This window comes from Miscanthus floridulus, chromosome 6 (assembly GCF_019320115.1).
Source record: "Miscanthus floridulus cultivar M001 chromosome 6, ASM1932011v1, whole genome shotgun sequence".
Taxonomy (NCBI): domain Eukaryota; kingdom Viridiplantae; phylum Streptophyta; class Magnoliopsida; order Poales; family Poaceae; genus Miscanthus; species Miscanthus floridulus.
The window spans coordinates 136,995,030-137,066,644 of record NC_089585.1 but is presented as its reverse complement, the minus strand read 5'-3'; the positions used below and the strand labels follow the sequence as shown (position 1 = coordinate 137,066,644).

At 47.2% G+C, this 71,615-nt stretch overlaps 2 protein-coding genes, 4 non-coding genes and 1 pseudogene across 6 annotated transcripts; all 7 read left to right on the top strand.

The window, feature by feature from the left end:
- Positions 1 to 4,232: 4,232 nt before the first annotated feature.
- LOC136459807 (transcriptional activator hap3-like) lies at positions 4,233 to 4,934 on the top strand. The gene has a single exon (XM_066459652.1). The coding sequence runs from the start codon at positions 4,233 to 4,235 to the stop codon at positions 4,725 to 4,727; it is 495 nt and encodes a 164-aa protein (XP_066315749.1). The 3' UTR covers positions 4,728 to 4,934.
- A 38,562-nt stretch (positions 4,935 to 43,496) lies between these two features.
- On the top strand, positions 43,497 to 46,862 carry LOC136459805 (zinc finger protein GAI-ASSOCIATED FACTOR 1-like; annotated as a pseudogene).
- Positions 46,863 to 47,137: 275 nt separating this feature from the next.
- On the top strand, positions 47,138 to 47,219 carry LOC136462077 (small nucleolar RNA R41). Its single transcript, XR_010760598.1, has one exon. It is a non-coding gene; the product is annotated as a small nucleolar RNA R41 (small nucleolar RNA).
- Positions 47,220 to 47,320: 101 nt separating this feature from the next.
- On the top strand, positions 47,321 to 47,396 carry LOC136462114 (small nucleolar RNA Z155). The gene has a single exon (XR_010760633.1). It is a non-coding gene; the product is annotated as a small nucleolar RNA Z155 (small nucleolar RNA).
- A 152-nt stretch (positions 47,397 to 47,548) lies between these two features.
- LOC136462134 (small nucleolar RNA snoR100) lies at positions 47,549 to 47,656 on the top strand. Its single transcript, XR_010760653.1, has one exon. It is a non-coding gene; the product is annotated as a small nucleolar RNA snoR100 (small nucleolar RNA).
- A 103-nt stretch (positions 47,657 to 47,759) lies between these two features.
- LOC136462137 (small nucleolar RNA snoR77) lies at positions 47,760 to 47,895 on the top strand. The gene has a single exon (XR_010760656.1). It is a non-coding gene; the product is annotated as a small nucleolar RNA snoR77 (small nucleolar RNA).
- Positions 47,896 to 63,343: 15,448 nt separating this feature from the next.
- On the top strand, positions 63,344 to 65,727 carry LOC136461321 (esterase PIR7B-like). The gene is made up of 2 exons (XM_066460663.1): positions 63,344 to 63,538; positions 65,536 to 65,727. Exons 1-2 carry the CDS (start codon positions 63,344 to 63,346, stop codon positions 65,725 to 65,727), a joined length of 387 nt encoding a protein of 128 aa, XP_066316760.1.
- Positions 65,728 to 71,615: the final 5,888 nt, after the last annotated feature.

Below are 71,615 nucleotides of genomic sequence, written 5' to 3'. Positions count from 1 at the left end.
GTAAGTAACTTTATATGTTATCACTACTACTTCATATGATATGATGAAAAAACTAATAATTTTTCTTAATCACTTGTGCAGAAACTGGGTGGTTGTGTCAGGTGGTAGCGCATGGCTAGTCAACGGCATCCTGGGTCTTCTGTGCAGGCAACACTTCCCCGGTATTGTCACATACACATCGAAGATGGAGCCGACCTACTCGTTTGGCCACTACACCGTCGTCCCCGATGTGGAGTACCCCAACAAGGCGGCGCGGGTGAAGGCAGAGTTTTGGGTAAGTCTCCCTCGCACAACATTGCTTAATACGTCGTATTCATTGGACTTTTCTTGAAATAATTAATGGATACATCGCTTTTGTATGCAGACTTATTACAGATGCGAGTAGGGATTTGAGGCCAGGGCGGAGCAGGTGACTACCAAAGCCTGTAAAAAACTCATCACCGACATGCATCATGAGGTACGCATCTAGGCCATCGTAACCTACTACGGGTCGAAGCTTGGAGAGAGGAAAACCAAGAAAGACGCAAGAGAGATGCAGCTGACCCGGGAGCAGTATCTTGAGGTAAATGAAGAACATCAATATTGATTCGTTTTGAGATTAAGTTGGTTTAATTTGATCTTCTTATATGTCCAATACTTGATGACGTGTAGATGATTCCCTGGTGGTGCCAAGCGTATCCCGAGTGCTAGGCGATGATGGTGGAGCGGTGGTTCACGGAGGAGTACCTCAAGATGCACAGGGATGCCCGGGACCATCATTTGTAGATGCAAGGTCCAGCACACCATCAAGGCAGCCGCAGCCTCGCTGGATACAAACAAGCATGGGTACGTAAATTTATTTATCCATTGTGACGCTCAGTTCTGCCTGATTTGTAATCATCGTGCTGTCTTTCTCGCAGTTGGCGTCACATAGTGACCAGGCTTGCTCGGACTTTCAGGCATGGTGTATGGCCCACAAGGGCAAGGCGACGTTCGATGTCTCCTTCAACCTGGAGGACCCACCCGAGGCATACACGAACCCGAGCGTCCACTCCCGCATCAGTGAGTACACTGAGGTGGCGAGGTCGCTCCATGGGTCAGACCACGATCCAAGCACCCAGGACTTCGATGGAGAGGCCGTCATGAGGGCGGGGCAAGGCAAGAAGCATGGGCGGTTCTGGCTTGGCGACGGCGTCATCGACACGACCTCTACTCCCTCTCTCTCCCAGATCTGAGCACGGAGCACGAGCGAGAGCCCGGCCATTCACACACGGTCGATCGCTGCACAGCACCGGGTCGACGTACTCGAAGTTATTCCTGTTTTACTCGTCATACATTGATCTTTACACACCTTAATTAGTTTGCATTACTGAAACATTGGAGTAAAATATTACAGGCCTGGCCGGAACAAGAAATGAGGCAACGTCAGGAGCTGGCGGCCCAGCTGGACGCCGAGCGGACCGAGCGGCAGGCCCAGGCGTAGAGGCTGACAGACATTACAGAGTTTCTACAAGGGCTTGGGCAACGTGTGGGCTTCTCTCTGCCAGCTGAGCTGTTGATTCCACCTCCGCCTCCGCGTGCTGCAACTGTAGCTACTCCTGTGAGTATGAAAGTTTTTTACTTTCGCTTGTGCTTTGCTTGTATGGCCTCTACCTTTCTAGATTAGCTATCTAAATAATCTTGTCTCACATGCAATCTTTACTCCTTTGTGCAGTCTCCATCTGACGGTGGTTCGAATAATCCGCCTCATGCATCTCCGAATGATAGAGCTGAGCCTTCACCACAGTCGCAGTGGCCGAGATGAGTGCACGTTATATTTTTTTCATTTGTTGTTCACTTGGTGATGGACTTGTGATATACTTGTGATGCACTTGTGGCCTTTGATGGACTTGTGGATTTATTTGGATAGACTTGAGCACTTATTATTATATATGTGATATATATTGTGATGGATGTGATATGTGTAGATGGATGTGTGGATGGATGAGATATATATGTGATGGATGAGATATATATGTGATATATGTTTGTATAAATTTATTTATCATGATGGAATGTAAAAAAAATCAAAAATTATCGTTTCGGGTCACTTTGCCGAGTGTTGCACTCGGCAAAGGACCCAATTGCCGAGTACAATGGTCACATCACTCGGCAAAGCTGAAAAAATGGGCGATCGGAAAACCGTTTTTCCAGCTTTACCGAGTGTCATGACCATGGCACTCGGCAAAGATTTTTTTTAAAAAAAATCAAACTTTGCCGAGTGCCAGACAGAGGGCACTCGGCAAAGATTTTTTTTAAAAAAATCAAACTTTGCCGAGTGCCAGCCAGAGGGCACTCGGCAAAGAATTTTTTTTTAAACTTTGCTGAGCGCCGGCCAGGGGGCACTCGACAAAGAAATTTTAAAAAAAAATGCAAACTTTGCCAAGTGCCAGCTAGAGGGCACTCGGCAAAGAATTTTTTTTAAAAAAAAAATTCAAACTTTGCCGAGCGCCGGCCAAGGGGCACTCGGCAAAGAATTTTTTTAAAAAATATATAAAAAATCTTTGCCGAGTGCCTGCAGGGTTAGCACTCGGCAAAGAGACCATCAACAGTGCCGGCGCCGTGACGGTCGTTTTTCTTTGCCGAGTGCCCGATAAAAGACACTCGGTAAAGAGGACTTTGCCGATAAATTTTTTGCCGTGTGTTCTTTGCCGAGTGCTGCACTCAGTAAAGACTTTGTCGAGTGCAATTTAGCCTTTGCCGAGTGCCTCGGGCACTCGACAAAGAACCTGAATCCAATAGTGAGCGCAAAGAACCTGAATCCAGTAGTGAGTGGCGACACTCAACAACAGTGGTGGCAGCAGCGATGGCAAAGATCGATGTGAGGGATGAGCTATCCATCTTCAGGGGCAACGAGCAGTAAGATAAGATCGAAGTAACTAACGATGCATGCATGCGAGTATATTTTCTTGCAGAACCAATGCTCTTGCTCTATCAGACTCCGATAACGAGAAGGTCGTTGTGTTTAAAACTTAAGGTTTTAAGCATGCATGCATCTCACGAAGTCGTCTCTCTCTCTCTCTCTTGTCCATGTTCCAAGACCTTGTAACTGTGATACCACATCTATTATTGTTAATTCTTCATGTTCTACGCACGTACAGTATTCTGTATACTTTATAGTATAGTATTGATGATAGAAGTGTGCCTTCCTGTTCCTGGTCCTTGTGAATGGTCTGTTCACATGTACGTATGTGTGTATTTATCCTTCCGTCATCTGTCCAGTGTATTTTCTTCGCCCTCACGGATGATATTATTGTCTGATTAACCGGAATCGAGTTAAGGAGGCAATCTAGTTATGAACTTGTTAACGGGACAGTGTATGTACGTTAACCATCAGCTTGCATGCACGGAGGGGGCGGAAGATACTATTACACATAATACATGTTATAAACCCTATAACAGGAAAATATAACTACTTGCGTCATTTTCCACACAAAATTATGGCACAGCAAGACGGAAGGCCGACATTTCTCCCAACGAGGCTAATAAAACGTAATGCCACACATTTTGTTTTTTAGTTATCTAACCATTAATATGCATGGTATGGTGGACTCAACTCCTGCCCTATCTCTAGCTATAACATTGTACATTCTTTTAGAGAACTAAGAAAGTCGGTGATGAACAAAGAAAAAAACAAACAAACAAAAAACTCTGCACGTCTCAATGCATCGATAAGGCTAATATGGCTTTGTATCCTAAGAGCCAAAGCTATATAGATTTGTTGCAAAGAAGATCACATACACATCTTGTCTCGTATATTGCAGTATTGGTAAAAAACGACATATATACATATTCTCATTGAAATATATAATGTGTATACGTCCCTCTCCACCTGGAAAATATAATTTGGATATATGGATGGTCGAAAGACCGATATTTTCTCAACAAGTTGTATATTTAACAATTACAGAGGCGAATAAAATATAGGGCCACATATTTTGTTTTTTATTTACCGAATCATTAACATGTGTGGTATGGTGTGGCAGACAACTCTAGTTGCCCTACCTCTTGATATACCATGGTACACTTTTTGAGAGAACCGAGAAAGTTCAAGGAACAAGCCAAAAAAGCCTTTGTGTGTCTCTATGCGTAAACAAGGCTAACCTTCACTTCAAAATAGTCGGAATTGAGAAGATAGCTTTCTGTCCAAAGCATGAGGCTATATAGCTCATTGCAAGCAAGGCTGCATACACACCATACCAGTCTTCGTCGAGATGAGCGATAATATCAATTTCACTGGTTTTGCCCAATCAGGACAGCCCCAACCCCAAAGCCACTCTAGGGCATCAAGTTCAACCACACAAGATGCCAACGACGGCGTTAGGCATGACAACAACCTCCTGCCCATTGCCAATGTTGGGCGGATCATGAAGGACGCCCTCCCTCCGCAGGCCAAGATTTCGAAGCACGCCAAGGAGACCATCCAGGAGTGTGCAACAGAGTTCGTGGGCTTCGTCACTGGCGAGGCCTCCGAGCGGTGCCGCCGGGAGAGGAGGAAGACCATCAACGGCGATGACATCTGTCATGCCATGAGGAGCCTTGGCCTCGACCACTACGCCGACGCCATGCGCAGGTACCTGCAGAGGTATCGCGAGACTGAGGAGCTGGCGGCGGCACTCAACAATGGCGGCGGTGGCCGCGACGGCAGGGCCATTCAGATTGATGTGAGGGCTGAGCTCCATTTTCAAGGGCAGCAACCAGCAAGATGACAGAGATTAAATACTTTTGTGTGTGCATCGAGCACACAGCTTCTTGCAGAATCAAATTAAAGGCTCTTGCCCATCGATCACTGTGATCCTAAGATTGCAAGAGCTCTCTCTATTATCTAAGCATGCCATGGAGTGATGTTCCTTTTGTCCTTGTTTAAACAATTCAAAACCTTGTAACTGTGCTATTACATCTATTGTTTCTTTATAAGTTCTATATATACGTGCGTACGACTTCAATCTGCATACCCGAAGTAGCAATAACAGTGTAACTCCCTCATCCCCGTGTGTGTGTGTGTGTGTGTGTGTGTGTGTGTGTGTGTGTGTGTGTGTGGTTTGTTTACATGCAACGTATGTGTGTTTTGTTTGAACAAAACTCTTATACTGCAGACGCTTAAAAGAAGCAAGGATTATATTCTCATATTTCCTATACTACAGGTGCCTAAAAATTGAATTCTTCTCAGATGATCGGTTTAGATTTAGGATGGAGGTTTACCTTAGAAAAAATATGCCCTGCGGACCTTATAAAAGGGTTCGAGAGAGGCAGACCGACCCAAAGGAGGAGGCAGACAAGAGGCGGCAGATCCGCCAGCAGCTACCGGTGGATGTGGATGGCGGTTGGGCCACGGAGGGGCAGGGGAGGCATGGAGATGGCACGACTACGTCAGGTTAGTGTGGCGGAAGCAGTGGGACTAGACATGGTGGTCGGGAGGTTGCTGAGATGAGAGGGCAGGCTGGCGGGAGGTGGGGGCGAGCTCGCAGATTTGCAAGCACGCACACTGAAGAAGATGACTCCATAGTCATACGATTAAGATCTGATGACTGAGATTCGTCGCCCGCCCGAGAGAAACACAAAAACAGACACATGATGTATAGCAGTTCCATTATTTGAATTAATTCAATTTGTTGGAGCCTAGGAATACTTGAAAGTAACTACATATATATTGTGAAAAATATTTTGTGGGGAAGGGGATTTTGATTGCTCTCGGGTGTAGACAGAAGGTGTGTTTGCCCACTGTCCTAGGACCTATGATGGATCATATTAAACTCAAGTCCCCCAACGGCACGTACAACACGAAAAGTTGAATCGAAGAGCACAAAAAACACAGAAAGTTGGGTATTGTTTGCAATTCACAATAAAGTTTGTAGCTAGGGACCATTCCTTTTCCAGAGAGATCGAGAACAAGAGTTTTGTGTTCATCCCTTGTAAAGCCATCTTGTGTTGAGCATCCTGCATAGCCAGTGCATCTACATTTTGCAAAAAAATGTTTTTTGAAGATAATGTTGTCCGACAACAAGTGTCAAGTTGCGAAGTGAGGATCGGTGTGGAAGCGCACTGCCAAAAAAGACATCTCGAGAGATGCAAGAAATGATTACATTCGCATGTGCAAGGACGCTTTTACACTTGTGTCATTCACATGTTAGCGCTTGCCACATAAAGCATTCCACTATCATTATCAGAAGGATTGGCCTGACTGCGTCAAATCTGATTTGAATACTGGAATACGCAACTGACTCAATAACAACACCTTTGTTTTGAACCACACTACTATTTGTATTGTAATATATAAGATTCTAAGTCTTTTAATAGCTAGAGGGCAATATTGTATACGAAAGCTCCTCACTATTGCTTTTCCCTATTGATTCCTTGAATTAGTATTTGCAACTTTGTAAAACTAGAGAAACCTACGTATCTACTATTTCTGCCTACGAAAGTTGCCATAATTATATAGGTGAGAATCTATTTCATGTGATACTCTAATACTATTTAGGGCTCTATTTGGCCAGGCTTCTCGAGAGGCTTCAGTTCTAGATTATCTGGTTTATTGGGTTAAGCTACGACGAATGTTAGCTTATTATAGGTGAAGGGCCCTTTGAGAGAAGTTAAAGAGGTGAGATGTTTTTTTTGTATCAGAAGGGTCAGACCACCTAAATGTGGCTTCTCTGATTTTTTTTAGGTAAAGTCATTTTCCAAAAAAAATCCCTATGAAACAAGACCTTAATATAAGACAATAATATATACTCCTAAAATATCATAACCATTTAGATAGACAATATGCGGGAATGCTTACTGGTTGCAAAATGAAAGCTTTAGTCTTCCCTAGGTGGAGATGTAGGCCGTGTTTAGATGCTTATTGGGCCACTTAACTAGTTAACTTATAAGAAAAGCGCTTCGTGGACCAAACAGAAAGCTTCTCAGTAAGCTCATTTTGGCTTGATTTCTCTTAAATGAATGGGAGGGTGGATTTTCTAGGCAACAACTTGCAAGGAGTTTCTCATATTTTCACTCGCATGCACGCCAGCAACAGGAGAATCGAGATCGGGGGCTCATGCCTTTTTCCACCAAAAACTCTTTGATTTTAACCTGAGAATGTTGGTTTTTAAGAATGAGTGATGATTGTCTCTCTCCGATCCTTATTGCCTAGCCAATGTTTTTCTAAACGGTAAACGGTCTTTACACGGTCGTTATTCGTTTAGCGTTTAAGCTGTTTACACGGTATTTAAACGAAGTTAAACGGTCTAAACGGTTTTGTACTTAAAAAAAATACATATAATTATATATGTGCATTTAAAAAATCAAGTATTCTAGCATTTATACATATTTATCCGAGTAAAAATCAATTATTTTGGTATGTATATATATTTATGCATGTGAAAAGAATCAAATATAGATATTTATGCATGTAACATATCAAGTGTACACATTTATAAATATAATAAACTTAAGTATACAAATTTATCCATACAAAACTGAACTAGATTTATCTCATGTTCGACTAAACAGTCGTTTAAACAGCTGTTTAGCCCATTTAATGTTGTTTATCTCTGTTCCGTTTAGGCCGTTTAGACCGTTTTCCCCGTTTTTTTTGACCGTTTAAACGGTCAACCGTTTAATTTTCGTTTACCCCCTAAACAAAACAGTTTACCACCGTTTACCGTTTACTGTCCGTTTAATCCGTTTAGACGAACATTGTGCCTAGCTAAAGAGCGGACGCCTAATGTGTTTCACTTATTAAACAGAACCTATAGTTAGTTTGTGGCCCCCCTTGGACGTTGCTGAAGAGCACCGCTGCTCCACCCTCTCCTCGTGCAGGTCGGCACAAAGAAGCCCAAAGGTAAGCCACACGCCAAACACGGCTTTTTTGTGTTAGCCCACAAGATCACCGGCTCAGGTGAGTCGACCACTTACCAGTCTTGCCGACCACGATCGAGCACGACAGACGTTGTCCGACCACACATTATGGTCAGAGATAGAAGAAGAAAGGGAGAACAGAGCACACACACAGTACAAGCACCAGCGTTGGTCGAAGCTCCGTACAGGAGATGGCAAATCTGAACTCACTTTACTGAGTTGTAGTGGCAAACTATTTATACAATTCTATCCATCTAGTCCTAGTACAGCTGTCATGCTGCTACAGTGACTAGATAACACAACAGGACTGACTTCTGCGTCTGTCCCTACTGTGGCTACAGTGAGGCAGGTGAGCCGTTCGACGCCTGTCTTCTACAGCGGCTATAGTACCACAGCATGGAGCCTTTTCGGCACCGTCTTCTCTTGCTGTGTATTCACGTAAGAAAGCAGTAGATTATCTAACATTTTATGCAAAGCTTTTCTAAGAAGTGGTTTTATAGGCCAGCTATGCAAAAACTAGCCTCTACAAAATTTAGGACTTGCTTGGTTGTTTTGCCAAGCTTATCTTGCCTCACCGTTACTGGCGTCTGGCAATGAGGAGCTTGCCAGCCCATGAAAGCCAAATTGGCTCTCTTAGGGTAGGAAGGCACGCGTTGCTCGCACAAGTCTCGAAAATAACTTGACATTCAAACACCGCACCCAACTTGCTATCTTAGCCTAGCAAGGCTAGGAAAGAAAACAAACATGCTTTAAGCTGCTGGTGCCACGGTGACACCGAGGAGACCGGCAACTGTGACGCATGCAAGCAAAACCATCTGCTTTTTCCATGTACTACGTACCAAACTTGCAATTTGATCATGAACTGGGGGCCCAGGTTGCTAGAACCATTGACGAGATGACTTGGGGCCCGGAAACTTGCAATTTGATCATGAACTGGTCTGACCACGAATCAGAAATAACTTCGCGGGCCCAGGCTGCTAGAACCATTGACGAGATAACATGGGGGCCCGCGGACAAATACCGATCCGATGTAGAGTTGGGCTGGGAGTCGGATCGGATCACTTCCTCTCGAGGCGGTATCGGACTATCACTCTCGGAAGCCGGATGTTTTTCTTTTTTTTTCCCCTTGGATTCTCGGACCCGTCTTCGAGTCGAGGTCGTATCGGAAATGGTTTTGGTAGCCGCATGGAGCCAGAGGGGATACCCACCATCGACGGATCAACCCGTTCTTGCAAGTTGCAACTAGAAGTAGCAGATGGTGGTGCCAGCAATGGAGGCGCAAGGCACGATCGGGTCCCTGATCAAACGCCGCGTCAAGGCGACCACGACATGCCTCGCCTTCTTTCCACAGCAGACGACGACGACCAGCGAGCCGAGCGGGGGCGGCGAGCCCGGGTTCGTGCTGCGCCTGACGCGTGCCACGCGACCGTGTACATCAGCGCCGGCAACGGGCGAAAGGTGGAGTGGGTGTACCCCTGCGGGGCCGGCGGCGCCGGCGCCGAAGCGAGCTGCCTCGCCGTCCCGGACGACGAGGACGGCGTCCGTGACGGGCTCCGCGGCATGCCGAGGTCGATCCGGGCGCTGCAGGACCAGTGCCGGCCCTGGAGAGGTGCCAGAGGTGCGACGGCCAAGGGCCCAGGGGAGGGAGGGGCCCAGGCCCAGGTACATATAGACCCAGCCCTATAGTCCGATGAGGGCGAAGGGTCACGGTCTCATGAAGTCACGGAGAGTCGGAGACGGAGCCACGCCGCGCCGCCACCGGCCACCGCGGAGAGCCGGAAACACGGAAACGGCGACGACGCCGATTATCATTTTATCAACCATCACTTCATCAGCTCATCAGCCGATCAATCCCTTGCACCTAGGTATTTTTCCCATGATCATTTTTTTATCCAAATTAATTATTTCAGACTTCTAGTACTCGTACTCGTATAGTCATATTTTTTATTTTAATTTAGGTGTTAGAATCTTAGAACGTTACCTAAGAAACATTTGTTGGGATCTCATAAAAGAAAACGAAAAAAAACTAGAAGATAAATTTATTGAATCTTAGAAAGGTGCTATACATAAGTGGACACTATTGATCTCAATACCGTCCTTGATGATTCTGCATCAAGAAGTGCCCGAAGAAGTATCCTTTTATGAGAAGCAATGGATATTATGGAGTTCTATTCTTCCTCGTAGTAATCATATTAGTTTTAGAAGTACAAATATACTATTGTTTTAGTTTACTTTTTTTTACGGTCACCGGGGGAGTTTTCGCCACCTGAATTTTATTTAGCCCTCGTGGCCCGCGATAATGTTTACAAGATGTTTACATTTTGAGAGAAATGAAGTTTACAGGTCACTCCTGGGCCGTTTTAGTTTACATTATTCCTCGATAACTATCGAACATGTTCAATTAAAAATATATCACTAGTTTTGTTTTCGCTTTGCAACAAAAATTAAAATCTATATATTATAAGATTTTATACGTGGTCCAGAGAACATTCGCGATGAGTTCATCCCTCCAAATTCAAGGACCGGCACTGTGCAGGACCTGAGCCTCAGCGACGGCGAGTGGGAGTCCATCGTGCCCGAGGACGTGGTGCCCGACCTCGCGGACCCACAGGCGCGGGCCCGACACGGCGCCGCCGAGGCGCCGAGGTCGACCTGGCGGTGGTCCAGCACATCCGCTACAACGCGGCCCGGGTGCTCATGACGGGGTGCAAGAAGATCGGCGACGATGGTACGGCAGAAGAGGAGGGCGGCGTCGACGTCGAGTGCAGCATCTGCTTCGACGCGCTGCTGCGCGGGGAGGCCGTGGAGCTGCCGGGGTGTGCGCACGCCTTCCACCGCCGGTGCATCTCCAGGTGGTTCCGCCGGAATCCGACGTGCCCGCTGTGACGAGGCGACGTGGTGAAGCATCTGGACCCCGAGTTGCAGAAGCAGGTCGCCGAGTTCACCGACGCCATGTGATGTGATCGATCAAGGGAGAACTCTGGACCCGTGGAGAGCGCCATGGATAGACTAGCTAGCATTCATCTTTGTCTTTTGGTTTGGATTGTACTTGCTTGTATAATGCAGCCCGCTACAGGGTGTAGAAAAGAATACAACCTATATTTCAGTTCATCTATACAGTAGTTAGCTCATCTATGACTCATTCATAAGCTTGCTGTAATTTTACAGTCCGTCTCTTTTCTCTATCTTTTTTTCTCCTTCACGTCAGCATACAGATTGCTTGTTGAGTTGTATTGGTTTCTTCAAACACAACTACTATTATTGTATAAAAAAAGAGAAAAAACATGCTGCGATCGTCTGCTCTTTCCTGTCCAACACGCTTGGTTTGGGGCTTTGGGCAATGTACCTACACGTCTCTGCTATCTACCACTACTTGTAGTCCAAGCAAAAGAGCTTTCCCGACATCTTCCGGGTGCCATTCCTCGGGAGCCATGGGTGCTGACTTCCTCTACAAGCGGTGGTCCGCCACGTGCTTACGACGCGGCCCGGGTGCTCATGACGGGGTGCAAGGAGGTCGGCAACAACCATGGTGTGGCGGGAGGCGACGGCGAGGCCGACTGCAGCGTCTGCTTCGACGCGCTGTACGGGGAGGCCGTGGAGCTGCCGGGCTACGCGCACACCTTTCCCCGACGCTGCATCTCCAAGTGGTTCCGCTGGAAGCCAATATGCCCGCTGTGGGAGAATTTTTATTTTTTAATCAATGTTTTAATAATAACCGTTCCAAAAAAAAAATTTGACCCGTTTGATCACGCTAGCTTTCAGATCAGACCCGTTTGGTCACCCCAGTCCCACTGGCGCGACCAAACAACGCTGTCGCGCCAACGCATGTGGCGCGACAACATCTGCAATATTGGATGGCGTGACAGTATTGTCTTGTCGCATCACCGGGAGTGGCATGACGAGACTAAATTTTAAAAAAACCATAACTCTTCAATACAACGTCGGATGAAGATGATTTTTATATGAAAATTGTAGATCTCGATGAGATCTACAAATTTCTAATTTTGAGTTTTTTTGTTTGAGTACGTTAAGATGCTTAAAAAATAATATAAAATTTCAGCACCATAATAAACGCGTACCGGCGTTTGCCGCATTTAAAAAATAATATCTTTTTTGTATGGTGTCAAACCAAGATACATTTTATATTAAAGTTATACCCCTTAATGAGTTCTATAAGTTTATAGGTTTGACTTTTCATATTTGAAGTCGTTAACATACTCTAATAACTAATATGAAATTTTAGCAGCATATTAATGGTGTATCAAAATTTATCTTTTTAGAAAAATCGTATATTTCTTATTTGATGTCATATAAAACTACTTTTTAAATAAAAGTTGTAGATCTTATTGGGACCTCCAATTTTGATATAAAATGTGCCTTCATTTGATACGATACATAAATGATATTATTTTTCTAACGCGACAAGCGTAAGTACGTGATTATTATGCTACTAAAATTTTATATTATTTTAACAACTCTAAATATTAAAACTCAAAACTACAAAGTTGTAGATCTCATTGAGAGCTACAACTTTCATGTAAAAAGTATCTTCATTTGACAACATACAAAAACGATATTATTTTTCTAATACGACAAGTACTCGTACGCGGTTATTATGTTCCTGAAATTTTATATTTTTTTAGTATCTTAACAACTCCAAATGTTAAAACTCAAAACTACAAAGTTGTAGATCTCATTGAGAGCTACAACTTTCATATAAAAAGTATCTTCATTTGACAACATACAGAAACTATATTATTTTTCTAATACGATAAGTACTAGTACGCGGTTATTAGGCTCCTGAAATTTTATATTATTTTTTAAGTATCTTAACGTCCTTAAATGAAAAAACTCAATACTATAAAGTTGTAGATCTCATCAAGAGCTACAATTTTTATATAAATTTTATCTTCATTCGACGTCATATTAAAGAGTTATGATTTTTTAAAGATTTGGTCTTGTCACGCCGTCCGCAGTAGTCTTGAGAGCATTCCCGGATCAGCCGAAGAAGATAAACAACAAATTACAGAAGTTGATGCTATTCAGTTGAAAGCACTATGAGCAATTCATGATGCACTTAACTTATAATTTATATTCCAATACCTGTAGCACATAAACCTGATGATAACTGTACTTTTTGGTTCGGCTAGAAGAGCCGATTTGAATTAGTCGATTTCTGATCTCTGACTTCACTCTGACTTAACCGAATCTAAAAACGGCTCTTATCACAAAACCCTTCGAATCCCTTCTCAGTTATCAACACCGCGTTCCCCTCGGTATTAGTAAAGCGGCGCTTCCCCTTTCATTAATTGAGGTTACTTTCACACGTCCCTAGATATCTACCGTCTCGCCTTCATGGCTATAAATACCATCCAAGGGCTTCGGCCTAAAATACATCTACATTTGCAACTGCTCTCATTCTCTTGTGTTCTTCCATCTTCACAAACCTTGTAGTAGTTTCCCCTTCTCCTCTCAAGATCTAACAACACCCATGGCAGGCGAGGACAACCATGGTAAGCATACGATAGAAAATCTCCTAGAGGAGGAGATGTCGGTGAGCAAGCGACTCCACCGCATGAGGTAGGATCAAACGACTCCTGCACCTGTCAACATATTACATTCTGACATGTCTGTAGGTTTGTCTTGAACAACAGGCTTCCTCCTCCTCCAGGGCCAATGAGCCCTCCAATGCTAAGTCTGCTGTCGCCCCCGCGTTGGACTCCTTCGACTCCTACAACAGCGATGATGCCCGGCGCTTCCTCCAAGAATGGAGGGCGGCCAAGGACCATTACTCCGAGGAAACTTGGGAGAACAGTCAGCTTGAGATCCACCTCGAGCCCTCTCAAGCCGTCCTCCTCGCCGCCGAGGAAGAAACCAACACCGCTCGATCGTGGTTGGCTGAGTCCGACGCCATGGTGGCGGGTAAGATGGATTCCAAAAAAACATTTGTTCTTATTTTCTCTACCTTTGTCTTGATAGTTTCTTTGTTTCTGTGATTGCTAGCCCTGATGGTGTAGTTGGAGCGAACGTGGCTACGACGGCCGTCAACGCCCGTGGCCCCTTACTCAACAACTGCCTGCATGACATCCCAGCGCACGTCCAGGAGATCGCCCTCCACGGCGTCCGCCGCGATGTAGGTCTAGACCAGGCACGAGCTCCGCACCATGGAGCTAGGCTTCCCGATGGTCGATGACCCCGACATGCAGAAGGACTTGATCGAGGACTTCAATGATGTAGCTGCGGCCATTGTGGACATTACATCCACCCAGGATATAATCAATGAAGTTTTTGATTAGTTTGTACTAGGAATAAACTATCAATGAATAAAATTTTTGCTTCTCTTTATGAATGCATTTCAGAATCTACTAAAATATAAATCTAATTTTCTTTGTGTGTGTTTTTTTCTCTATAGGCAATACATATTGTATCGGCTTTTCTCCTTAGGGCTGATTTTTGAACTAAAGGTGATACCCTCCTGGTACTGGCTATTAGAGCTGACGACTAAACAAATCTGCTATCAAGTATTAATCCAAACACTAAGATAATACTTCTATAGGAATTTTTCATTGATTGCTCTATCAAACTCCTCTTCCCCTTCTAGCGTTTCCAAAATATAAGCATTGCTAGGCACACACCATTTAATCCGATAAGGACTTTCCCAATTAGGCGACCATCTGCCAAACCTGTTGTCTTTAGACCCAATCGGCAATCTTACTTTCCAAACTAACTCTTCTTCACAAAACTATTTGTTCTTGACCTTTTTATTATAATGCCTTGCAATCCTTAATTTATTGGCCTCAATATTTTCAAGAGCGCGTAGCCGATGAAAACTTAAGTCCTCCAAATCATCCATCATAAGGTTTTTATAGACTTCGACTGTCAAATCATTTTGCAATGTAACACGTCTTGATCTAGTCTAAATCTCCCAAGGAAGAATTGCATTATGCCCATATACTAACTCATAAGGTGATTATTTAATCGATCCATGGCAAGCCATCCGATATGCCCACAATACTTCATTAAGTGTCAGGTACCACTTCCTTGGTTGCTCTTCAATTTTCTTCTTAATCAACTTAATCAAAATTTGATTGGATGCCTCTACCTGGCCATTAGCTTGAGCATAATAAGGAGAATAATTTAATAATTTAATTCTCATACTGGCAGCGAAATCTATGAATTCCTCTGATGTGAACATTGTTCCTTGATCAGAAGTAATGGTTTGAGGAATCCCAAAATGATAAACAATATACTACTTGACAAAATCAACCATATTCTTTGAAGTTACTGTTTTCAAAGAAATCGCCTCAACCTAGTTAGTAAAATAATTTGTTGCTACCAATACAAACTTGTGCCCTCTACTTGAAGGTCATGGTAAATCATTTTTTATCGAGGCGGTTTAAATGCCCATCTCAGTAAATCAAATAAAAAAGAAAAAAAAGAAAAAACTATGGATAGGCCCGCTGAGCCCATCCATGTGTCGCCGCTCGCCGGATCTGGCCTCCCCGCCGCTGAATCCACGCCCGCACCGCTGGCCCTCCTTGTCCGCGTCGCTGGCTCACCTGCGGATCTAGCCATAACAGGTGGATCCAGCCACCACGCCCATGGATCCGGCCACCATGGGTGGATCCAGCCACCATGCCCGTGGATCCGGCCACCACGGCCGTAGATCCACCTAGAGAAGCCATGGCTGTCCAGCCCATAGGGAGGAGCCGCCGCACCGCGCGAGGGGGGCCACGCCACCCACGCGCCCACGCCTACGAGGCCACGCTGCCCACGCCTGAGAGGGAGAGGGAGAGGGAGGCCACCTGCACGTGAGAGGGAGAGGGAGGCCCATGACTGACTCGAGGAGGGAGAGGGAGGTGCGCCCTTGGGGAGGAGACCAACGTCGTATCCTATTAGGAGAGGGAGATGGGAGATGAGAGAGTGGGGAGAGGATACCCTAAGTTGTGTTTTTATAAATGGTCGCGTCTATCGGGCCTCGTTTGGACCGTCTGGGCCTTGGCCTATTTTCTGAGGCGGGCCATTTAAGAGGGCTGCCTCCAAAAATGGATGCATTTTTGGTGGGCCCACCTTAGTTAATAGATTTTAGGAGGTGGTTCGTAAATTGATTTTGTGAGGCGGTTAATTGTGACCACCTCGGTTAATAAAAACGACCGCCTCCATTAATCCCAGGCATTAACCGAGGCAGTTGGATTTTGTAAACGCCTCGGTTAATAAAAGGGCACTGCCTCGCAAAATCATTTGTGTAGTAGTGTGAAATCTCTCTTTTTCTCAGATGCTATACGACAACCATCAGATTACTAATTTGTATCTTTATCTTTCTTTGGTCATCGTCCATGGGTCAGTTGGCGTAAAAACAATTAACAAAGATAATTAACAAATTATAATTATTGCTATAGTTAGACAAGAACAAAGATATGATCTGTGTTGGCACAAAGGCAATTAACAAATTCCAATTGTTTCTTTAGTTAGATGAGGACAAAAGTCTTATCTATGTTGGCACAAGGATAATTAACAATTTACAATTATTTTTGTAGTCAGACAAGGACAAAAATCTGATATATTATGACATAAAGACAATTAACAAATCACAAGCAGACAATTTACAATTTTTTCTATAGTCAAACAATGCCAAAATTACTTGTTCATAACAAGTACAATTAAAAAGACAAATCACAAGAGGACAATTTACAATTTTGTTAACTGATGGCAAAATTAGGCACATAATATATAGAAAAAAATGCAAAATTAATCGCTAGAAAAACGAAGATGAGCAGGTAGGGCCGCTTGATGTTACCCGGTCTAGGCTTCAATGGATAAAACTCTGAAGAACATACAACCCAACAGAGAGTTTGATGGTGCACAAAAAGTTAAACAAGTTTAACTGCTGATACATCGCCTAAACGGACTAAAAATAATCTGCCGACTAATAGATAGGAAAATTATTCTAATAATTCTAATGTATATGAGTGTGTGTGTGTGAGAGAGAGAGAATGAACTAAAGGTTTGTGTTTTTTTAGTCATCCACCTAGTCGTCCTCGTCACCGGTGGTTGGAGCAACTTGGAGCTTGAAGCCGACCTCCATCCCGACGATTGAACACAAGCTTTTATTGGCACCAAAAGTAGTATGTCGAAATCATCGACATACTTTGTGACCGCTGAACACCAAGGCCGAAAAAGATGCAGCCGACCATCAAATCGTCGGAGTACAAGGAATCTGGTGCCTCAAGAGCTACCAGCAATCCCCACACGTCGGATGACGACACACCCAGAAGGGGAATAAAACCACCAGAGCAGGTGGTAGGTAAGAACCAACCTAGTTTCACGGTGAGTTGGTAGACATACCTCCCAAGATCTTTGCCGGAGGAGTCACCCAGCGGCATCGCCGAGAAGATGACGGAGGGGAAAAAAGCTAATTTGACTAGATCCAGAGGAGGCACAGAACTCCAGATCCAAGAGCTTGTGCCCTTCATTGATATAGTCGCCACCAGTGAAGTCAGGGAAGCCGCCATAGATGTTGGAGCCATCCCCCACACGTCCACGCCATTGCCCACTAGAGACGCCCCCAGGAAGACAAATCCATGCCACACAACGTGCATGGGAAAACATAACCCTAACTTATTTAACCTAAACCTAATAAGTACGGGTATATACAAATCCTCTGTCAATTCATCTAGCCCCCTCCTCCGACGCCGGTGAGGACAACGGAGGCGACGGCGATGACGAATCGACGGGGGAACGCGAGATCGCCCCTAGTCGCCACTCTCAACGGTAGCGCTCTAGAAGGGACGAGAAGGTCTTTGTGTGTTTTTTGAGTGGATGTCTTTGTGTGTTTCTGCCATTGTTCCTAATGGTCAATTTTACATTCAGCCCAGTCATATGTGCCAGACCGGCACCTAGGCTCATGCTAGCACAGTAGTCCTTCAGTAGTAGAAGCCCATGACTTCTTAAATAAAAATGAGAAGTGGAAGCCCATGAGTCCACAACGGTTGAGTTTTTTTTTAATTTTAACACTTTTTGGAAACTAATTTGAAATCTAACACGGACGGTTTTTTTTCAAAACTAACACTTTTGATCGCGCCTATTACCATGGCGCAGCCAAATGCATGTGTCAAGCCATGCATGGTGGCGCGGTAGAGGGCTGACATGGCGGTGACCGGAGTCGCTGACCGCTGACGGGGCAGGGCCTATCGTGCCACCGATCTTGGCATGGCACTGCCGCGCCCTGATCCGTGGCGTGGCAGAGCCGAATAAAACCGGCCGCCGCTGCCCACGTCCGCCAGTGGCCGAGCAGCCGCCGTTGCTCGAGAAGCACAGCAAGGCCACCGCGTCCGCCCACGCCAGCCTGCCGCTAAGCACACCGGCCGCCGTGGTCACGTCCGCCTATGCCAGCTAGCCCGCCACCGAGCATGGCACGGCCGCTGGCCACCCGGTGCGACCGCCGAGCCCCCACGCCGGCACGCCACCCCCTCCGGCCACACACGGTGGCTACCCACCGAGGACTACGCCCACGCCTCCCGGCCTGGTCTAGCGCGCTGCAGCGAGGTACTCCCCTAATAGGTAGTAAAATTATTACAATATAGTTAGTAAAGTTATTTAGTTTAGTTAGTATAGGTAATATAGTAAGTTAGTATAGGTAGTAAAGTTAGGTAGTTTAGTTAGTACAGTTATTGAGTCTAGTTATACATTGGATTTAGTCTAATTAGTTGTTTCTTTTAATGCTTTTGCAGATGGATTGTTGTGTTAGAGTTTTGTATGGAGAAAGTGTTAGGAGAGAAGATGGTATGTTTGAGGATATGGAAGAAGAACTGGAATGGTTTGATGAACCTCCTAGCTTCAACGACCTTTGTGTCCGTTTGAATGTAAAGTTTGACGGTGATTTCACACTAAAGGAGAGGTTTGATACTAGGAAGACTAGGGCACACTATGTCCTCATGCCCTTGTGCGACCCTGCTCACTGGTCCTGCTACACTAGGGTTCTCCAAGGTTCCAATGTGCCCATGGCTGAGGTGGTGGTGGAGAATGGGTACAGGATACAGGGTGTTCAGGATAGCCCGTCCATTGACGATGTTGGAGGCAATGAGCAAGAATTGGGGGTCAACGGGGAAGCAACTTAGGGTACATGGATTTGGATAGTCAGTTAACGCAGGAGCAGTTTCATTCAACTACAGTAGGTTGTATAAGCAATGACTTCGATGTTAATGATTTTGAACAGGAAGAGGAGGAGTAGGAGGAGGAGGACAGGATCAGTGATGTAGTCAGCAGTGATTCAGACGATTCTGATGACCAAAAAGGTATAGATGCTACGCCAACAGCAGCAGATGCCATGCAAGTACTGGTTCATACTATGCCATTACCAGTACCAATTGAGGTTTTGCATGGTGTCTAGGCTCAGGGTAGACTAGTCATAGATTTGGCTACAGATGATACCCCCTATGATTCATGGGCCAGAATTAGCGAAGCGCAACAGTATGTTCCACCACCACCATACACAATGACTGAGCTTGAGCAACTAAGGTCCAAGAACGTACCTTTCATGGGCGTTCCAAACTATAGCGTTGTCAACATGACGGATATGGCAGTTTGTGACGCCGATCTCCAGTTGTGTAGGAATTCATTGTATAACCATGAGAAAGAAATCCATAGGAAGGGGATGATATTTAACACAATGTCAGAGATGAAACTCTTCCTTCAAGACTATGCTGTGTACCACCATAGGCCATACACCATCACTCATTCAGACCAGGAGTTGAGGTACCACGTGATATGCAAGAACGGTTGTTTGTGGAGGTTAAATGCACGAAAGAGATAGAGTGATGGCAAGTGGAGGATAACTAAAGTTGTCGATCCCCACACTTGCCTAGACAATAGGGGAAAGGAAAATCATCATCAGCTCACTGCATGTTACCTTGCCCGTCGTATATTGGGGCTCATTGATGATAATAACGACATCTTGGTGTCTTCTTTACAATAGTCCATATCTAGATTTGTTAGGTATGATGTGACGTATGAAAAGGCTTGGCGTGCTAAGCAAATTGCTCTAGTGATTCGATGGGGTACTTGGGAGGAAGCGTACAACAGGGTGCCCCGCCTCCTTTGTGCAATGCATTACTACAACCCTGGCTTGAAATGGTTTGTGGACACCGGAGGAATGTTTTTTCGGGACCCATTGAGGCATGTCCTCTATCGTGTGTTTTGGTTGTTCGCGCAAATGGAACATGCATTTTAGTTTTGTCGGCCAGTCGTACTTGTTGATGGCACTTTCCTAACAGGAAAGTATAGGGGCACCTTGATGATGGCTACTGTTGTTGATCCTGAGGACCAGATAGTACCCATGGCTTTTGCTTTGGCAGAGCGAGAGAACAATGAATCATGGTCATGGTTCATGCGGCTTCTACGTGTGCAAGTGCTTGGCCCAACTCGCACTATATGTTTGATCTCGGACCGTCACGTAGGGCTTCTTAATGCTGCAGCTAAGCATATAGATGGGTTCTCACCTCTAGTACATAGATGGTGCATGAGACACTTTGCCGCTAATTTCTGGCGCGTCAGCGAAACCAGGAGGTATGTGACAAAGTAAAGGCTCTATGTTGTGTACGTATAGAGCACCAGTTCAAGGAGACAAAGAGAGAACTAGACAAGATGATAAATGTAGTGGGAAAGGCCTGATTAGAGGCGCAGATGGAACATAAGGCTCAGTGGGCGTTAGCATATGACGAGGGGGATTTCAAGTATGGCATCATGACCACTAACTCCTTGGAGTCCTTCAACCGTGTATTCACCGGAGTTCGATCGTTGCCTATTTCTGGAATTATTGAGTTCTCGTTTCATAAGTGCAATGAATATTTTGTAAAGAGGTGGGAACTTGCATAGAGGAATATAGATGAGTAGGGGCATTTTGGAAAGGTTGGAGCTGAACATTTGAAGGAGGCTAAGAAATTGGCCAAGCAGCACACCGCCGAGCCGTATGGACCCTGCCGCCATATCTTTAGTGTATGGGGCAAGGGTGGCACAAGCTTGGGCGGCGAACGTTATGGTGGACGAAACTACTGAGTTGATCTTAAAAAGGTAGAGTGCAGTTGCAACGTCCCTCAGATCATGCATGCCCCTTGCTCTCGTATGATCATGGCCTGTAGGGTTCATGGGTACAACTATAAGGATCTGCCATATATGTCACCCTTGTATCTCCGTTCGAACACCGTTAGTATTTGGGAGATGAGCTTCGAGCCATACCTTGACCCGACATAGTGACCACCTTATAATGGTTATGACTACATGCCACATTCGAATCTAATGAAGGTAGTGAAGGGTAGGAGGAAGAAGAAGCGACTCAAGGGGGACATGGACGCTATGAGAGGGTACGGTGAAGACATGTACGGCGGGGGAGACTTCAACGAGACCCGTGGTAGGAATCTATGCTCCGTTTGCAAACAATCTGGTCACAAGGCTAGCCAGCATAGAAGATGAGGGCAGCAGGTGATTTCATATTGTGTTCGTACTGCATAACAAGTAGTTCAAATTTTGCAATGCTACATAATGTTAATCTAAATATTGTTAATTTGAATACTCTAACCCTTTTTTTATCAATTTGTAATAGGATGGCCCCTCCCACGCCGCACCAGGTGTACCCCCTTCTTGAGGTGGAGTATGATGGCCCCCTTCTTCCACCGGATGACGAGGTTTCCAAGAGGCGTTCGAGGGATCCTTATATTCCAGGGACTTAGTTCATTACGTCGAACTTATGTCGAATGAATATTGTTGTCGAAAACTTGCAGACTTATAAACCAATGAAAATGAAATGTGGCAACTTGTCCTTCATTTATTTGCTTCATGTTCGTTTCAACTTGCGCACGGTCGCCACACCACTTGTAGTTTTATACAGCACCGACAACAACTCAATTGAAGCTAGATGCTGTCTGTCCACGTCACTACCGAGCCGTGATCTAACTTCTTTTCCTCGTACCTTGCACGAGCCAACTCTGCAACATGGTCATCGCTGCATCCAATCCCTTCATGTATAAAATGCAATCAGTTAGCAACGCGACTATATTACATTTAAAATCAGGCAACGAAAAAAGGCTTTGAAGTACTAACTGGCACATAATGAAACAACATGCTCGTTCAAGACCTGCATCTGTACTCTTATCTCCTCCCTTGCCTCCTTCCTTGCCCTCTCCTCCTCTGATATCATCCGTCTCTCTAATCCCCATTTGACAAGCCCAACGTCGATCGAGTTACAAATACCACGCTATCTAGCAAACTCACGCGTCTTGTCTTTGTGATGTTTAACGAAAAGGTTGACGTAGTCAGGTTCATATCTCCTCTTTCGTGCAATTACTTGCTTCCCCTTCAGTTCATCCAAGAACTTAGCTTGACCATCGTAACATTTTCACCTGCATTTCCTAGTGCTCTATTCAAACGATAAATTATATCATATATGTCTTAGCAAAAGAAACAAAATACGATTTCATGGTTACCACAAAAATAACCAACCTCATCATAGTCAATCATATGGCCGCAATAATGGCCTATTCCAAGCTCCGAAGGGACTAGACCGTAATTGGATTTAATACCACATTCGCACTTGACTGACGGTGCTTTGTAAATTAACCTTTCTTTCTTCTTTTGCTTTGCTTTTGGAGGTTCTTTGGGCCATTTGTTCTTAGGACCATACAACCACTCCTTGAAACGACACTTCGCCATTGAATACACCTAAATAACATGACATTAGTACATGACTCATATAGCTCAATATTTCAACACATACACTTTGCACTTACTTCATGCTTGTTTGGACACACAAACTCTAACGTATTGTTAGGGTTTATCACGGCTCGGTCTCCGCAATGGCACAGAGGAGGTTCCTCGAGTCGTCTAACTACGGCTAAGTGCTTCTCCTTAGCCGTCATTGGAGGGGGTTAGGAGAGGTGAAACCCACCGCTCGAAGTGCTCTCGTGGATGTCGCCCTCTCCACCAATCATCGAAAAGGAGGTACCTAGGGTCAAACTTGTCTGCACCGTCGATCCACTGAAAGAAAAAGCACCTCTCATGGGCCTACACAACAAAATTCTAACAAAATATTAGTAACCTAGTAATACAAATGAAGAAGAAAAAACATATGGAAACAATTACTTACATTAAAACGACTGCACGTGTAGAAGCAACGAGCCGCTGTGTCTGAATGTTTCGATTGAAACACGTCGGCCGGACGACCACAGTCACAGTTAGGGACAGTGAGTTCAGGAGGGACGGAGGCATCTTTGCTAGACTCGATGGGGTACAATTCTCTAGAACGACCCCGTTTTCGCCATAACCGCTCCCGAAATATGTCTTCCATCTAATAAAATGGTTCAAATTAAACATCAATCAAAACAACGTAAATTATTGTAAAATATAATCATTTGCAATGGAACTAAAATAATATAACTGACAATTAGAGCAACAAAAATATACATAGTAAACATACTTCTAACTAAATAATAGCTCCCATTCATAATATACCTATCCACCATTGAAACGAAAATAAAATGTGCGTCGTTACCTTGCACGAGGACGAGGAGGGAGGGAGGCGGCCGAGGAATGGAAGGGAAGGGAGGCGGCAATGGAGGGCCGGGCGGGGGACGGGACTGGCCGCGCCTGTTTTATTCGGCTATGCCGCGCCACGGATCAGGGCGCGGGAGTGCCGCGCCAAGATCGGTGGCGCGGCAGGCCCTGCCCCGTCAGCGGTCAGCGACTCCGGTCCCCGCCACGTCAGCCCTCTGTCGTGCCACCATGCATGACGCGACTCAGGCATATGGCCGCGCCAGGGCAATAGGCGCGGCCAAAAGTGTTAGTTTTTTTTAAAAAAAACTGACCGTGTTAGATTTTAAATTAGTTTCCAAAAAGTATTAAAATTAAAAAAAAGGCTGTAGTAGATGTACTGTATTTTTTTGTCCAAATGTTATTGTAAAGGTTTTGCCCACTGAGTTCTCAATCCTTTCTTCAGTCGCATTTTGATGCCATTAATGGCCCCGTTCGGCTTACCCCATATTCGACTTGTTCGGCTTATTTTTTCAGCCGAAACCATGTTTTTCTCACACAACAATTCAACCAAAACAATATTTTTCAGCCAGTTTCAGCCTAAATTCTACCAGCCGAACGGGACCGTTACTTAGGGGTTCACTGATACGTATGTACAGTATTTTTTTTTAATGAAACCCGGGGATTACTCTCCAACTGAATGTATATTGATATAGCCCTAAATCAGCTCGTATTTGTTTTACAACGTTGAAGATTGAAAACAATAACAACAGCAACACCCTAGCACCAGGGAGAGGAGTGGCATAAACCACAAATAAACTAGTAAAATGCAAAGACTACCGCGGCAAGACATAGGAGCTCTTCGATGATGCCTCCAGGGAGGTGAATGACGCCAACACGTAATCATCGTCAGCCAAGCGAGAGCTTGGCAAGGTTTTCACCCGATCCTTGTGCCTGAGGGGTAGCAGCACCACAATGAAGTGTGTCGGCCGTCGCCACACCGTGCGGAACCATTCTCAGACTCGCCTGCGATAGTGGGAGGCGCGCACCGGCAAGCGTCCGCACCTAGACGAGGGAGGTGGGTGATGCCGACCGCCGCCACACCGCACGGAGCCATTTCCGGACTCACCCGCGACGATGGGAGGCGCACACCAACAAACATCCATGTCTGGACAGAGGGGGTGGGTGCTGGCCGCCGACACATCGCACGGAGGCGTTACCGAACTCGCACGTGACAATGGGAGGCATGCACCAACAAGCGTCCGTGCCTGGATGGAGAGGGAGGGGTCCGGCCGCCGCCACACCACGCGGAGCCGTTCCCGGACTTGCCCGCGTTGGTGAAAGGCGTGCACCGGCAAGCGCCAAATGGGTGTGCCGACCGGCGCCACACCGCACGGAGTAGTTCCCGGACTCGCCCGCGACGGTGGGAGGCGCGCACCAACAAGCGCCCATGCCTGGGCGGAGAGGGAGGGGTGCCGGCCGCCGTCACACCATGTGGGGCCGTTCTTGGACTCGCCCGCGATGGTGGGAGGCGCGCACCGGTAAACGTTCGCGCTTGGATAGAGGGGGGTGTCGGTCACCGCCACACCACGCGGAGCCATTCTCGGACTCGTCCGCGACGGTGGGAGGCGCACACCAGCAAGCGTACGCACCAGCAAGACGGGGAAAGAGGAATGAAGAGGACACCTCCGAGGAGGGAGCGACGTCCGCATACGTCGGCGTCCGGGCTCTCGCCCTAGCCTCAACCAACCCAGAAGGATGCAGAAAGCCCCAGCCCGGGCGGAACAGATCCGGCCTCCGGAGGCTGCTACCGGCCAGATCCAGCGGCCGAGCCCCGGTAGCTGTGGCCGCCAGCCCTTGCTGGCGCGAGACCACAGCCCCAGCCAAGCCAGCAGCCGGCACGACCGGGGGAAGCCCAGCCGGCAAACGCATGGCCGGCCGAGCAGCACTGCCGAGCAGCACGCCCTGGCCACCGTCGCCGCACCCGATGGTAGCAGCGGCGACCAGAGTGGAGGGGACGGCGGGGGTTCTTTGGTGTCGGCGCTGGTCTCTCACGCATCATCTCGGGAGGAACCGCCGCCGCAGCTTGTACGAGCTCCTGGTGGAGCTCTGGAGTCACGCCCGTGAGCCCCGCGAAGCCTACACAGGAGGACGAGGAGAGCGCAGATCCGTGGTGGAGGAGCACGGATCTGGCTGTCCCCCACGTGGATCTGCTCTTTGCCCGCGCCGCCACACCACCGCCAGCCATGGAGATCGGAAGCCATGGATGGAGGAAGGAGGAGAAACTAGGACTGGAGAGGGTGCAGTGCCCCGCTGCTGCCTTCATCGCCTCCGCACGGCCAAGCGCCGGCAAGCTCGAGCAACAGCAGGGTGGGGATGGGTGGGAGGAGTCCGGTGGCGGTGCTGGTTGGGGCCGCTGCCCGTGTCGCCCAGAGACAGGACGACGCTTGGGCCGAGCCAATTAGGAAGCGTTTCGCATGTACAGTGTTTGGATACTGATAACTTAAATACGTCAGGTTTCTCAGCAGCATTTTTCAGCGAAGAAATACTATTTTCTCTCCTAATAAATCGATATCAAATTTCAGTAAAACGAACAAGGCAATGTACTGTAAATCCAGAACTGTTTTGTGTCACACACATGACACACATGCACCTGAAACGTACAGTACTAGAAATTAGAATGACACGACGTCGCAGCTTCAGATATGTCGGGCCGGGGCCTAGGACATGAAAATCAACCCAAAGACCGATGTGCAGTTGCTTGCTTTCTCGCTCGTACAGTCACCGCTGCGCTCACCAGCAGGTGCAGTATTTATTCCTTGATAGAGATGCCTAGTTAAACGCTACTCTCTCCTTTCCAATTTATCTAATGTTTTAGGTGTCCGTGCCACGATTTTAACTCAATTTATATAAAATATGTGCAATATTTGTGTCTCCAAATAAATTTGTTAAAAAACTAGATTCAAAGATCTTTCCAATGATGCTAATTATGTATCATAAATAATAATATTTTTTAATATATATTTTGTTAAAGTTATTTCTCGAGAAGCGAGAACGATAGATATTCTGGGACGGAGGGAGTAGCTCTTGCCAGCCAACTCCGGCGACTGTAATCGAGGACCGGCCGGCCTTCAGCCTTCTTCTCCGGTCACGATCGAGAAAGGAGAGCAGGGGACGAGATGCTAGCTTTTTCCCAAACATACACCCGGTGGGGTGTGCACCAGCGAACAGCAGCCGCACGCCGGCCGCCCGGCCGGCCGGCTTTCTGTTGCTGCAGAATCGCGTGGCCCCAGCGCTAGTGCCTCCGCTCAGCTCTGCTCTGCTTTGTCTCTCAGCATCATAGGATTACAGACAGATTAGCACACGCAGCTTTGACTTTATAGCCACCTCAGCTCGCCGTGTCATTAGTTGCCCACATCGACCTCTCTTCTCGTGAAGAAAAAGGGTCGTCTTGTCATTGTCTAGTTCCTGTCGAATGACAGACAACTCAAGAACTCCTCGCTGCCAAACCCTTTTCAGTGATATGCAGGTTTACCAAAGCGAGATGGACACGAGGACGAGCCGTAGCTCGTTTTGCTTGCTCGCTGTGTTAACGATTCCTGGAATCAACCCAGTAGCTTCACCTTGTGTGTTTGTATCCGAGCACATACTACATCTCTGCTTAGATTAGAGGTCTCAAAAAAAAAAGCGAGATGGACACTGCTACTGCTATGGTAGATAGTAAACGCGTCAGGACAGGTTGGGTTGGGTTGGGTTGTCTATCTGACGGATCCTGAAACTCTCCTTTGGTGTTCAGGTTATCAGGATTCAATTGCCAAGTCCTTTTCCTTCTTATTTGATGATAGATCGAGCTGCTACCATGCATATCCTAATGCACGCACACCTCCCTCATTATGGCTCCTCTAAAACTTCCCTTGCTACTGCTAGCCAATAATTGGCACCGATCGAGATTAGGTGTTGACGTGCCGTCGATCAAGCGGCGAAGATTCAGGACGGACGCGCTCATTTATGAATGCAGTGCAGGCAGGCACCAATGATTTGTCGCATTTCCGTAGCTAGCTCTCTCTGTTATCTTTCTTTGAAATGACGTAATCTTTTCCCCTCTAGGGAATCTCTTTAGCCTCTACATTCTGTATACGTCAATACTTTTGTTTGTACCTTCCTCTGTGATAATTTATATTCTCTACTAGCTCTCCTAAATACAAGTATGCTCCAGGCCTTCTCTTGCTGTCGAATAGTGATTTTGTATGCTACTACCTCCGTCAGATAGATTATGCATCATCTGAAGATCTTCAAATCTATAATAGCATACTACACCAGGAGGACAAAAAAGCGAAGATATATATGAACTTTCTTCAGAACTGAAATTCTGAATGAATCCAACTGCAGGAGCCAGGCCTTCACCTACCTTCACGCTGTCTGCAGAAACGAGGTGCCCATCGTATGGTACGTACTGTTCACTATCATCAGTGTCACTGTGACTTCCCACTGCTAGTTAAACAACCATTTCCAGTTCCAGGAAGATTACAAGAGATGCCGTCAGGTCTCGAGCTTCCGCGGATTAGAAGATGGCCAGTAACATAATAATAATTCAGTTCTTCCCAAGTGCTGACCAAACCTGCCTGCCTGCCGGTGCCACGGATTGGAAGTACAGGTAAGAGCAAACGCACGGCATATGTTTCCTTTTCAAGAAGTGATCACTGCAGCGAGCATGGACTGCTCCAAATTCCAAAAGAATATGCACAGCTGCGATGAAAACAAAATCGGAGACGACGACAGAGACGACAAAACATCAGTGCTAGTACAGACTATGCGCAACTATGACAACAACGGTAAATTTGGTAATATGCTGAGATGCAACGAGCTAATAAGCTCGTACGGGCGAAACTAAACTAAGCAGCTAACTATAGGCGATTAGTCATCAGTAGATCCGTTATACCAATCATCAAGAGAGTACAGTGATCTATCCATATTCTAATTTCTATGGATCCTCTACTGAATAGCCAGCCAGCCATTTCAGCAAGCAGCAGCTACCTAGCTAGCTATAGGCTATAGCTCGCTCGCTCTAGAAGAAAAGTCTGAAGTCTCTTCTTGCTTTCACTCTACCTCCACGGCATGGCACGGCACGGCGCAGCGTCGCTGTAGGTGATACATATGCACTCAAATCAATCTTGCCGCTGTCGACCTACAGATCCTCACGTCATCATGTCTTGAAATCATAAGCAAAGCGAAAGAGGGATATATGCAGTACATCGAACCTGAGTTCCTCACCCAGTTCGTTCCCTGTCGATCAGTCTATCCATCTAATAACCACAACCAACAAAGCAGTGATGCAATGGTAGCTGCTTCTGAAATACTACCGTGTTGTTCCTAGCTACTTGGATAAGTACGGCTCTATCCGCCCTAAAATGACCGCACGTCTCGCTTCTTGACAAGTCTAACACGGCTTTTAAGATTAACTAGATTTAGAAAAAATATTACCAACATTTGTATCTCTTAATATATTTATTATAAAAATATATTGCACTTATCTAGTGATACTTATTACGCGTTATAAACATTAGTAATTTTTGTATATATTTAGTTAAATTTAGAAAAACTGAGTTATAAAAAATGAGACGTACAATTATTTTGTGATGGAGATGGATGTTTTTCCAGGTTGTGGGGTGCAAGTGCGATTGGTGACACAGTACATGTTGGTTGCTTGTAGGCATGATTAACACTGCATTAATTTCAGGTTTAAGATCACGGGGTCCATGCCAATCAAAAGCTCATCGGCAATAATATATTTGTTCTGTCTCAGAAAAGAAAGAACGGTCCTAGATCTTTGCTTTTGGTTTCAGACAGTTCAAGTATCTTTTTTTTTTTTTGTTTCTTGTCATTTTGTACTTTGCAGCACAAACCATTGACGCATGCATCTTGCTTCTTCTCAACTATTTTCGGTGATCATTATTATATCGTATAGTACTCAGCTGTCCCGGTTGTCACTGCTGGCTAAGGAATTGTCCGGTATCCATCTCAATTCATCTATACTGGAGCGAGTTGGCGTGAAATTTAAGAACGTACTACCTCTGTTCGTGAAAGGGAGTAACTATGGTATGCATTGAAACTTACGGTCTTAGACAGTAGAAAATTAGTAGGGGTCTCCGTCCGATGAGTGCAGTAATCAGATGCAGGCTTTGGATGAGTTGGCACGATGAGTGGGCGTGTAAGGGAGTGACACGCAATGCAGTGGTTTCATTAATATCTTCACCAACCTCGCGTACTGTTATAAGTGTTCCCTATTTATAGGGCTCAACTACCACTTTTACAGAGTTTACAATAGTACCCTTCAACTACTACAGTACATTCTCGGAATATTCCACTACTCGTCTTTCCTCCCGGGGGTAATCTTGTCATGCCGCCCTCAGGTACTGGGCCTGTGCGATCAGCCGGCCCATCAGGCCTCAGGATTCGGCGATGGGCCTTTGGACCTCCGCCGTCGGTCTCCGCCCCATCAGGCCTCAGGATTTGGTGACGGGCCTTTGGACCTCCGCCGTCGGTCTCCGCCCCATCGGGCCTCAGGATTCGGCGAAGGGCCTTTAGGCCTCCGCAATCGGTCTCCGTCTCTGGGATGCCGAGGCCGCAGACCCCCGATGCCTACCTAGTATTGCCGTCCTCCTGCTTGGGTTTCTGCCCCTACGAGCGGAGGCCGAACCGGCGCGCCCGCGCCGTCCACGAGCGCCTTCCTCTGATTACCTGCACACACACACACATAGGTAATGTTGGCACTTGATTAGCCTTGCAGCGGGGCGGCCTCCGCCCCCTCCGCCCGGAGACGCCTACGAGCTAACCGGGCGGAGGCTGCGCCAGGGTCACCGGTAGCGTCCTGCAAGCAGTCTGAGAAACCGTCATCTTTCTGGGTCTAGAGGCGTGGTAGTTGGGCCTCTGCTTAGGTAGTTGGTCGGAGACGTCTTTGCGAACTGCTGGCCGCGTAGGTCTCCGCCACTGTCGGAAGCCGTGTTACAACAGTTCCCCCCTTTTGAGACCACGGTCCGCCCGAGCGTGTCATGAGCTCAAAACGCCCTAAGCAAGGACGTCCGCGGGGGCGGAGACTGCGCGTAGTCACGTCTCTGACCGATCCCCGCAGGTTCCCCCCTGGCCCGCTCTGGCGTGGCCGCTGGTCTTGTCATAGTAGCCGTTAGGCTGCAAAACTAGTCGTTGTCCTACGCTGTGGCCATTTGCGTCGTATTGCTTTCCGTTGTATACCTTGCAACTTCTCTAGAGATGACCGTTGGGCGGCAGGCGAATTCTACGGAGATGACCGTTGTACGGCGAGAGACGAACTGCCCGCCCGCGGCCTATATAAGGGCAGGGTTGGTGGTGGGGTCCCCCTCCCCCCCCCCCCCGCACTGCTCATTCGCTTTCCTTGTCTCTGAGAAATCGCTCTCTGCTCTCTTCGCTTTCGCCTGAGCTGCCTTCACGCATTCTGTCTGTCCGCTTGCGTCTTCCGCCTAGGCTGCCGCCGCGGTGGCTTTCTTTTCCGCCTCCGCCCATACTCGCTGGCCCGCCTTCTTCGGACCCTATCGCCACCTTCTCGGCGTTAGGGCCACCGGCTAGAGTGCACGCTTTGAGGAGTGCATGCTTGCCTCCGCCTCCGCATTGGAATTTGAAAAGCTAGTGGAGGAGGATTTGGGGAGTGTCTCCGCATCCGTCGGAGACCTGATCGCTGCGGATTCTAGAGACATGGCGATAAAGTCATGGGATTTCGGCCCCTCCTCCATTACTGAAGAGGCGGTCGCGGAGATGTTGAAGGAATCGTATTTTCCTTCTTCGAGGGTAAAAATCCCTCCACATGGCCAAACTGTTCCGGAGCCGGAGAAGGGATATGCGATGGTGTTTCGGGACTTCTTCACCTGCAGCCTCTGACTTCCTAACATCCCCTTCCTCCGCCGGGTGTTGGAGACCTTCAATGTCCAGCTCCATCATCTGACTCCTACTGCCTTCCTCACGCTCAGCAAATTCTGTTGGGTGTGTGTTTCTTATGGCGCCGAGCCAGATGTGGACACCTTCTATGCTTACTACGAGCTGCAGAAGTAGCCGAAAAAGAAGAAGGAGATGCAGGAGGGCAAGGAGGTGGAGGTGATCTACCAGTATGGTAGTTGCACCTTCATGTCAAAGAGGAACCAAGGCGTAGACCGCCTGGAAATTTCATTTTGCCAGAAAGGCAAATGGGACCATGGCTGGCTTGAGCAGTGGTTCTACGTGAAGACCTACGGGGTTCGCGGCACTACCGAGGATGGTGCGGAGGTCGTGGATTATCCATTGACTTCAAGAATGGAGGTGATGGCGCCGCATACGCGTGTGGATCCGCCGAAAGAGATGTCTCCGGCGAGGAAGGCTTGTGACCGGGCTTTTACGGCAGCGTGCCGCTACTCCGGGGGCCGCAACCTGGTGGAGGAGTTTATGGCCTCCAACTACTGGCCCCTGGGCAGAGACAACCTAGCCTTTCGACTGGAAAAGGTGAAGGTTCCCGTTTTTGGGCCGGAGGCCGGGATCCCTTTCCCCCGCTTTGGCCGTTCTTTAGGGGAGGGGGTGATGGAGGATAGCTTCGTTGCCGACGTTGAGGAGGCCACCATCGGGTTGGTTGGCAAAATTTCTGAGCGTGAGTACACGTCTCGGAGAGCCATGGCGGGCACCATGCCACGGCTCAATCGAGTTTTTGAGGAGCTCGGGATCGTCTACCAGGAGATCTCGCCAAGGCCCGGGATGCAGAAGCTTTGTCCGCCGAGCAGGCCCGTAGGGCGAACAAGCTGGCCGAGGGTCTCCGACGAGAGCTGGCCTCTGAGAAGGAATCCGCAGCTGTGGTGGGGGAGCAGCTGTCTTTGATGACGAGGCATTTGGACTCGGTCAAGGGGGTCCTTGATGCAACCATTGGCCATTACCGGGCCATCGTCGCCGAGTTCGGAGGCGAAACCTCCGCTCCGCCAGAGAAAGACAGCGTCTATGCCCTCGCCTCCTAGCTAAAGCGTCACCTTGCGAAGCTCCCTGGTCTAATCAATGGCTGCACAGACTACAGGGCGCTGGCGGGAGTAGCGAATTACGCCAAGCTTTTGGTGCGCGGCGGGTGTACGCATACCGAAAGTATTCTGGAGGGAGCGTTTGTCGGGTCTGGAGGAGCTTGGTGAGACTTCTCTTGGTTTGCGAAAAACCTTGAGAAATTTCATTGGGTACTTTTGGGCTCCATTTGGGAGGCCTGCTGCCCGGAAACTGGCAGAGGAAAAGAGGGTGAAGGTATTTCTAGTCTATGTAGCCGCTATTTTTCTCTCCTTGCTTTTTTCGAAGCTGCGAAGGCTTTTATTGCCTGTGTCCCTGATATTTTAGCCTGTGCTACAGGATGCGCAGAAGAGTCTTGCGGGCAGGCCTCTACCATTTTCCGCGCTCATCGACCGCGGGCGACGCCTCCGCCACCGCTGTTGCTCTGGTGGGCGCTACGATTGGTGGTGGTGATGGTCAGAGGCCGCAGGCGCCGTCCCCGCCCATAGTTGATGCGGGCTCCGTTCTAGGGACTTCTGCTACGGCCGGGACACCGGAGGTCTAGGCTCTTTGTAGGATTTAGCTATTTTGACTTGTATATTGTAGTCCAGTTGGACTCTTGTAAATAAAGTTTCTTTTGTTCTGAATGATTTTGTGTAAAATTTTAATCTTGTGTAGGTTCCGAATCGGGAGCCTAAGCAAGATGTTGCGCGCAACGTGTTTGAGTCGATTAAGTTTGACATAGACGATGAGCGCGCTGGGTTTACTCGTGCGCTTGCTTGGCACGGGCCTCCGCCACAATAGTTTGGATTTTATTGTAAGTTTGTGTCTTGTAAGAATGCTACTTGACGTTTTATGGAATACAAAACAGGTTCACTTTCTTGATTGTTTGTGCGGTGGCTTATGTCTGTTGTGCTAGTTTACATATCTCATCTAGTCCCAAGCTTGCACACCGTGGGCCTTTGCTTGGGCGAACGTGCACGATACAGAGGTGGTGGCCAGGACCTTCGCCCCATGTTCTCTCCTTCTCTGTGCTTGCTTGATGGCCAGGGTAGAAGTGTTGGTAGTTTTTTGGTCGGCAGAGGCGTACTTGAAGTCTGCCTGGCGAGGCTTGCTGAATCGGTGTGTAATCCGATAGGAGGTTTGGCGCGGCTTGTGCAGACGGTGGAGACTTTTGGTATTTCTTTAGCTGGGTGTTTTAGCTGTCTGGTGGTATGGGCCTCCGACGCTGCACACCCATGGGACATGTTTCATTTGTGGAGATGGCAGGTTAGGTCTCCGGCGTCAGGGGGATGTTACGAGATTTCGTGCGATATCCCCCTTCTTCCGGAGGCCTACGCTGTTCATCACCGTGCCATAGTTCCTGTCTCTTTTCCCACTGTCTCTGACCGCCTACTGGTGCCTCCGATTTTACGAGTTTTCGTACAATATCTACGGCCGACTTAGATATCTAAGGAGACCCTTGCCTCCATGGCTGTTGCTGTGGCTAGTGCTTGTGCTCTGCCTTCTTCCCCCCTTGCGCCTTATGCTGACTGAGGTTTTAAGGGCGTGGGGGGAACCTATTTTATAGCAGGGTGGTGGCTTTTGGTTGTTAAATTTTTGGTATGTTGTTTGTTGGAACGTATCTTGGCTTTAATAGTCTATATCTTGCTTGAATTATTTGTGCCTTTTGAGATCTTTTGAAGTAAATAGGCCTAGTGCCTAAGTGACAGGGTTTTGTCAGACCTTTTCCTTGTTTTGCTGTTTTCGATGGCGGAGACCTTCTTCCTGGTTCTAGTGCCATAATGGTGTTGCCCCTGATGCTTGGGATGGTTTTTTGTTAAGGTCGGAGTCCTGTTTGGCCGAGGTTATTTTTGCCTTGATGCCTAAATTTGTTTAGGTCTTCATCAAGGTCAGAGGCCTATTTGGCCAATGTTGTTTTTGCCTTGATGCATGAATCTGGTCAGGTCTTCATCAAGGGTCGGAGTCCTGTTTGGCCAAGGTGGTTTCTGCCTTGATGCCTAAATTTGGATAGGTCTTTGTCAAGGCTGAAGGCCTGTTTGGCCAAGGTGGTTTCTGCCTTGATGCCTGAATTTGGATAGGTCTTTGTCAAGGTCGAAGGCCTATTTGGCCAAGGTGGTTTTCTGCCTTGATGCCTGACTCTGGACAGGTCTTTATCAAGGTCGAAGGCCTGTTTGGCCAAGATGGTTTCTGCCTTGATACCTGACTCTGGACAGGTCTTTGTCAAGGTCGAAGGCCTATTTGGCCAAGGTGGTTTCTGCCTTGATGCCTGAATTTGGACAGGTCTTTGTCAAGGTCGAAGGCCTATTTGGCCAAGGTGGTTTCTGCCTTGATGCCTGACTCTGGATAGGTCTTTGTTAAGGTCAAAGGCCTGTTTGGCCAAGGTGGTTTCTGTCTTGATGCCTGAATTTGGATAGGTCTTTGTCAAGGTCAAAGGCCTGTTTGGCCATAGAGGTCGTTTCAAATTGCCAATGCCTATGGTTGGCGCTTTGAAAGGACCTGTGCTTATTTTTGTTCACTGAATATTGTGGTGCCAGAGCTGGCCGCTTTCGGTTTTGGACTTTTCAAGCATTCTTTTGGGGAATTACCTCTTTATACTTCTAGAGGATTTTTACATTGAGCCTGCCTCGTTAAAAACCTCACCTCCGCTTGGAGTTCCCCTGTGAGGAAAAGAGTACAGGCTCTTTTACATTTTTTGGGTTGAAGAAAAAAGAGCTAAAAGGTAAATGAATAGAGGGGCCTCCGCTTATTATTTGCGGAGGTTGCCCTTTGGTACATTGCCTAGATGTAGTATCTACGGAGGCTGTCAATATTCCAGGTGTGGGTTGTCGTGACACCTTCATTGTCGGTCAAGTGAAAAGAGCTAGGGCGGCCTGCTGTCGTTGCTGTGTATGGGCCTTCCCATTTCGGTTGCAGTTTGCCAACAAGTTGTGCGTTGGGTTTTCTTCTGAGTACGAGGTCTCCGTGTTTTATGTCTTTTCTTACCACCTGAGAGTCTCTCCACTATTTGGTTTGGGACTAATATTTTGCAATGTTTTTGACTGCTTCTAGTCTTATGGCTTCTATTGTTTCTTTTGCATATTCTTCATCTTGCAACATTAGCTGTCTCATTGTGCGGAGGCTTTCGTGCTTGATTTGTTCTGGCATCATGGCCTCTTCTCCATAAAGCAGTTTAAATGGTGTGAATCCTGTTGTTCTTGAGATAGATGTATTGTGTGACCAAATCACTATGGGTAATTCATCTACCCATTTTCCTTTGCATAGGCCCAGCAATGTTTTTGATATTGCTAAAAACACTATTCTGTTTGCTCTTTCCACAACACCATTGGACTCTGAGTGGTATACTGAGGCGAAGGCTAGTTTTGTCCCAATGCTTTTGCAGAATTCTTTGAAGTTCTCTGAATCAAATTATTTTCCATTGTCTAGTGTCAGAATCCTCGGTACACTGAATCTGCAAATGATGTTTTGCCAGAAGAATTTTCTGATAGTTTCTGAGGTTATCTTCGCCAGTGGCTTTGCTTCTATCCATCTTGTAAAATATTCTACTGCCACTACTGTGAATCTGTTTCCTCCTTGGGATGGTGGTAATGGGCTGACCAGGTCCATACCCCATCTTTGTAGCGGCCATGTCGGAGGTATAAGCTAGGTCTTCGACGATGGTTTTGACTGCCCGAGAGAGAATGTTTGGCATGCTTTGCATGTTCTGACTATCTGCTCTGCGTCTTGTATGTGTGTTGGCCAATAAAAGTCTTGCCTTATTGCCTTTACTAATAATGCTCTAGAGCCAATGTGCGACCCGCAAATTCCTGAGTGTATTTCTTGAAGCAACTCTATGCCTTCGCTCTGTGATATGCATTTGAGGAGAGGCTGGACTACTCCTTTCTTGTATAGTACACCATCTATGATTGTGTAATTTCTTGCCTTGGCCTGTATTCTTGCTGCTTTTGCTTCATCTTCTTTGGTGGTTTTGCCTTCTAAGAATTATGTTATCGCCATTCTCCAATCTTCATTTTGCAGGTGTAGTATGGACTTAGGTGCCTTAGATGTCTCCGCAGTTGCTGGAGACTTCAGAATCTGGTAAAAAGTGTTTGGTGGTAGTGGCAGGTTGTTTGCCGTAGCTTTTGCTAGTTCATCTGCCTCTACATTTTCTGATCTTGGGATGTGCTTCAGGGTGAATCCCTCGAATCTCTGCTCCAAATTTCTGACAATGGATAGGTATTTGATGAGTTCTGGCTCTCTTGTTGTGTATTCTTTCTCTACTTGGCCAGTAACCACTTGAGAATCTATTTTGACTGTCAATGTTTTTGCCCCTAGGGCCTTTGCTTTACTGAGCACTAGGATCAGGCCTTCATATTCTATTATGTTGTTTGTTGATTTGAACTCTAGCCTCGCTGCGTATTTTAGTCTGACGCCGGAGGGTGCCGTTAGGATGGTGGAGGCTCCTGCTCTGGCTTGGCCCCAGGCTCCATCTGTGAATGCTATCCAGCCTTGAGTGGTTGGTTGTACCTTGGGCTCTGTCGGAGGTGTCCAATCTGCTACAAAATCGGCTAGTGCTTGTGATTTAATTGCTGTTCTGGGGACATACGAGATACCAAACTGTGATAGCTCTGTAGCCCATTTGCCTATTCTGCCAAAGGCTTCTTTATTTCTGAGCAAGTCTTGAAGTGGCAACGATGTTGAAACTGAGATTTCGTGGGCTTGGAAATAATGCTTTAGTTTTCTTGATGCCATCAGCACTGTGTAGGCAACTTTTTCTACCTCAGTGTAGTTTAGCTTGGCTCCGGACAGTGCTTCTGAGATAAAATAAACTGGATTTTGAGGTTTGCCTGATTCTTTTTCTAGCTCATGAACTAAGACTGCGCTGACTGCATGGTCGGAGGCCACCACATATAGCAATAGGTGGCTGTCCGATTCTAGGACGGAGACCACCAGTGAGTTTGATAGATACTCTTTCAAGTTATGAAATGCCTCCGACTGCTTGGACCCCCACTCGAAGTTGTCTCCGCCCCTCAGGGCTTGGAAGAAGGGTAGGCTGCGTTCTGCTGATTTTGAGATGAATCTGTTGAGCGCTGCTATTCTTCCCATCAGCTTTTGCACTTCTTTCTTGTTTTTGGGTTCTACCATTGTCATTATTGCTCGGGTTTTGTCTAGGTTCACTTTGATGCCTTCGCTACTTATAATGTATCCGAGCATCTTCCCTTTTGTGACTCCAAATATACATTTTTCTGGGTTGAGGCGGAGGCCAGCTGTCCTAAGGTTGGCGAAGGTCTCCTGTAAGTTGGAGACATGATCATCCTTGTTCTTGCTCATGACCACTATGTCGTCGACGTAGGCTATGATGTTTCTATCTAGTTGTGAGCCCAAAACTTCCTTTGTCATTCTAGCAAAGGTTGCTCCGGCATTTTTGAGGCCCTTCGGTATTCTGGTGTAGCAATATGTCCTGAATGGAGTGATGAAACTTGTCTTGTCTTTGTCTTCTTTTTTCATCTAGATTTGGTGATACCCAGAGAAACAGTCGAGGAGAGAAAACCTCTGGCATCTGGCTGCCTTGTCGATGGAGGCATCTATTCTTGGCAATGGGAAAGGGTCTTTTTTGCAAGCTTTGTTTAGATCTGTGAAATCTATGCATATTCTCATTTTGCCATTCTTCTTTGGTACCAGTACTATGTTTGCAAGCCATTCTGAATACTTGACTTCCCTGATGACTTTTGCATCTAGCAATCTTTGCACCTCTGCCTTTGCTACCAGGATTCTATCCTCCGATATTTTTCTCTGTTTCTGCTTTCTTGGTCTCATATTTTCATTGATATCCAGTTCATGTTGTATGATGTCCCTGCTGACTCCCTGGAGGTCAGAGGCCGACCAGGCGAAGATGTCTTTGTTTTTTACTAGAGTTTCCATAAGCTATTCCTCCTCTGCTTTGCTCAATTCTGAGCTGATTATTACTTTTCTGTCTGGTAACTCCTTTTCTAGAGGGGTCACCTTTGTCTCTTCTTGACCTACCATATCTGTTTTTCCTCTGGGTATATTCAGAGGCTCTAGCTCTTTGTCTGCCGACTCGACTGCATTGATATTTCTTTGGGCTCTGTAGATTGCTTTTTCTATGTTTCTTGCTTCTTTCTGGCTGCCTCGGACTGTGATAATACCATGGAGTGCTGGTATTTTCATGCATAGGTACGCCATATGCAGGGCTGCATTGAATTTGGTTGTGAATCCTCTGCCCAAGATGGCATTGTATGGGTAATACAGATCGACGACGTCGAAGGTTATGTATTCGGTTCTAGCATTTGCTTAGGTTCCAAACGACACTAGGAGTGATATCTTTCCTAGTGCTTGTATCTGCTTGCCTCCGAATCCTATCAAAGGGGATTCGAAGGGCTGTAGTTGATTCCTACTGAGCTTCATTTGGTCAAAGGTATTTGCAAAGATGATGTCTACTGAACTGCTAGTGTCAATCAACACTATGCTTATCTCCCATGCTGCTATGTTTGTCTTGATTACCATTGCGTCTATGTGAGGGTAGCTTTCTAGCTAGAGATCTTCTTCTATGAAGGTGATTGGGACTCTAGACTAATCTGTGTATTTTGTTGGGCCTTGGACTGCTACGTTGTTTACCAGGCAGAGGTGATCCTTTTTCTGCTTTTTTGTTTGAAACCCCATTGATGATCCTCCGACGATTGGTAGTATCATGACTATTGTTGGTAGTGCTCCATGAGGGTTGACTTGGTTTTCTAGGTTTGGCTCATTTTTTGGTGTTGGGGGTTAGTTGTGAGGTGGCGGCGGAGGCAGTTGCTGCATGTGCTGCTGTTGCGGTGGATGCTCGAACCTGCTTTGGTTTTGTGGTGGTGGGTTTGTTTCAAGGTAGGTTATGTGGGGAGGTTTTGGGTTTATGTAGGTCAGGCTTGCCTCTGACCTGTAGTTACCCACTAGAGGCTGCTGCGAAGGCGCTGACTACCATGCTGGTAGGAAGTTTGGGTAATAGGCAGAGGCCAGTGTGGAGGGATGTATTTGGTTTGCGTTTAGCGCTGGGTACATTGGGCAGTACTGCTGGTGGCTAGTTGTGTAGGTGGTGTTGACCTCTCTTGCGCTCTGCTGTGTCGGAGGTTGGGCAGTCTGCTTGTTCTTCATCCTTTCCTGTGTCTCTTTTGTCTCTAGACAATCTTTGGTGCTGTGCCCTATGCTTTCGCCGTGAAAAACGCAATATGCCTACGTTGTTTCTGCTTGTGGTTTTTGTTCTAGTTTTTGCCTTGGTAACCTTGCCAACCTTGGTTCCTGGTCTAGGTCTCCAGCCCTGCTGGCGCTGCCAATTGCCCTTGTTCGGGGTAAGGTTGACCCTCGATGCTGAACACTTGCCCCTGGCCTAGTTTCTGATTTGATGTATTCTGGTTCGTATAGCTCTTCTGGGAGTTTTTGCTGCTGTTTTGCTGTCTGTTTTGACCCTGCTCCTCCAGCCTTTTCCGGAGGTCATTGTCTGATCTGCAGTATTTCTCGAACTTGTCATACAATTGCTATATGGAAGTTGGTTTCTTTCTTGCTAGGTGTGCTGCGAATGGCCCGATTCAGAGGCCTTTGATCGTTGCTTCAATGGCGATCTCGTCTGGGACGTCTGGTGCCTTCGCCTTTAGTTGCACGAATTTTCGGAAGTAGTCATGTAGTGTCTCTCCCTGCATTTGCTTGCACTGGAACAGATCTGTGGATGTCAGCGACTGTGCTGTTAGACCCTTGAGATTTGCCAATATCTTGTCCCGGAGGTTTTCTCAAGAATAGACCGTGCTTGGTTTGAGCATGGAATACCAAGCCAACGTGTCACCTTCGGCTGCAATGACAAATGACTTTGCTAAGACGGCGTCGTCTCCACCAGCGGAGGCTACTGCTGCCTCGTAACTCATAATGAACTGATGGGGGTCTGCCTTTCCGTTGAACTTTGGTAGTGTGATTGGCTTGTACGCCGTTGGCCATGGCGACTGTTGTATGCCTTCAGAGAGTGGGGACTTGGGATCGATAGGCCTCCGCATCACCTGAGATGGCATCGTGGATAGGCTGATCACTAGCGGAGGCCCTTGTGGTATGGTTCAGCTGGTGTTGCTGCGGAGGCTAGGATTGCGGAGGTTGACGCTGGTACTGCATGCTGCATACTTAGCATCTCAGCATGTAGGACTGCCAATTGCTACCTTATTTCTGCTGCTTGTGCTGACGCTTGAATAGCTTGCTGATTAGCTATGAATGCTGCTGCCATTCTGTCCCTCTCTTGTTGCGCTCTTTGCAACTGTGCTTGCAGCTGTTGCAGTTCTTGCTCGAGTGTTGTGGTTGAGTTTGGTTGGGCCTCCAGATCTTGAATCTCTGGATCTTAGGGTTCCGGTGGTTGACCCTGGGCATCCGCTCTGGTGTCATCCTCCGCTGGTGAGGTTGCGTAGGTGCTACGAGTGGTGCGCCTAGGACTTCCTCTCTGACCCGTGGTCATTGCTGCTCTGGTGGTGGTTTTTCTTTTCCCTGCCATCGTTGGTTTGCCTTGGCCAAACCATGGTGGGCGCTAATGTTGAGACTTGCGGTCTCAGACAGTGGGGAATTGGTAGGGGCCTCCGCCCGATGAGTGCAGTAATCGGGCGGAGGCTTTGGATGAGTTGGCACGACGAGTGGGCGTGTAAGGGAGTGACACGCAATGCAGTGGTTTCATTAATATCTTCACCAACCTCGCGTACTGTTATAAGTATTTTCTATTTATAGGGCTCAACTACCACTTTTACAGAGTTTACAATAGTATCCTTCAACTGCTACAGTATATTTTCGGAATATTCCACTACTCGCTTTCCTCCCGGGGGTAATCTTGTCATGCCGCCCTCAGGTACTGGGCCTGCGCGATCAGCCGGCCCATCAGGCATCAGGATTCGGCGATGGGCCTTTGGACCTCCGTCGTCGGTCTCCGCCCCATCAGGCCTCAGGATTCGGCGACGGGCCTTTGGACCTCCGCCGTCGGTCTCCGCCCCATCGGGCCTCAGGATTCGGCGAAGGGCCTTTAGGCCTCCGCCATCGGTCTCCGCCCCTGGAATGCCGAGGCCGCAGACCCCCGACGCCCAGTATTGTCGTCCTCCTGCTTGGGTCTCTGCCCCTACGAGTGGAGACCGAACCGGCGCGCCCGCGCCGTCCACGAGCGCCTTCCTCTGGTTACCTGCACACACACGTAGGTAATGTTGGCACTTGATTAGCCTTGCAGCGGGGCAGCCTCCGCCCCCTCCGCCCGGAGACGCTTACGAGCTAATCGGGCGGAGGCTGTGCCAGGGTCACCGGCAGCGTCCTGGAAACAGTCTGAGAAACCGTCATTTTTCTGGGTCTGGAGGCGTGGTAGCTGGGCCTTTGCTTAGGTAGTTGGTCGGAGACGTCTTTGCGAACTGCTGGCCGTGTAGGTCTCCGCCACTCTCGGAAGCCGTGTTACAACAGTATGCGTGCCAGTTAAAGTACTTCACGTTTGACCATGTTTCTAGTAAATAGTATTTATATTTATAACTCCAAATTAATTTATTATAAAAATATATTTCGTAATTAATCTAATGATGTTTATTTGATATTATAAATATTTATATTTTTTTAACTATAATTGGTCAAACTTGAAGTACTAAACCATGACACTGTTCCTAGAATTGTATTCTTTTGCGGACGGAGGGAGTAGATTGGTACAAGGCACAAACAGTCGTTTGAGCATGCACCACAGCGTTCACAGTCAATGGTAGAGCTCGAAGTAAGATCTAGAAGGGATAATGATTCTTATATCAAGCTGATATTGATATTTAAGCATAATATAATCACCGTTTACTCCAAAGAAACCCGATCGAAATACCAGGGAGGCCATAGTTGCCTTTGATATGCACTCACCTTCTTCGTTATCGCTATCAATATAGAGATGTCATGATATTTTTCAGCTAAAAAAAGTTGGATTAATTTTACACGGTTAGTTTATTAACATAAATAAGCATTGATTCGAACCAAGTTAAGAGAAGGCTCCAGTGTATTCAAGGAAGCCGATTGAGGTCGGTAGAAAGATTGGTTTTGGGGATCGGTAACCGCATTTTAAATTGCAATTTTATAGGCGCCGAATTGAAAACGAGGGCATGCAGGCGCCCTAGGCAAGAAAACAAGGCGACAAGAAGAAGCCGATCAACTTGACCACCACAGCACGTTGCTGTCATTGCAAGCTATTTATACCAGGAAAACATGGGCATTGTCGCTGTAGCCGGCCGATCGACGATCCCGAGGGAGGAAACAACAAAGGCCACTGCGTAGATCCAAACGATGCACACATATAAAACTCAGGCCTTGTTTGGGTCCTCCTAAAAAGTTTACATCCTATCACATCGGATATTTGGACACATACATGAAGTATTAAATATAAACTAAAAATAACTAAATGCACTGATTAATTAGGCTTAATAAATTCGTCTTACGGTTTACTGATAGATTCTATAATTTATTTTTTATTAATATCCAAACACCCATACAACAACTCTGTATAACACACCCTATAACTTTACACACGTAACTAAACAAGCCTTCGCGCGCGCTCTCTCTACTGTCTACTCGTCTCCCAGCTCGCGCGGATAGCCGTACATTGTACACATTAATCAGCTCCTCTCTCTCTAGAAGTCTATATTACTGTCGAGACATACTAATATCATGCTAGCCATCACTGACACACATACAGAAAATGACAAGCACCTAGCTAGGACTGTGCTCCCTCCATTCAAACACACACAAAAAAAATGCAACTTTAAGTTTGGACTAAGCCAGACTTTCGTTCTTACATTTAACTCTCCTTATAGAAAATCATATCCAAATTTATGTGTTCAAATAGATTTTTATAAAAACATATTATATGATCATTGATCAATTTAATGGTACTTGTTTGGTAGCATAATGTTGATATTTTTTACATGAATTGGTTAAATGTATATTATTTGATTTTTTGGAAAACGATAATTGTATTTTTTTAGGGAGGAGGAGTACACAGAAAGGTACTAATTGGAATGTGGTGAGGTGTGAAAGGAAGCATGGAAAAGTGATAGGATAAATACGAGACCAACCACCCCCCTTCCCTTCTATACTGTCTGCTGTCTGTCTCTCAGACAACTGAAGAACACACACTTCCTCCTTCCCTCCCCCCTCTCTGCAACAAACAAGAGTGTGTATTGTAGTGATGTGATGTAGAAGGTGTCTGTCTCTGTAATTTGTTGATCTCGCTAGCGCGTGTGTTTTTGGCGCATGCGTGCGTGCGTGCATGCAAGGTTAGTTGCTTGCTGTCATCTGGATCCATGTCGGGAGCTGCTGCTAGGGAGTGCACTGGCAGCAGCAGCTTGTCTTCTGTGAGCAACACACCTAGGGAGGTGGAGGAAGAGTTCATGCAGTACCACATCAAGCCGCTCCTCGGTGGCCCGATGGAGATGCGAAAGGACGGCGATCTCCAACGCGTCACCGGCGCCGGCCCCTCGGAGCCGCCGCCTGCACCACCGCCACCGACTGTGAAGAAGAAGAGAAGCCTTCCGGGGACACCAGGTTCTTGCAGTACACTGATTCTTAATTAATTAGTCCCATCATAGCTAAAGCTACATGCAGATGCGCGCATGCATGGAGAGATTACTATCTCCAATTCGAACCGAATATTTTTAGGACGTATGCTAGTTCTTGAGAATAATTGATATGACTAGATCAGCAATGGCTTCTTTCCATTGCGCATCTTTAAGGTCTTTCGCAAATCTTGTGAACTCTAGGCTCTAGCTATGATTGATAGGGCAGAGAGTTCAATTATGACAGTAACTGTTTAAAAGTCCAAACCTCCCTTTCACCGGAGACTAGCGGTGATAAGATGACGACATACATACTGTAAGGGAATATTTTGAACATTGTTTGTGGCAGCTTGAGTTAACTTGGTAGATAGCTAGATAGATCCTCAATACATTCTTTAATGCAATTAAACTGTAATAATGGCATTAGCTTCTTGGTAGAAAACGATCGATCCCATGAAGAATGAGGTCAGCAACAGCTAATTGATTCTTGTATTATTCTTCAGACTGAAACCATCAATACATTTTGAGCTCAAATTTCAACCATACATACACTTTGATAAATAGTGCAACATTGTCCTGGTAGATTTCTTTAAAAAAAATATCAGTTGTAGCTGACAACTACTGCATGTGTATACTATATGCTCCAATTTGTTGCACTGAATACTGATGATGAGGCGCTTATGTCTTTGCATGCAACGACGACCGACGACGAATTATTGACGGTGATGAAGACCCGAGCGCGGAGGTGATCGCGCTGTCGCCGCGGACGCTGATGGCGACGAACCGGTTCGTGTGCGAGATCTGCCACAAGGGTTTCCAGCGGGACCAGAACCTGCAGCTGCACCGGCGCGGGCACAACCTGCCGTGGAAGCTGCGGCAGCGCGGCGGAGGCGCGGACGGCCCTGGAGGCGGTGGCGGGCCGCCGAGGAAGCGGGTGTACGTGTGCCCGGAGGCGTCGTGCGTGCACCACAACCCGGCGCGCGCGCTGGGGGACCTGACGGGGATCAAGAAGCACTACTGCCGGAAGCACGGGGAGAAGAAGTGGAAGTGCGAGCGCTGCGCCAAGCGCTACGCCGTGCACTCCGACTGGAAGGCGCACGCCAAGGTCTGCGGCACCCGCGAGTACAAGTGCGACTGCGGCACCGTCTTCTCCAGGTCAGTCAGTCGTCGCGTGATCGCGTCGGCGTCGGCACGGGTGGCCTCAACGCCATTGGCGCTAACTTCTTCAGCATTGCATTTGCATTGTTCATCCATATCGATCAGCATGTCTATTTTGGCTTATCCTACTGTAGCAGCTATGATTCCTGGGGAAGACCAAGGAGGATTTGTTTTTGTGGCACACCAACCTCAGAGTCCGTGCCTGCTCGGATTGGACTTGTTCTTCACTCTGACGACCAAACTATACTCCATCTTCATCACATTCACACGCCACACGCAGTGAAAGCTAGAGTTTGCATTGCCATGATGCATATGCATGGCGACCACACACACCACACACTAGTATATATAATATAGCTGAGGAAATAAATCTTTCAGACAATAATGTATGGGATCTGATGAACTAACTACACTTTCTAACTACGCTTTGTCTTTCTCGTAACGTTAAAAAAAAGAATCACACAGCATCTGCGTTTTGCGTAGGGCACAGACGTACGTTGGATCGTGCGACCGCCAGGCGTAGGTCCCTCAGTCCTGCATGCATCTATCTGAGTATCTTCTCATGTACATGCCGACATGCCGTGCATATATATAGATAGAATCTGTGACAGAAGTAATTTGTTCTTTAGGTGTAGTAATAATGTAACATCAGCATTATTTTACCGATCCATATGATCTGAGTATCTTCTGGTCTAAATGGGTCGTTAATTTCTCACGGCTGCTCATCTTGGACACACCATGAGCAGGCGAGACAGCTTCGTGACGCACAGGGCCTTCTGCGACGCCCTAGCCCAGGAGAACAACAAGCTATCGCAGCCCATGAACATGGCGACGGTGGCCTCCGCCCTCCAGGGCCAAGCCGCACCCCACCACCTGGCGCCGCCATCGTCGTCCCAGCCTGACGACTGACCTCGACGCTGCCGCCTGCGAGGACGACGACGACCTCACCCTCCACACCAAGAGCCCGCGTCTGAGGATACTCCCCACCATGTCCGACGCCGCCGCCGCCGCCGCCAACAACCAGCTGCTCCTGTCGCCGCTCAGCATGGCCGGGTGCATGCTCTCCAGCCTGCAACAGGGCGCCGCGAGGCCCGCGCCGCCTCCACCGCCATCACCGGCAACCTTCTTCAGCGGCGGCGGCAAGGCGGCAGGCCTCGACGATGCCAGCATGAGCGGCCTGTTCTCCCCGGCGGCCGCCTCGGCGAGCATGTCGGCCACGGCGCTGCTGCAGAAGGCTGCGGAGATGGGCGCGACCGCGGGCGGGTACAGCGTGGGCGCGGGCGCGGGCTTCTCCACCGTCGGATTCGGGCCCATGCTGGGCGGGCCCGACCACCGTCTCCCCGTCATGGGCCCCTTTGGGCCTCTGAAGACTCCTGCGGCGCTGGAGCCGTACGATGGGCTGCCGTGGGGCCAGACGCAGCTGGTAGGCCTCGACGTGGGTAGGCTCTTGGCTCGGCCAGCAGTTCTACGGCAGCAGCCATGGCCATGGGGTCGGCTCCATGACCAGGGCCATCGGATCGCTGATGCACGGCGGTGGTGGTGGCCTGCAGATGGAGCACCGGCGGCCGGACGACAGCCGCGTCGTGGATTACCTCGGCGTCGAGGACCATAGGAGCTGCTTCAGTGATGTCAGCCCCTTTGGGCCTTAGGCCTAGTATCTATGTAACCTGCTTGTTTCCTTCCTCGTGCAAATGCAAAACTTACTACCCTTGGGCCGTGGTTTGTCCGATTAACTGGGCCGGCCCAGTAAGAGGGTGAGGGTATTCTTGTCAATCTAGCACCATCCGAGTCACCGGAACCGGAAAACCCTAACCCATAAATCGCCCCCTATATAAACGACGGCTTCCTCTAATCCTCCGAAGTGCCGCAATCCTCTCGGCTGCTGCAGCCACCGGAATCGTCAGGTTTGTTCATCGATCGGCCGACATGGTAGCACGACTGTCCATTTATCGCCTTCATTTTCTTCTCTGTTTTCTCTTTCTCTTTGGATTGATTTGGTTTCTTGCTTGATTGCTTGCGTTTGTCGCTGGATCTCGCTGAAGGCTGTGATGATCAAAAATACCTACCTATTTTCTGACTCCTGACGATACGAACCAATGGATCCTTCTGAGCCTTTTGGGATCTATGCGATTTCTGTTCTTTTCTTGGTTTCGGTTTGTTTTGTTTCGAATCTGTTGTCAGCAGTTTCTTTGACCAAAAAATCAGGCAGGATTTTGCCCTGTTGATGTGATGATAAACCTTGACAGAATGCTCGAGTGTTGACCAAAAATTCAGACTACAATTATCTGATCAACCCCATAGTCTTGTCTTTTGATGTGATTTATATCTTTCTATTTATTTTTTCCTTAGAAGCCGAACGTCGTAGCTTTTTTCACCCTGATGAAGATAAGATGAGGTGATGTGCTGTGTGATCCGTGCACAATAAGCCGATGCTCTGGATGATGAACACAGGAAGGAAGCATGGTAGTGTGCACGGAGACGAACATGGTCTGCATGTCTGCTGGCTTTGATGCCCTCGGGCTTTGATCTTGCGGGCCTGGATTCGACCTACACTCACGCTCGCGTAGATTGCTCAAATAGTTGAGATTCTACTATTTTTAATAGTTGAGATTTTTAAAATATGTCAGTTTCTGAATGCATTTGAACGAGCAACGATTCAGGCAGCCCCTTTGTCCGATTACAATGGCAATGGAGGTGTTGCGTTACTCGGAAAGAAATCTTTTGGTCTTCAGATCAGCTGAGGGGGAGGTCGCCTCCCCTCGTTGAGGCTGGTCTAGTAAGTCTTAAGAACATCTGTTGCCTAATCTGAAACTGAAAGTGCTCAACTAAGCACGTTTTTGCTATTTAATTTTGAATAAATGAATTGCTCATTCCTTTGCTATTCAACTAAACACATTTTTGCTATATAAATTTAATTAAATGAATTGCGCATTTACACGAGCCGAAGGTTTAACATGTTAACCGCAGTAAAGAATTTTAACGGCTAAAGGAAATTATGGTTTTTCCTCAGATTGGTACGGTACACCGTAATATTCTTGCTCAGTCAAATGCTGATTGTGCACGCGGGATACGTTTTGAAGATCACATGATTTATAACTGGATAAAATGAACATCACACTTTCAAAATCATTTAGCTCTCTATTTTCGGACGCAAGATACGATAGCAGATACCCTGCGCAAAACAACAGCGACATGGCAACCGCAGATTGCACGGGAGGGGGATGGTTAGGGTAAACAAGAAGAGGTCGCCCAGCGTGCTATCGATGGTGAGTCATATACACACGTAGGGATGAAAACGGTACGGATATTTTTCGACCGTATTCGAAACTGAATCCGTTTAGAGGGGTTGAGATCTGTCTGTATCCGAGTCTGGATATCCAACATCCGATACTGTATCCGTATCCGAATACTCAAATCGCATATTTATGATGTCGATATCCAATCGTATCCTATCCGACATATTCGACCGTATTCGAAACTGAATCCGTTTAGAGGGGTTGAGATCTGTCTGTATCCGAGTCTGGATATCCAACATCCGATACTGTATCCGTATCCGAATACTCAAATCGCATATTTATGATGTCGATATCCAATCGTATCCTATCCGACATAGTTGATACTATCCGTATTCGAATCCGAATCCGGACAGAAATCTGAAAACAAATGTAATATCGGTGATATCCGTCCGTATCCGATCCGTTTTCATCCCTACATATACGTAGAGGTCGCCCAGCGTGCTATCGATGGTGAGCCATATATATATATATATGTAGGGATGAAAACGGTACGGATATTTTCCGACCGTATTCGAAACTGAATCTGTTTAGAGGGGTTGAGATCTGTCTGTATCCGAGTCTGGATATCCAACATCCGATACTGTATCCGTATCCGAATACTCAAATCGCATATTTATGATGTCGATATCCAATCGTATCCTATCCGACATAGTTGATACTATCCGTATTCGAATCCGAATCCGGATAGAAATCTGAAAACAAATGTAATATCGGTGATATCTGTCCGATATTACATTTGTTTTCATATTTCTGTCCGGATTCGGATTCGAATACGGATAGTATCAACTATGTCGGATAGGATACGATTGGATATCAACATCATAAATATGCGATTTGAGTATTCGGATACGGATACAGTATCGGATGTTGGATATCAAAACGGTACGGATATTTTCCGACCGTATTCGAAACTGAATCCGTTTAGAGGGGTTGACATCTGTCTGTAGGGTTGGAGAGCAACTAAATTTAAAGAGGCTTTTAGGCTGCGTTCCCACATGTAGCAAGCGAATTTTTTTGGGTTGGAGAGCAACTAAATTTAAAGTAGCAAGCAAATTTTCCAGATTGGAGAGCAACTAAATTTGAAGAGGGAGTCTGTTGGAGATATTTTTTACTTAATAATAGAAATATTTATCTTTACGAAACGATTAGCTCCCCTCTTGGAGTTGCTCTAACAACTTCTTTATTTAGTTATCTAAATATAGTCATCTTCTATTTTGATTTTTTTTTCAAATATATACAAACACAAGATATAAAAATACTGTTGGAAAGCTAAAAATTAATGTTTTTATGGAAATGACTCTATCTGATGATTTAGTGAGTGGGCTTTAGAATGACAATTTTAGATGCTTTAACCGGGTAAAAGAGCTAAAACTATTACCACTATTTACCGTCCGAATTCTTTTCCGTCACCGAGGATCTGATTAGTGATCATGTAGGCCCGTTTGGTACCTCTCCAGGGCTTGACTCCCTAGGATAGATAGTCGGTTAAATCGGTTCAAGCCTTCACAATTCTCCACAATAGTGCTACAATTGTGAATGCTTTTGCGTGGCTCTGCCACAGTTGCTCTACAAGAGTGCCACTGTTGCGGAACTCAGCCACGCGAAACCTCTCTAAACAGAGCTATGCTTTGCCTAGAGGTCTAGATTATGTACTAGCTTGTCTAGGTTTCTTGTTCCTAAGGCCAGTCTTAGTTGAAATTTTATATGAGTTTCATTTGCATTAATTAGGTGTTTCGTCCAAGTTTCATCGTCTTGGTAACAACGCTATGGAACTATGCATCGAGACTATCCTAATGATGACGGTGAAACAAAGACATCGTCGAAGCATCAAAATAATGTAACTCAGGTCCATCCCTGAAAGAATCTTATAATGCCTAGAGGGAGATGAATAGGCGTATTTAAAAATTTTACAATACAAACTAAAGTTCAATGTCAGCAGCTATAGGAAGTCCCGACAGTTTGAGCCAGAACTTTCGACTGTCGAAAGTTCCGACGCAAACTGGCCGGGAGTTTCAACTCCTACATGAACTACTAAACCAGTGCTAAAATGATCTTTGAGAATGAAATAGCTTACAACCCCACTTCTTAGTGGTTAGGTGATGTAGGATCACTCCCTTGACGTTGAAATGCCACCACTCCGTAGATTGAGTCCAAACTCTAAGATATAGCTAGAGGTAGAAAGAGACAACTAAGAACAAGTGATTTCAAACAATACAACAACAAGCACACGAGAGACAACAATTTATCCCGAGGTTCGACAACCCCACAAAGGAGCTCATACGCCCTCGTTGTTGAGGTGACCACAAAGGTCGGAGTCTCTTCCACCGCCTTGCCTCTCAAGGAAACCACAAAGGTCACTTGAGTTCTTCACTAGAAATCAAGGGTCACACAAACTTCCCCAGACTCTTCCACAAGATGGAAGCTCTTGGGCGACGCCTAGCGGGCTAGAGACAAAGCCCTAAGAGTAACAAATGCAAATCCAACCGGCTTGACGAAGAAATCAAGTGCTCAAGCTTACTTAGACGATTTTTTCACTCAATCCACTCTCTTTTCACTCAAATCCTTAAAGGAATCAAAGTTGGGAGTAAAGGGGAGAGGAGAGGGGAGTCTTGAATGCTTGGGAGCTATTTTGGACGAAGGTAGGTTGTAATGAATGAGTGAATAACAGTTAGAAGAGAGGAGAGAGCTATTTATACTCCAAGGCAAATTCTAACCTTTCATATCTACGTTGGAAGTTCCGACCCAGATCGCTGGAACTTCCGGCACCTCCATGGTCAACAGCAAAGCCAGGGGAAGTAGACGAATTCTGCATATGCCGGAACTCCCGACGGCTGCCGGGACTTCTGGCAGTCGGGACTTTCGACGCGCAGCCAGTGGTCAAGCAACCAGGCGGCTAAGTTTACAGGCGCCAAAACTTCCGACTCTTGCCGGGACTTCTATCTTCCGGAACTCCCGGGAGATGTCCGAAGTTTCGACGATGAAAGTCACAGAAAATTAATTGTAAGTGTTCGTGAAGTACTAGAGTGTCTCTCTTTTAATTTTAATTTTATACTTAAGCACTCTATCTTCCTCAGACCACCTAAATTTACATCCCTCTTTAGAGTACGACATACCTAAACTCAAAATCATAAGATAGAAACATGAGATCGTTTGAGTTCGTCCCCCTTTTAACCTTCAACAAATTGAGGGACTCCATTTCATCTAAAGCACCAATTTAAATCTTTTATGGGACTAAAGCTGCAATATATTTTATTAAAAGCTCATTAGTCCATAATTTCGATGTCATCAATACATCAAAACCCACAACAGGGGCAAATGCACTTTCAATCCCTTTCCTCGTCTCGGTGTAGTTTGCTGTGAACTCCAACATCATCAATGGGCTTGTGAGATGGTTTTTATGTGTGGACTCCAACTTCATCAATGGACTTGTGAGGTGATTTCTTTGTTCCATGGAGTTAGTGGTTCCTTCTCAGGTGGTTTTCGACGTCTGTTGCTTTGGTCTTGGAAGGCGAGGTTGAGGAAATCTGTTGGGATTGAGATTTTTTATATATTTAATTATTGATAAATATTTACTCTAACATCCTATTGATTTCTACTCACCTCATATTTTATCTTTAGATCTTTTTTTAAAGACAAATCCGACACCTACACGAACGAGTCCAATTTAATACAGTTGATACAACAGTTCACAACCAGTTCTATCAAGCACACGACATCTATTTTTCTTCCCAAAAAATTCATGCCTTCTTTACATATTTGCACAGCGAGCTGAAAATATGCCCATAATCTAGCCATCATCATCATTATTGTGAACAGGCCTTGTTCTGCAGCACTACTTCAGCAGTACTTTTCAGCGAACGAATAGTGTTTTCCTCTCACAACAAATCAGTATAAGCCAAATTTCTATGATTTTTTGGATATAACCATACTTGCAAGTTGCACATGATCCAAAGAGGTACAACTGTACAAGTCACTGTCTTTAGAAAGCTAATCTGACCATGTATTTGGCATTGGCTTCCTCCAGCATTGTCGTGCACCTCAAGTTCCACGATAGCACTGCCCCACAGCTTCGTTGGAACCATGGTGTCTTTTTGAGCCTAACTTTCCTCTCCTCCTCCCTAATTATGGTGTCTTTTTGAACCTAACGTTCCTCCGCCTCCCTGATTGTTTGTTTATTGGCCTCGTTCGTTCGTCTGAAACTTGGCTGAAAACACTGTTCCGGCTGAATTGTTGTGAGAAAAAACACTGTTCCGGCTGAAAAAATAAGCCGAACAAGACGAATATGGGGTAAGCTGAACAAGACGAACGGTTGATTATCTGTGTCTAACCCTGTTTTTTAAGATAGAATCTTCCTCCAGACTCCCGTATTCGTCTTCTGAGTCTTCCAGTCTTCTTCGAGTCCCACATCCTTCTCTGACCATATTCAGAGCTAACAACTCACTAAACATTGTTATCCATCGTTAGCGGATCAACCATCCACGTAAGTTAGCTAAGATACTCTCATCTTCTCTGCTTGTTTGCCTCGGATTCTCTGTGCCTAACTAGCGAAACCTGTAGTCCATTGTGATCTTGATCAGCGGGTCATCCATGCATGTAAGTGAGCTAACATAGCTAATTATTAGATTCTTTTTGCTCCATAATTATCTTAGATTAATATTAGGCCCCACTGTCGCATATGCCCAAAGTCAATCTATACAAGCGGCAGCCCCCTCCCCCCCCCCCGACGTACCCGTGGGAGCAACTCAACTATGGGGGTATGGCCCCGGATACCCATGGCAGACCACATGGGCTGTGCCCTTAGGGGCGGCCCAGCCCACAAGACGAAGCCTTGCGGGGGGCACATCTATATCATCGATGTGGTCGTCAATCCAACCCCGCTGACAACCTCATCGTCGACCTCAAAGAAACATTCGCCAATCTAAAACGATATAGATGGAAGTTGAACCCTTCAAAGTGCATCTTTGGAGTTCCATCCGGTATACTCCTAGGCTATATTGTCAGCGCCCGTGGCATCAAACCCAACCCCGACAAGGTCTCCGCCATCACCAACATGAAACGGCCAACCTGCGTAAAGGACATACAGAAGCTTACAGGCTGTATGGCTGCTCTTAGCTGCTTTATATCGCGCCTCGACGAAAAGGGACTACCGATCTTCAAACTCCTCAAGGCCTCCAAGCGCTTCTCCTAGTAGGAGGAGGCAGATACAACTTTCGAGCCGCTCAAGTTGTTTCTAACAAAGCCTCCAATTATGATGGCGTCTCAACCAGACGAAACTCTACTGATCTATATCACCACCACTTCTCGCGTCGTTAGCACAGCTATCGTCGTCGAACGCGAGGAGGCCAGACATGCCTATAACGTGCAATGTCTGGTATACTTTATTAGCGAGGTCCTTAATGAGCCCAAAACTCATTATCCTCAAGTTCAAAAACTGCTATACGCTATTCTGATCACGTCATGCAAGCTTCGCCATTACTTCGAGTATTACAAGATCGCCATGGTCACCGAATTCCCTCTGCACTTACTCCATTGAATTCAGAAGCAGGCCTACCATCAAGTCACAGACACTCGCTGACTTCGTCGCTGAGTGGACTGAGATCCAAGAGCCCATCCCCGCTACTTGCCTCGAGCACTGGTGATGTACTTCGATGGTGCCCTTAACATCAACGGTGCTGATGCTGGCATTTTATTCATTACGCCTACCAAAAATAAGCTCTGATATGTTCTTCGAATACATTTTCCAGCCTCGAACAACACCGCCGAATATGAAGCATGTCTCCACGGACTCCGTATAGCCATCGAGCTCGGCATCAAACGCCTCATGGTATATGGAGACTCCATGCTAGTCATCAACCTGCTTAACAAAGACTGGTCCTGCTCTAGTGAAAAGATGGACGCATATTGCGTCGAAATCAGGAAATTCGAAGGGAAGTTCTACGGCATCGAGTACCACCACATGGTACGAGATCAAAATCAGCTCACCAACTACCTATCTAAGTAGGCTCTTCTCACGTCGTGATTCCACCTAGGGTCTTCGTTCAAGACCTCTTTACGCTGTCTATTAAGGAAGAGAAGGAAGTTCAAGAAATTTCTCTTGCCGAGCAGTTGGTACTTATAGTACCTTCACCGGTCGCCGACTGGTGGGAACAGTTCATCAAGTACTTCACCAGCGCTGACATACCCACCGACAAGACTAAAACTGAATGCCTAATCCATCGAAGCAAGCATTACGGGGAACTTGATGAGAAAAAGTGCCAAGGAAGGGATAGTGCAGAAATGCATCACCCAAGAAGAGGGAGTGAAACTACTTCTCGAAATTCACTCTGGTTCCTGTGACAATCACGCGACCTTGAGAAACCTGGTCGGCAAAGCTTTCCGAGCTAGTTTTTACTGGCCCACGGCCATCGCCGACGCAGAAGACCTCGTCCGACGTTGTGAAGGATCCTAGTTTTTCGCCAAGCAGATACACGTGCCGGCACAAGAACTATAGACCACCCCAACTTCCTAGCCTTTCGCATGCTGGGGACTGGACATGATTGGGCCTTTTAAGCCAGCGCCAGGTGGTTTCCAGTATGTGTATGTCGCCATCGGCAAGTTCTCAAAGTGGATTGAATACAAACCACTTGTTTCGGCTACTGCAAAGAAAGCAGTCGAGCTCTTCGAAGACATCATCCATAGATTCGGTCTCCCAAATAGCATTATCACCAACCTCAGAACTACATTCATTGGTCATCATTTTTGGGACTTCTGTGAAGACCGATGCATCTTCGTCAAATACGTCTTTGTTGTCCATCCTAGAGCCAATAGCCAGGTCAAACGGGCGAACGGCATGATCCTTGATGCCCTCAAAAGGAGGTTGTATCAGAAAGAGGAAAAGCATCTGGGTAGATGGCTCAAAGAGCTCCCAGCAGTGGTCTAGGGACTGCATACTCAAGCTGTTCGCAGCACCGGTGTGTCTCCATATTTCCTGGTCTATGGCTCAGAAGCCATACTTCCAACGGACATTGCCTTCCGAGCACCTCGAGTGGAACATTATAATGAAGAGCAAGCCACAGCTGTTCGGATAGAGGACGTCGACAGGGCCAAAGAAGAATGCCTGATCACTTGCATCCGCACAACCAAATACCTAGAAGGCTTTGCGGAGATACTACAACCGCAACATCAAAGGTCGTTCATTTGCTGTCAGCGACCTTGTTCTCCGTAGAAAACAGAAAACCAAAGGGATGCACAAGCTCTCCTCCCCCTAGGAAGGGCCTTATATGGTCAAAGAGGTTATCCGACCAGGGTCTTACCGGCTATGTGACTTGGACAGAGTTGATATACCCAATTCATGGTATATCGAGCATCTTATATGTTTCTATCCTCAAAACGCTCCAGATATATACTCTTCACTCCATAATGATTGAAGTTTTTGTCGCCATAATTTGTCTCCATTATATCTCCATTATGGTTTAATCTCCATTTGCGGTCGCCAGCTCTAAGCTACTCCTTAACAAACTCCAATACGTGATCTCCATAAATGCTCCGCCATGTTTCTTCATATCTCCAAGATATTTCACCAACCGTCAAGCAGCACACATTCCACTCTGTTTTCTTTGGAGAAAACCTAGTCTCTGATCTCTCCCTACATGTGCTATGGGCTCCGTGCTCTGCGTTATGGGCGGTCGGCTGTGGTTCCTTGGTCACGTCTGTTCCTCCTACACGTGCACGGGCTCCGCGCTCGACGTTATGGAATATGGGAGCCAAGGCCAAGAACTCAGTCATGAACTAACTGCTCAGACGCTACTTATACTATGTATAATTGTGTTAGGGTTAACACTACATTGATTTTTCACCGAAATACTAGCAAACTGCATAAACATGCACATGTCACTTTACAACATTTATACACATACATAAATAATTGTCTGTGCTTTCGCGTGTTTTAACTATCCTCTCTAGCTATTACAGATCACTCTCTGAGCAAGTCATTATGTTTGGCCCTCCCCGTCCACCTCGTTGAACAGGTCGACGTCTGCAGCCAACCTCTTCGCCGTGTCCTCCACCTCATCTTCAAGCTCCTGCTGCTTCGTCGCACCAGTCCCTCTAGCAAATCTGACCCCTATCACTCGCAGATCGATGGTAGGGTAATGAGACCGGACTACCGCTAGGGTATGGGTCACAACAGAGACAGTGGCGTCATGGTTGAAGCTTTTGAAGTTCTCCCATGCCACCTTGCAGCTGCCTCCATGTCGACGCAGTCCAACACCGGCCTGACTCCGGCCACCACGATGTCGAGCTTTTGCCTCTGGGTTTGCGCCTCCAACTCTAGCATGCCGAACTGGGCCTTGGTCCTTCAATGGTATTCTGCAAGCACCGAGAAGATCCATCAAGTGATGAAGTCACTTAAGCAACAACTCCGACCATGAACTACTCACCTTTCAGCTCCTTGGCCAGTTTCTCCGCTTGCCCAGATGCCTTCTTCTCCTCCTCTTGGAGTTGACTGATGACCTAACGCAACTGGCTGATCTCCGCATCTTGCTCTACATAAGTGACGATCGTCAGCAACATTAAAGTTGTTTGGCAATATAGAACAAGTTCACCGATTTGTAGTACCTTTTTCTGCTTAGAGAGGCTTCTCAGCTGCTCAGAGCCGCCACACAACTACTCGGACACAGTCGCCAGCTGCTCAGATAAGGCCCCCTTTTGGTAATCTAGGTCCCACGCGTTAGATTCGGCAAGATCCCACTCACGATGGGCCCTCTGGACATTTTTCTCCATAAGCTTCACTGCCTCCTTCAATTTTTCATTCTCCTCGGTGAGGGGCTCCATTCTTTTAATCAGCTGTCACTGTTGTTCGGTAGTTTGTGCTATGCACTGCGAAAGCAACAAGATTATGAAGAACTCCAATCTCCGACGACACAGATAGACATTGCCAATGCAATACTAACCTTGATCTGCTTCATCGCCATGGAAAGGGTGGACTCTAGCCTCCTGACTTCCCTGGTGGTGTCCTCCTCTTCCACAACCACAACTTCATCACCCTGCTTGTGGAGGATCCGGATGGCTTGAGGTCAAGCTTCCTCACGCTCAATCTCTTCCACTTCATCCTCCTCCGTAGCTGGTGGCACCACCAGGGGGCTCGATGGCTGTACAGCGTGTCCGACCATGCCCTTCGACGCCTTAGGGAGCACCGCCTGCTCCTCTGGCAACACCGGCTTCTTCGCTCTAGACTTTGGCGCAGTGTCGGCAACTTCAGCATCCACCTCCGAAGACTCGGCGGCTCCCGTCGTTGCCCTGGGCACTGCCGCTGGCTCACCCATCGTTGGCGCCAACTATTCTCCATCGCCAAGTCCATCAGCAGCGCCTGTTGACTCCTCTATAGGTCATTGAGCGCCTGAGGACTCCGGGACGGGGTCTACCAGCACTGCCTCTGCGTCGGGACCAGCCCTCGGCTATTTGCCAGTTTGGACGGATGGATTTAGATCCTCCGTACGCCTCGCTCTGCATTAGATTAGCTTGTTAATCACCGCAACTATAAGGATCCGACACCAAGCTGAATCCAAGGAAAAGAAACTTACACGTTGGCCTCCCGGTACACGGTTCTGAACCAGCGCTGCCTCCTCGAGCCCCTAAGCATGGCTCTGGGGTCAACTCGAGTGCCCTAGGCTAAAGGTCTCGCTACCCCTGCCTTTGGCCTCTCCTCCGCCTATCGCTCAGGGACTCCCTTCGCTTGCCACTCGGGGACTCCCTTTGCCTATTGCTCGGGTACTCCCTTCGCCTACTCCTCAAGGACTACCTCCTCTCCCTTCGAATGCACCTCCGCACGCGTGTTGTGTGGAGGTGCTTCTGTGCTCGGTGGAGGAGCCACTGGAGCCCCATCATCATCTGACCACTCGGACATCGCCGCACTCTATGTCTGAGTGGTCTGGTCGCCGTCAAGTGAGATGTTGCATGGCTTACAGGGAGCAGCACCCATCATCTTCCTCTTCTTCTGGGCTAGCTTATCTGCCGCTGCCCTCTTCCCCTAGACTTTCTCTGACACCAGGGCGGGGGGACTCTCCATTCGACCAGCATCTGTGCCTCCAGACTCCAACGAGGAGCTCACGGCACCTTCCTCAGGCTGAGTTGTTGGCCGAGCGTCCACTGCCTTTGGCCAATCGCTCCTCAGCACACCCGAGAAGTACACCGCTCGTCCCTATGAATGGATCTTTCCACAAGTAAATTGGTTCACTGCTCAACAACGGTACAAGATAAAAAAGGATTAGGAACAAACAATTGAGATGTTTACCTGAGGAGGTGGGTTCATATAGTTGAAGGCCCTGGTCTGCCCTGACACGCTGAACGAGGCATTTGGGGTGAATAGCTCTATGGTCCGCTCTACCACATCATCCCTCGTCAGCCTCTCTGTCCTCTCCTAGGTGCCGTCGGTGTCCCCCTTAAAGTCAAAGCCCATGTGGGCCCTCTCCTTGTAGGGCTGAACGCGGCGCACTATGAAGCTCACCGCCACCAGTGCACCGTTCATCTTCATGCCCTTTATCAAGCCGAGGAGCTCCTTCACCTGATCCATATCACCACTGCTTGGCTTCTCTGACCAGCTCTTCTGGTTCTCCGACACATGGTCGACGTTGCAATGGATGGCAGGATGGTTCTGCTTCATGTAGAACCACCTGGCGTTCCACCTCTTCAACGATGTGTTCAGCGGTATAGTGATGTACTCGCCTGCCATCCCATCGTGGAGTTGTAGATACACGCCGCTAACCACCCTGGAACCGTCGCTGCCCTTCTTCTTCAGCCAGAACAGGTGACGGAAGAGGTTGAAGTGGGGAAGAACTCAAAGATAGGCCTCATAGAAATGGATAAAGATAGAGATGTGCAAGATGGTGTTTGGGTGGAGATTACACATACTAACTCTCTAGAACTCCAACAAATCCCTCAAGAAAGGAAGAATAGGAAATCCTAACCCGCGCCAGAAGTAATCTTCAAATACTACAGCTTCGTCGGTATGAGGCATTGGGTAGGGCTCACCGTTGGCCAGCCACCATCCGACTGTGACACAGTCTAGAAGAACACCCGCTTCCACCATCTTGTTGATCTCCGCCTCCCCCATGAGCGATGACACCCACTCATTGTCATGGCTGGCTCCGACAGCCGCCTTCTTCGGGTTTCCAACTCCCCTCTTTGGCACCATCTCTCAGATCTGGTTTGGGATTAGCGGCGAAAGCGCATATGAATCTGGAAGTGCGAGAGCTAAGGAGGAAGACAAAGTAGCAAAGTGGCAAAGGTGGGAGCATGGAGTGCGGCAACGTAGTTATAAAGCACTCCCCCACCTTTCGTATTCGAGGGTTTTTGGGAAACCGCTCCACGATTTGCGCCTCTCCGAATTCTCTGAAACGACGTGGTGGGCCGTTACCTGGGCTTTCGCGCAACTGCAGCCTGTATCGCCCATTTTTTCGCCATAATTTGTTACTGCTCACCGAATATTCGCCGACTTCTTCACAATCCATTAAGGCTCAGTAACTCCTACTGTACAGCCGTTACTCCGGTTTTTTCTTCACGATTTGTTTTCTCTAAGATTTCCACTTGTGGCTCGGGGACTGCGTCATCAATACGACTTGGTTCCTTACCGCACTAGGGATTTTCTTCCGTTGACTGTTGTTTCTAACCCTGGCACCACGTGACCACGTCACCTACTGTCAGGCTCAGGGACTAAGTGGGCACACTTCACCTTGCGGTGAATGTGCTTTTCTCATTTCGAGGCTACGCCCAGGGACTGGTTGCCTGCTCGGCTGGTCTTCTGCTTTTCTTCTACTTTGGACCCTGGAACCGTATAACTACGTCACCTACTGTCAGGCTTGGGGACTAAGTGGACACACTTCACCTCGCGGTGAGTGTGTTTGCTTTAATCTGGAAGACTCCGCGCCTCCTAAAGTTGAAAAGACTATCTCCCTTTCTCGTGGTCGGACTCTAAGTGGGCACACTTGGTCCACTGCGAGGAATTTTTTTTGATTTTGAACTTGACCTCCTTACATCCTTATGGCAAGCCTTACTTGGGATACACTGCTCGGCGACGGTTCACACTGCTCGGCGATGGTTCACAACTGCTCGGCGACGGTTCATATTGCTCCGCGACGGTTCACAACTGCTCGACAACTTATCACGGTGGTCGGACCATGAGTCTAACTGTTCGGCTTTGTTTGCACCTGCTCGGACAAGCTCAAGACGGCGTTGCACAACGGATACAAGGTGCTCGGGGACTAGCTGTGGGGGGTATGGCTCTGGATACCCACGGCAGACCACATGGGCTGCACCCCCAGGGGGTGGCCTAGCCCAAAAGATGAAGCCTTGCGGAGCACGGCGTTGCTCGGCGTGTCCCGTAAGACACCGGAAAGATATCCTGAAGATACTACGAGATCTGTTAGGATACATATAATCTCATGATTCCTGTAATCTGTTATTACTTTTCGGTTATCTCCTAGATCTAACCGACTTGTAACCCTGCCCCCCGGACTATATAAGGCGGGCAGGGACCCCCTTTAAACACACGCAATATCATACGATAGCCAATACAATCCAACAGACCACAGGAGTAGGGTATTATGTCATGCAGACGGCCCAAACCCGTCTAACTCTTGTGTCTCTGTTTCTTCTTGTTCTCGATTATACGCATCTCTACCGATCAATCTACCTTTGTAGTATACCCCTCGGAGGACTGCCGATGATATTCTGTTGACATCTACCTTATTTGGTTATATAAAGCTAGATCTTTAAACTTTGTTTGGTTATATAAAGCTAGATCTTTAAACCGAGACATTTATAATAGAGTAAATTTCACCAGAGGCCCTAAAACTTGTTTCGAGTTCTCATTTAGGTCCCGGTCCTCTCAAATTACACATCAAGATCTCTAAACTTTGTTTAGTGTGTCATCCTGGTCCAAACACCATCTCCCACGTCTACGGCGCTTATGTGGACTGCCAGCGTGGATGTTTCTGATGACGTGCGATTCAAAGTTGGGTGGGGGCAGGGTATAGTTTATAGAAAACCCCTTGACTTCCTCAATCGGCGTCCTTCGAGCTGTGGCGTTGGGCAGTGGTAGCGGTTCACGGCTTAACGGTGTCGCGCTTGGGGCGTGCTGAGAAGGCGGCGAACAGGCTCGGGAAGCTTCAGTTCATTTGGGGCATCGCCGTGCTCCTCGGCGGATTTGCAAGTGCACACAACATCACCGACTTCCGGTGCATCACCGTGAAGCTCGTCAGCGAGGGCGCACACATCTTCAGCCGTAGCCACGAGCTTGATTGGCAGCACCACGCCGCGCACACCTCCACCCCTCTTCTACACCCCTGGCGTTCATGCATGGAGGCGTCGCTCTTCGGCTTACTAGACGTGGAAGGTCTCCACATCCAAGCGGCTCCATCAGGTGAGCCACGATTGCGAGCTGGGCGCGTACGAGCTCGTATCCCTGACGGCTGACCCGCTTCTTCTACGTCACTGCTCTTCACCGGCAGGCTAAGCCCCTGTATGTATGGACTATGGAGGCATCACCGGTTCTCCTCCAGAACCCGCACAGGACCGGCAAAGCGTCACAGAGACCGTGTTCACGGTGAGCAGTCTGCACGACACACTGCAGTATTGTGAGATGCTCGCCGGTGAGAGACGTCCCTCCCAGTCCCAGATGCCGGCGATCAGCACCATAGCGCAGAGCACACACACAACGCACTGGTGTACACACACGCACGTCTCGGCTCTACTCGCCTACAGCCAACAGATGCATCTATACACATGCATACATTCTAAAACAAATGGCATGAATATTTAAACGTGCTAACTAACTACCATGCACAAGAATTATTCAACATAGTACAGGAAGGCAGGAAGCAGCACAGCTACACACGGAGTTGCAGAAGCTCGCCACGGACGTGCTAACTGGGCTGGCCCATGGACGCCAGCTGCAAGGAGATCATCGTGGGCACCAGAGGCATCGTCAACAAGCTGCAGGACGACGACGCACGGCGACTGAACACGGCGAGGATACTGCGGACTATATGCGGTTGTGTGCGTACTTTGGAGCAAAAGCGAGGGAGCGGTGGTTGCGCTTGGACGTGAAGAACTCAAGACGAACGGATGTGAGGATTACGAGGAAGTCAAGGGGTTTTCTACAAATTTTACCCTGCCCCGGCCTAACTTTGAATCACACGTGGGCAGAGCTGGCAGTCCACATCAGCGCTGTAGAAGTGGGAGATAGGGTTTGGACCGGGATGACATACTAAACAAAATTTAGGGATGTTGATGTGCAAATTGAAAGTACTGAGATCTAGATGAGAACTCGGAATAAGTTTGAGAACCCTAATAAAATTTACTCTTTATAGTAAGTAGCAGGCCTCCCGCGCGGTGCTACCGCTATTGAGGGCTACCACGACATTGTATCGTTACATGGTTGTTGTTATTGTTGTGTGATTACTGTTGCAGAAACCCTTTGTTATTAGGCCATTATTACTGTGTCGTGAAGACCAATGAATTCAAGAGCGGAACAAGAACGCGGCTTACTATGCCGTTCACTGAGTAGAGTGAACGGAGCAACAATGCCAGCCATACATCTATGGTTGTGTTAGACTGCAGCCGCAGCCGCTTAGCATAGCAGCAACGGCCGGCTCTAATCGAACACGGCAGTATTTTTATTTTTACATATATAGTTCCCTAAACATTTATCTTTAGATAAAAAAGGATATATACTTGTATGACCGTATCCTAGTGGGGCACACACTGACAGCTACTCCTCATCGGCCGTCTCATAGTGTATAACAAAAAAATAAAAAATGCATTCCTCTCCGTACAAACGAACGCACGAAGCTTCCTGGGTGATGGTCTGATGAATAATTCAGGCCAGTAGACCTGCGCCTGCTAGCGGCATGGCCCACCGGCAGAAGGAGAGCGGCGGCAAGCACTTCATCCTGGTGCACGGCCTGGCGCATGGCGCATGGCGCGTGGTGCTGGTACAAGGTGGTGGCGCGTCTGCGCGCCGCGGGGCACCGGGCGACGGCGCTCGACATGGCCGCGTCGGGGGTGCACCTGGCGTGCCTCCACGAGGTGGCGTCGTTCGAGGACTACTCGCGGCCGCTGCTGGACGCGGTGGCCGCGGTCCCCCATGGCGACAGGCTTGTCCTGGTGGGGCACAGCCTCCGCGGGCTCAGCATCGCCCTCGCCATTCCATGGAGAGGTTCCTGTCGATAGAATATCACCAACAGTCTTTCGAGGGGTATCTTACAAAGACAGATTGATCGACAGAGATGCGTGTAATCGAGAATAAGAAGGCAACAGAGACACACGAGTTAGACAGGTTCAGGCTATCAGTACGACGTAATACCCTACTCATGTGGTCTGTTGGATTGTATTGGCTATCGTATGATATTGCGTGAGTTTAGAGGGGGTCCCTGCCCGCTTATATAATCCGGGGTAGGGTTATAAGTCGGTTAGATCTGAGAGATAACCGAAAAGTAATAACATATTACATGAATCACGGGATCATACGTATCCTAACAGATCTCGTAGTATCTTCATGATATCTCACTGGTGTCTTACGGGAGACACCGAGCAGCGTCGTGCCCCGCAAGTCTTCATTTTAAGGGCTGGGCCGTCCCAGGGGGCGCAGCCTATGTGGTCTGCCATGGGTATCCGGGGTCATGCCCCCCATAGCTAGTCCCCGAGCGCCTTGTATCCGTTGTGCAACGCCGTCTTGAGCTTGTCCGAGCAGGTGCGAACAAAGCCGAGCAGTTAAACTCATAGTCCAACCACCGCAATAAGTTGTCGAGCAGTTGTGAGCCATCGCCGAGCAGTGTGAACCGTCGCCGAGCAGCGTGAACCATCGCCGAGCAGTGTGAACCGTCGCCGAGCAGTGTAACCCAAATACGGCTTGCCATAAGGGTGTAAGGAGTTCAAGTTCAGAATCAAAAATTTCCTCGCAGTGGACCAAGTGTGCCCACTTAGGGTCTGACCACAAGAAAGGGAGATAGTCTTCTTCAGCTTTAAGAGGCGCGGAGTCTTCTAGATTAAAGCAAACACACTCACCGCAAGATGAAGTATGCCCACTTAGTGTCCGAGTCTGACAGTAGGGGACGTAGTCATGTGGTGTCAGGGTCCAAAGTAGAAGAAAAGTAGAAGACCAGCCGAACAGGCAGCCAGTCCTCGGACGTAGTCCCGAAACGAGAAAAATACATTCACCGCTAGGTGAAGTGTGCCCACTTAGTCTTCGAGCCTAGCAGTAGGTGACGTAGTCACGTGATGCCAGAGTCAGAAACAACAGTCATCAGAAGAAAGTCCCCAATGTGGTGAGGATCTAAGTCGTATTGCTGACGTAGTCCCCGAGACACAAGTGAAAATTTTGGAGAAAACAAATCGCGCAGAAAATACCGGAGTAATGGTTGTACAATAGTAATTACTGAGCCGTAATGGATGGTGGAGAACTCGACGAATATTCGATGAGCAGTAACAAATTGCGCGCGAGAAAAGAGCTATACGGGCTGTATTGGAGCGAAGGCCCAGGTAACGGCCCACCACACGATTGCGGAGAATTCGGAGAGGCACAAATCTAGGAGCGGTTTCCCAAAAACCCTCGAATGCGAGAGGTGGGGGAGTGCTTTATAATTGCGCCGCCGCACCCCGCGCTCCCACCTTTGTCACTTTGCCATTTTATTTTCCTCCTCAGCCCTCGCACCTCTAGATTCATATTCGCCCGCATTTCTGCCGCCACCCCAAACCAGATCTGAGAGATGATGCCAAAGAAGGGAGCTAGTAACCCGAAGAAGGCGAGTGTCGGAGTCAGCCGTGATGAAGAGTGGGTGCCATCGCGTACGGAAGAGGCGAAGCTCGATAGATTGGTGGAGGCGGGCGTTCTTCCTGACCGCGTCACTGTCGGATGGCGGCCAGCCCTTGGTGAGCACTATCCAATGCCTCATACCGATGAAGCTGTAGTATTTGAGGACTACTTTTAGCGTGAATTAGAATTTTCTGTTCATCTGTTCTTGAGGGATTTGTTGGAGTTCTAGAGAGTTAGTCTGTGCAACCTCCACCCAAACACTATATTGCACATATCTATCTTCATCCATTTCTATGAGGCGTATCTCGGAATCTTTCCCCACTTCAACATCTTTCGTCGCCTATTCTAGCTGAAGAAGAAAGGCGGTGGTGGTTCCAAGGTGGTGGGCGGAGTGTATCTTCAGCTACGCGATGGAATGGTGGGCGAGTACCTTACTGTGCCGCTGAACACGTCACTGAAGGGGTGGAACGCCAGGTGGTTCTACATGAAGCAGAGCCATCCTGCCATCCGCTGCGACGTCGACCACATCCTGAAGAGCTAGAAAAGCTGGTCGGAGAGGCCAAGCAATGCTGATATGGAGCAAGTGAAGGAGCTCCTCGCCCTAATAAAGGGTGTGAAGACCAATGGTGGACTAGTGGCAGCGAGCTTCATAGTACGCCATGTCCAGCCCTACAAGGAGAGGTCCCACATGGGCTATGACTTCAAGGGCGACACCGATGGCACTCGGGAGAGGACAGAGATGCTGTCGAGGGACGATTTGCTAGAGCGGGCTGCAGAGCTATTCGTTCCGTTTGCCTCATTCAGCGTGTCAGGGCAGACGAGACCCTTTAACTGCAAGAATCCATCTCCTTAGGTATACATCCCAATTGTTTTGTTCCTGATGCTTTTTATCCTTTACGGTTGCCGAGCAGTGAACTGATGCACTTATGGAAAGATCCATTCGTAGGAACGAGCGATGTATTTCTCGAGCGTGCCGAGGGGCGATTAGCCAAAGACAGTAGACGCTCGGCCACCGATGTAGCCTGAGGAAGGTGCCATCAGCGCCTCATCAGAATCCGGAGGCGCTGACACTGGTCAGACGGAGAGGACCCCCGGTGTCAAAGAAAGCTTGGGGGAAGAGGGCAACAATAGATGAGCCAACCCAAAAGAAGAGGAAGACGACGGGTGTTGTCCCCCGCGAGCTGGGCAGCATTTCGCTTGGCGATGACCAAACCACTCAGACACAGAGTGCGACGATGTTCGAGTGGTCAGATGACGATGAAGTGCTAGTGGCTCCTCCACCGAGCACTGAGGCACCTCTGCACAACATGCGTGTAGAGGAGCAATCAAAGGGAAAGGAGGGAGTCCTTGAGCAGCAGGCGATGGGAGTCCCCGAGCAGCAGGCGAAGGGAGTCCTCGAGCAACAAGCGAGGGGAGTCCCAGAGCGACGAGCAGAGACCACGAGACCTCCATCCCAAGGTGCGGGAATCAAACCCAAGGCCATGCCTGGGGGCTCGGGTAGGCAGCACCGGTTCAGAAAAGTGTATGAGCAGGCCAACACATAAGTATTCTTCCCTTGCAGTTATTTTCCTATCGGATCTTTATCACGGTGGTGACTGACGAGCTAATCTGATGTAGAGCGAGGCATACGGAGGAGTTGAATACATTCGTCTAGACCGGCGAGCAACTGAGGGCTGGTCCCGGCGTGGAGAAGATGCCGGTAGATCCCATCCTAGAGTCCCCGAGCGCTCGACGGCCTATGGAGGAGTCAACCACTATGCTGGTAGACTTGGCAGCGGTGAACAGTTGGCACCGATGGCGGACGGGTCGGCGGTAATGCCTGGTGCAACGGTGGAAAATGCTGGGTCTTCAGCGACGAATGCTGGAGATGACGGTGCCATGCCTGAGTCTGGGGCGGTGAGTCCGGTGCAACCAGAAGAGTCGACCGCACTCCCCAAGACGTCAGAGGGCGTTGTCGGACGTGTTGTTCGACCACCAAGCCCCTAGGTGGCGCCACTCGCTGCGGAGGAAGAGGACGAGGTGGAAGAGATTGAGCATGAGGAATCATGACCTCAAGTCGTCTGAATCATCCGTAAGCGGGGCAACGAAGTGGTGTCGTTGAGGAGGAGGACACCACCAAGGAGCTCAGGAGGCTGGAGTCCACCCTTTCCATGGCGGTGAAACATATCAAGGTTAACATTGTGTCATTAATGTTCATGTTTATCGTTGGAGATTTTGAGTTCTTCATAATCTTGGCGCTTTTGCAGGGTATTGCTTGGACCACCGAATAGCGGCGATGGCTGATCAAGAGGATGGAGCCCCTCATCGAGGATAATGAAAAGCTCAAGGAGGCGATGAAGCTCATGGAAAAGAACATCCAAAGGGCCCAATGCAAGCGAGACCTTGCTGAATCCAACATGCGGGATCTAGAATACTAGAAGGGCATCCTATCTAAGCAGCTGGCGACGGCATCCGAGCAGTTGCGGGGCAAGTCCGAGCAGCTGGCCATCGCCTCCGAGCGGCTGACGAGTTGTTGTGAGCATAACATACTGTTGGATTATTGTTGTAGTACAACTTGAGTGGCTTATGTATGTCGTCTACCACTTTCAACCCAGGCATAAATTTCTTCAACCAATTTACTTGTCCCGTGGCCTTATAACACGCTACAAACTTGGCATACATCATAGACGATGTAGTGACGGTCTGCTTGGAACTTTTCCACGATATAGCTCCTTCTACGAGAGTAAATATATATCCTGATGTGGACTTTCTATCATCTTCCGCATAATCTGAATATGTATATCCCTCTATGTGTAGGGAATTAGATCTTCTATACGTTATCATGAGGTCCTTTGTGCCTTGCAAGTAACACAAAACTTTCTTTACCAGTCTCTAGTGTTCTATTCCTGGATTACTCTGATATCTGCCAAGTAACCCGGTAACAAACGCTAAGTCAGGGCGTGTACATACTTGAGCATACCATAAACTTACGACAGCTGAAGCATATGGGACCGCTTTCATTTGATCAATCTCATATTGGTTCCTGGGACATTAGAATTCCCCAAATCTATTGCCCTTGACTATGGGAGCAGGTGAAGGCTTACAATTTTTCATACTTTATTTCTTTAGAACCTTTTCTAAGTATGCCTTTTGTGATACTCTTAAAACCTCCTTTCTTCCATCTCGGTGAATCTCTATTCCTATAACGAACGAAGCTTCACCAAGATCCTTTGTATCGAAATTCGAGGACAAGAACTTCTTTATTTCTAGTAGTAGATTAACATCACTACTGGCGAGTAAGATGTCATCCACATACAAGATTATGAAAATGTATTTCCCATTCTTGAACTTTGCATAAACGCAATTGTCATCTATATTTTCTTGAAACCCAAACTTCCTTATTGTACTATCAAACTTTAAATACCATTGTCTTGATGCTTATTTTAATCCATAAATGGATTTCTTCAGGTGGTATCCCATACGTTCTTTTCCTTCCATAACAAAATCTTTTGGTTATGCCATGTAAACATTTTCCTCCAAATCCCCGTTTAGGAACGCCGTCTTTACATCCATCTGATGTAATTCTAAATCATAATTTGCTACAAGCGCTATTATAATTCTAAAAGAATCCTTACATGAGACTAGAGAAAATATCTCATTGTAATCTATGTTTTCTCTTTGCGTGAAGCCTTTTGCCACAAGTCGCGCTTTAAATATTTCTATATTCTCTTTAGAGTCATATTTAGTTTTGTAGACCCATTTATAGCCTATTGTCTTGGCTCCTTTAGGAATTGTTTCTAAGTCCCAAACACCATTGGTATTCATTGATCTCATTTCATCTTGCATGGCTTCAAGCCACTTTGATGAGTGAGCGCTTCTCATGGCTTCTTCAAATGAGGTGGGATCATCCCTCCATTTGAGATTCTTCACATTCATAGACTTCGTAGTCATCAGAAATGGCTGGTTTCCTGACTTTTTGAGACCTTCTAGGGGCCTTGTTAGTTGACGCTTGTTCTATATGAGGCTATTGTTGCTCTTCCTCATGCGTGACAACGGGTTCTAAAGGATCCTAAAGGACAGGTTCCTCATGTTCATTCATTGTCGCTATGGAAGAACTAACAATAGATGTTGTTACTACAGTGTCTTACACTGTTGGTGTAGCAACAATAGGTAGTGTGAAGAATGGCTCCTGAACCATCGGAGTAGGCACATGTACCCGCTTCTCCTCTAGGTTAATTTCTCGCACTACCATGCTCCCCTTGACCATATCATCCTCCAAGTACACAGTGTGTCTCATTTCTACAAACTTCGTATGTCTGTTAGAACAATAAAAGCGATAACATTTTGACTTTTCTAGATAGCCAATGAAATGTCAACTGACTGTCTTAGAGCCTAGCTTCCCTATGTTTGGGTTAAAGACTTTAGCCTTAGCTGGAAGCCCCACACACATAAATAGTTAAGTGAGGATTCCTTTTCTGTCCACAACTCATATGGTGTTTTGGGCATCAACTTGCTTGGCACTCGATTAAGAATATGAATATTGATTTTTAACGTCTCCATCCATAAACTTATCGGTAGAGTAGAGTAACTTATCATACTTCTCACCATATCCATTAAGGTACGGTTGCGTCTTCTAGCTCCTCCATTCTGCTAAGGCTCGCCCGGTGTAGAATACTGGGCAACTATATCATTTGTCAGTAAGAACCTTACAAAAGGTCTAGGAACTTGGTCATATGGGGTGTCGACCGTAGTACTCCCCCCCATGGTCGAATCTTACTATCTTAATCTTTAAATTGTGCTGATTTTCTACTTCAGCCTTAAATATCTTAAATTTATTCAATGCTTCTGATCTTTTCTTAATTGGATCAATATAGCCATAACGAGAATAATCATATGTGAATGTTATTAATGAATCATAACCATCCACACCCTTCACAGGAAAAGGACCATAGATGTCTGTGTGAATTATTTTAAAAATTCATGCGCTTCGTTTGTCATGTTTCTTTATTTTTTAACATACTTTCCTTTTATACAATCAATGTATTGTTCTAAATCTAAAAATTCTAATGGCAGAAGAATTGATTTCTTAATCAATTGCTCTATTCTCCCCCCTCGAAATATAGCCTAAACGACAGTGCCATAATTTTGATGATACATCATGAACTCTCTTCTGCTTATTTCTTGCATTCATAGATGAGGAGGCATTCTCATTCTCAGTGCTCACAGCATTCACATTCTCAGAAAGTGATAACAAATAAAGCTTATCTTGTTGAAAGGCAAGACCAACACACTTATTATTAAACATAATCTGACATTTGCCATTACCAAAATGACAATCATATCCATCATCGTCTAGACGTAAAACACTTATTAAATTTCTACGCAAAGAGGGTACATAAAGGACATCTGAAAGCTAAAGTACAAAACCATCATCTAATTCTAAAGAGAGATCTCCCATGGCTTCAACTCCAGCTTCAACTCCATTTGCCACTTTAATTCTTCTTTCTCCTCTTTGCAGGGTCATCCTCGTATGAAATCCCTATAATGAATTTATAACATGAATAGTTGCACCAGAGTCAATCCACCAAGTAAATTTTGAATAACTTAAATACAAGGTCTCATCTATGAATGTAATAATGTCCTCACCTCTCTTCAAAAGGCTTTTTAGGAAATCTGGATAGTCCTTCTGGTAATGTCCATACTTCTTGCACCATTTGGATTGATTCTTGTCAACTTAGGTATTGTTGTTCTTCTGATGGTGATCATTCTGAGGGCTTTTCCCTTGAGGTTTGGCATTCTTGTTAAAGTTCTTCTTTTTATAGTCCTTCACATGGTTAGCAGAGTCACCATGTGAGCTTTTAAGCCTCTCCTCTTCTTGCATACACATGGCAATGAGCTTCTCAATGTCCCATTTATCGGGCTGCATGTTGTAGTTAGCAACAAAATTCATACTCTTTAGGCAAAGAAGCAAAAATCAAATGAATCAGGAACTCATCTTTGAGCCCCAAATCCATTGGCTTGAGCTTGGATGTCGTGTTGCTCATCTTCAATATGTGCTCTCTTATCCCTCTACCAGAGTATTTCTCATTGAATAATTTCTTTATCAGGGTGCTTGCATAAGCCTTTGAAGAGCCAGTAAATTGACTCTCCACTTTCTTGAGATACTCTGTGACGGTGTCACAATCTACGATTGATCCCCTTATTGCATCTGAAATAGTATACTTAGCCACCATCAAGCACTTGCAGTTCGAAATGTCCTACTTCTTACGATCAAGATCGTATTTCATTCTCATTTCTGCATGATTGAAAGGTCCTAATGGCTAGAAGGGGGTGAATAGCCTATTAAAAAATTCTACAACAATACTTAACAAACCGGTTAGATAATTATGAGGCAAAGCGAGTGTTACGCTAGCCTACTAAAATACAAGCCACCTACCACAATTCTAGTTT

Excerpts from the sequence above, each read along its gene's own strand:
- LOC136461321 (XM_066460663.1), top strand. The coding sequence starts at position 63,344 with ATGGCGCATGGCGCGTGGTGCTGGTACAAGGTGGTGGCGCGTCTGCGC. Across the intron at positions 63,539-65,535 it reads ATGGCGACAGGCTTGTCCTG|CTGAAGAAGAAAGGCGGTGG; the intron begins GTGGGGCACAGC and ends CGCCTATTCTAG.
- LOC136459807 (XM_066459652.1), top strand. The coding sequence starts at position 4,233 with ATGAGCGATAATATCAATTTCACTGGTTTTGCCCAATCAGGACAGCCC.